The sequence below is a fragment of the Arachis hypogaea genome, chromosome 3 (genome assembly GCF_003086295.3).
Source record: "Arachis hypogaea cultivar Tifrunner chromosome 3, arahy.Tifrunner.gnm2.J5K5, whole genome shotgun sequence".
NCBI classification, from domain to species: Eukaryota; Viridiplantae; Streptophyta; class Magnoliopsida; order Fabales; family Fabaceae; genus Arachis; species Arachis hypogaea.
Window position 1 is genome coordinate 118,127,958 of NC_092038.1, and position 72,089 is coordinate 118,200,046.

At 35.9% G+C, this 72,089-nt stretch overlaps 3 protein-coding genes and 1 long non-coding RNA gene across 9 annotated transcripts; 1 reads left to right on the forward strand and 3 right to left on the reverse strand.

The window, feature by feature from the left end:
* Positions 1 to 12,413: 12,413 nt before the first annotated feature.
* Positions 12,414 to 39,671, reverse strand: LOC112791051 (uncharacterized). Of its 6 annotated transcripts, none has more exons than XR_011880200.1 (4): positions 38,984 to 39,646; positions 38,715 to 38,882; positions 38,490 to 38,634; positions 12,414 to 12,986 (listed from the first exon to the last, which is right to left on the reverse strand). It is a non-coding gene; the product is annotated as an uncharacterized lncRNA (long non-coding RNA). The 6 variants fall into 6 exon arrangements; XR_003197077.3 differs by lacking the exon at positions 12,414 to 12,986 and adding an exon at positions 16,551 to 17,010; XR_003197076.3 differs by lacking the exon at positions 12,414 to 12,986 and adding an exon at positions 16,551 to 17,099.
* Positions 39,672 to 40,938: 1,267 nt separating this feature from the next.
* LOC112780149 (uncharacterized) lies at positions 40,939 to 42,032 on the reverse strand. Its single transcript, XM_025824494.1, has 2 exons — positions 41,921 to 42,032; positions 40,939 to 41,264 (listed from the first exon to the last, which is right to left on the reverse strand). Exons 1-2 carry the CDS (start codon positions 42,030 to 42,032, stop codon positions 40,939 to 40,941), a joined length of 438 nt encoding a protein of 145 aa, XP_025680279.1.
* Positions 42,033 to 48,828: 6,796 nt separating this feature from the next.
* Positions 48,829 to 52,969, forward strand: LOC112791052 (MACPF domain-containing protein At4g24290). Its single transcript, XM_025833737.3, has 7 exons — positions 48,829 to 49,362; positions 49,831 to 50,069; positions 50,209 to 50,377; positions 50,490 to 50,543; positions 51,039 to 51,231; positions 51,507 to 51,673; positions 51,985 to 52,969. Exons 1-7 carry the CDS (start codon positions 49,105 to 49,107, stop codon positions 52,672 to 52,674), a joined length of 1,770 nt encoding a protein of 589 aa, XP_025689522.1. The 5' UTR covers positions 48,829 to 49,104; the 3' UTR covers positions 52,675 to 52,969.
* An 8,539-nt stretch (positions 52,970 to 61,508) lies between these two features.
* On the reverse strand, positions 61,509 to 68,077 carry LOC112791053 (protein PSK SIMULATOR 1). Its single transcript, XM_025833738.3, has 12 exons — positions 67,095 to 68,077; positions 65,338 to 65,663; positions 65,164 to 65,256; positions 64,937 to 65,027; positions 64,714 to 64,807; positions 64,354 to 64,451; positions 64,171 to 64,240; positions 63,830 to 63,933; positions 62,836 to 62,952; positions 62,609 to 62,685; positions 62,441 to 62,485; positions 61,509 to 62,329 (listed from the first exon to the last, which is right to left on the reverse strand). The coding sequence occupies exons 1-12, from the start codon at positions 67,368 to 67,370 to the stop codon at positions 61,843 to 61,845; spliced, it is 1,878 nt and encodes a 625-aa protein (XP_025689523.1). The 5' UTR covers positions 67,371 to 68,077; the 3' UTR covers positions 61,509 to 61,842.
* Between the last annotated feature and the right edge of the window lie 4,012 nt (positions 68,078 to 72,089).

Genomic DNA, 72,089 nt, shown 5'->3' on the forward strand with positions numbered 1-72,089 from the left:
TGTCCATATTTTTAAGATCTGTGTCTTTGTGTATATGTGTCTTTGTGTCTATTTCTCATCTTATACATCAACCAAACAGAGTTTTAGGGACCAAAATCGTACTTAACCCAAATAAATGTAAAAATAGAAACAACAAATAAAGATGTAGTTTTGTAAAACTCTAATATAAAAGATCTATGTTTTTTTTTAAATAAATGAATCTAATTTTTAAAATAATAAACTATATTTTAATTTATATTACATTTTAGTTGAATAATTATATGAAATTATATATAAATTATCAAATAAATATTTTGTAAAATATTTTTAATATAAAACAATTCAAATTTAGAATTAGTTTGATATTATCTAATCAATCTCTAAAATAAAAATTCTGCAATTTATAGATGTTAATACTCTTATTACTATATTATTTGATCTACTTATGCATGGTACATAGGACTCTACTATTCTTAGTTTTTTAATCTCTCGTACCAATTAGCGAAAACTCCTTCAAGTAAATTTAAATTTGCCACATTTTTTACTAAATACATTTAAATATATCACAATTATAAAATTACTTTATAATTTTATATTTACATTTTTTGTATTTTTCATTCTTATTCATTTTTTTAAACACAAGTAGGTTTAAATTTGGCATATCTCCTTATTAGCTATATTCAAATATATCATTATTGTAAAACTAATTTATATTTTTGGCATTTCTCATTCTCATTCATTTTTAAATTTTTTTTCTTTAATTATTTGCAACCCAAAGAATATCATATTTTTTTGTCCACAGCATCTCCCAACCCGATAGGTCAAGGACTAATCTGTTGCAGATCTGAGCTCTATTTAAGGGTCTGTCACTGGCCAATGGATTGCTTCATACACAAGGTGAAATTCACTACAAAAAAAACACTGAATATCGTCAGATTTAGCGTTTCGAGTTACTGTCGGTTTTACTGGTGAATTTATGGAAGGTTTTGTTGTGAAATTCGTTACATCAAATTATTACCAGTGAATTCACTTATCCGACGGTAAATTCGTGGGTAATATTTGGATGAAAAAGGTATGGAATAGGCGCAAATTTTTTTGTCAGATTTACCGTCGGAACAATCCGACGGTAATTCGACGGTAACACATTTTAGTTAAACGTTGCATTTTGGAGACACGCAGTGGGTTATCGTCAGATTTATCCGATGGTGAATCCGACAGTTTCAGCTCTAAAATTGAGAGCGTGAACCTTCTCTTCTTCATTTCAAAAACCCTCTCTCTCTCTCTGTTTCTCTCTCTCTCTCTCTCTCTCTCTCTCTCTCTCTCTCTTAAATTAAACCCTCTTCTTCGTTTCTCTCTCTACCCAGCCCAGCCCTTTTCGCCTCCGTTCCAGCCCACCGTCGTCGGTCCCGCTCTATCACAGCTTCTCTGTTTCTCTCTCTACTCAGCCCTTTCGTCACCGCTCCAGATTTAGGTACATCCTCACTCTCTATCTTCATGGCATCCATTTCAAAATTAGAAACATAATTTCTTAATTGTTAGTATGTTATCTATTAGTTTATTATTCTATTAGTGTTAGAAATTTGACTAGTGAAGGTTGTGGCTGTTGAATGATTCTGAGTTAGTTGGAATATTATATATTTTTTAGGAATTAGGATGTCTGAGAATATTAGTTCAGAAATCATGTTTGATTTGTATGTTTGTGTTTGTTTAATTGTTATATTAGAATATCAGAACATAATTATAATTTATGATTTATGGTCATGTTAATTTTTGGTCATGTTAATTTAGGATTTGTGTCATGGTTATTGAAGAAAATCTCATGTCCTAAACTGTTCAATCTATGATGTTGATGGTTTGATGAACCAGAAGGAATTAAGAGAGGCAGAAAAATAAGTTCTTCTCATTATTGAAGAGAATGAAAAATCCCCTTAGAAAATATTTGTTGAGTTATTACACCTTATATATTATGTATTCTTTATGTACTCTCACTAAAAAATAATTACAATGGTAAGCCTATTATTGATAAAAAGAATAATCTAGGTAACACCCTCCCGCAAGCTAGAATTGTGTAAAGCTAACAATCCTAGATTGGAAAAATTAGCAAAAAAAGAACCGATGGCAGAGCTGTAGTAAGAAAATCAGCAAGTTGATCTTTGGAACAAACTGGCATAAGATGAATGAGACCAAGCAAATACTTTTCACAAACAATGTGGCAGTCCCTTTCAATGTGTTTGGTTTTTTCATGAAAGATGGGATTATTGGCAATGTGAATGGCTGACTAGTTATCATAGAATAGAGTGATAGACTTTTAAAGCAGCAAACCAATGAAATCCATTAAGAAAGATAACCGACTAGCTTCACAAGTGGCAACAGCAAGAGACCTATATTCAGCTTCTACAGAGGACTTGGCAACTGTGGTTTGCTTCTTACTCTTCCATCTAATGAGAGAGTTTCCAAGAATGAAGTAATAACCGGAAATGGAGCGACGAGTATCGGCACAGGTAGCCCAGTCAACGTCGGCAAATTCAGTGAGATGCAGATTAGAAGTAGAGGAGAAGAAGAGATCAGTTGCAGGTCGGCCTCTTAAATATCGGTGTACACGAAAAGCAGCCTGTAGGTGAGAAGTGGTTGTACAGTCCAAGAATTAGCTCAAACGTCCTACAGCATAAGAGATATCGGGTCTAGTGTTTGTGAGGTAAAGGAGTCGGCCGATGAGCTGTCTGTAAATAGTGTTGTCTGTTAAAATGGTACCTGATTCCTTTGAGAGTTTCTGACCATAATCAAATAGGGGTAGAGAGAGGCTTGCAATCTAGATAACTAAAATTCCTGAGAAGGTCCATGGTGTACTTCCGCTGATAAATGTAAATTCCAGAGTTAAAGCGTGCTACTTTCATTTCCAAGAAGTATTTGAGATCACCAGGATCCTTTATTTTGAATTTGTCATCCAAATTTTGCTTGATGGAATTGATTTCGCCAATGTCATTCCCGGTTAAAACCAAGTCATCAACATATACTAGAATGGCAGTGAAGCTTTCAGATTGTTTCTTGATGAAAAGTGAATGATCATAAAAAAACTGCTTATAACTAGCATCCACAAGAGTCTGAGTGAGCTTAATGTTCCATTGCTTGCTTAAGCCCATATAGAGACTTTTGTAATTTACAAACCAAACCTGGTTGTGACACAGCCAAACCGGATGCTATCTTCATATAAACTTCCTTATCCAAATCTCCATGAAGGAAGGCAGTGTTAACGTCTAGCTGTTTCAAATGCCATTTCTTTGCCATTGCTAATGCTAACATTACTCGTAGGGTAGTCATTTTGACAACTGGACTAAAAGTATCACCATAATTTACTCCTTGCACTTGAATGAATTCTTTTGCAACTAGCCTCATTTTGTGCCTCTCTATGGTGCCATCGGGATTGAATTTTACCCGAAAAACCTATTTGCAACCCACAGCCTTCTTGTCTTTTGAAAGTTCATATAATAATTTACAATTATTCTTACTTTTGATTATTATTTGTGTTTTATTTTACTTATTTTTGTTAGATTGAAAAATCATGGGCAATAAGAAATTTTTTTTGTTTTCATTTTTGACGTAAATTCCATTGGTTTGTTTGGGGGATGGCCTTGTCTATTGGTTTGGATGGATATTTGACTTTGATGGAATTCTTGAAGGGTGGAAAAATCTGAATTTTAGAGGAGACTCTATTAAAATTTTAGTAAGATTTTGAGTAAAATTGAAAAATTAAAATTATATTTTCGAAAGTCTTAGAATTATGTTTAAGGTTGATAGATATTTGTGTTAATTGTAACATAAATTGGTTCCTTCTTAAAATTATTATTTTAAGTGTTTTAAGTTATGTCTATGTACAATTTTCTTTCTTGAGTTTCTTCGTATGATTGTAACATTGCAATATAATCTTAAATACTATTCATACTTAACTTTGACTTCCTAACTTATAATTTAAATAATTATTTGTTATTCATACATTTTCTCATCTTTGTTATAATTAATTTTTATTTCTTGAATTTTTTTATGTTATTATTTATTGGTGTTTGTTATGTTATTAATATGTTTACTGTATTGAGTGTATTAATATGTTTAGAGTTGATGAATTTAATTGTAAGTTGATTAGTGTTAATAATAAATTCTTTTTCCAGACATGACGATAGGTAGTAAAGATAGACCTAGTGGGCCTCGTGGTCGTAGTAGAGGGAGAGTTTCCACCGAATCTTTCGAGATTGTTTAGTCCTTGCCCTCTATCCCGACTACCCTGTTAACCCCTATGACATCACAGGCGGGTCCAGCGGACCAGCAGTTCATCATAGTCTTAAACCTGAACTACGTGTCTCCTGCTGCTATGTCCATGCGAATCTAGCGATAAAGCCTGTGGTAGGTGATTCCTCCAGTGCCCCCAGCAGGATGCCCCTCCACCACTGCCCGTCATTCGGCTGAGAATTTGGCCCGATGACATGCAGGCGTGAGTACATACAATCTTTTAAGGTTAAATTTGTTAATCTTAAGTTTCTATGTATCTGTTAATGTTAGGTTTTTTCCTGATAGATTTGCACCAAACAATAATACTTGCACATAAGAGATCTCTGAGGTCATTAAGTCGATGTCCGACCACCAGTGGCCGACCTACACGTAGATCCCAGTTGAGACCAGAGATCGATGATTTCAGAAGTGGGCGGTAAGAACCCAATAATATTGAATTAATTAACTGTATTTAATTCTGACTAACTAATGTTGTTGAATCGCCAACGAGTTATAACTCAAATGGCATAGTCTCCCCATACTCACCTAGAGGTCACGGGTTCGAGTCTCACTCCTAACTTTGGAAAAAAACAAATGTTGCTGAATCACTTTGTGCACTTAAAATTCATATGGGATGTAGAATATAATCTCATGATCAGGAAGATCTACGACCACCGAATAGCTAAACAACTTCAGCAAATGATGAGCGACCACCTAATGTTATAGATTTGTCCAGCCATCAAGAAAGAACTGGAGGCCTATTTTAACAATGATGATGGATTCAAGCATCGCCGTCTGACGAATGTCGCTAACAGGACTTCACCTAGGTCATCGAAGTATACAGGTGGGTCAACGGCCTTCATGAAGACAAAGAGCAGACTGGTAAGAATTTTGTCATTGTTTAATTTTTTAGTAATTACTTGAATTAGTTGGTTAATTTGTTCATTTATTTTATTGGTTGATACATTAATTACTAAGTCGTTAGACCATGAGGTGACACTTGCGGATACTTTCAAGTATACCCATACTTTGAAGGCCAATAAGGAGAAATTTGCTGACAAGCACTCTGCGACCCATTATGTGAGTTTAAATTAATCATAAGTTTCAAATTTATTTGGTTTAAAGTCAATTAAATGTTATCCTAATCATAACATGTGTGACACAAGAGGATTGCACGCAGAGGTTGGAGGTCGCGACCCAGCAATCTCAACTGCCTAGTGGGAATGACAAAACCGGCTCTGAGACCTCAATGCTTGATCCTGATAGGGTTTGATGCGAGACCGCCTTTGAACCCCACAAGAATCGCTGCTTCGGGTTGGGGTCGTTCTTCGCCAGTAGCCTCCGCTCTTCTGCATTGGTAGCTTCCTCTGCCTTTGGCTCTACCACCAACTCTGCCGATCCCCATGAAGTTGTCGACTTGAGGGAGGAGGTGCAGAAGCTAACACAAGAGCTTCACCAGCAAGCGGAGCAGTCTGAGCGGTACACCGACCTTCTTGCACGCGTGGGAGGAGCTGTTGCCATTAGCTCAGACTTGATGGAGAAGCTGAAGCAGCTCGATCGGTTGCGAGAGCCGAGAGCAGATGGAGGCGTACAACCAACAGATGCATGCTCGAGCCAGCGGTAACGCTGCTGGTGGGGCACCAACGTCAGCACCTACTCCGCTTCCTTAGTAGGGAACCACGACGATGACGACGATTACCGAAATTTGTAGAGATTAGGATTTTATTTTTTTGTTTGTCTACTTCATTGTACTCTACTTCTGTGATATTTTATTATATTCAGACTATTTATTTTTAATAAAATAATTTGTTAATTTCTACTAATTTTAGATTTTTGCTAACAATTGTATTAACAAGAATTTTAATTTGACTACTAATTGTGGCCTAACTGTGCCCAAAAAAAATATTACCGTAGGATTTACCATCGAATTTATATGACGGTAATTTGGTGCCTAAACAGTGAAATGGCGCCAAAGTTACCATCGGATTAATCCAACGATAATCATCAACTCAATCTCGACAAATCCATTGAAAATACCGACGGAAAATCCACTGGTAATTAGCGTCAGAAGAAAAAAATCCATCATTAATCAGTTTCCGGCGATGTTTATACCGTCAACTCCAGGACGATGGTAAATCCGCCGTTAAATTGATTACTGGCAGATTTATTTGACAAATCCAATGGTAAATCCGACGGTATTCAGCATTTTTTTTGTAATGATTCAAACCCCCGATACTTGTTTAAGCAGACGAGTGAGCTGACCACTCGACCAACCCAAGTTAATTCAAAGAACACCATTTGGTACATCTTTTACTTTTTAAAAGTTGTAACATCTATATTTGGTAAAATAAATAAAAAATGGCTTTTAATACGCACAAGCAACAAAAAGTGTGTTTGGTAAAATAGCTTTTAAAATTTAAAAATACTATAATAGACATTAGGGACTTTTAAAATAGCTTTTAAATTTAAAATTTAAAAATACTATAATAGCTTTTAAAATTTATATATTAATTAATGTATGAGATTATATTAGACTTTTTAATTTTGATAAATACAAACCAACTTTAAAAAGCTCTCCTTTATGTACTTTTAAAAGCACTCCTAACTTTTAAAAGTTTCAAGCATAAGCGCATCTTTTTTATTTATCAAACGTAAAATGAGATGTTTATGCTTTTGAAAAGTACACGCATATCTTCGAAAAATTTTACCAAATCAAACCAAAATATGACAACTAAAACAAATATAAAAATAGTAGCAACAAATGAGGATATAATTTTGTACAACTCTAATATAAAAGACATATGCTTTCTTTTAAAAAAAATGAATTCAAATTTTTAAAATAATAAACTATATTTTAATTTATATTACATTTTAATTGAATAATTATATAAAATTATATACAAATTAAATATTCTGCAAAATATTGTTAATATAAAATAATTTAAATTTAACATTAATTTATATATTATTTAATTAATTTTTAAATAATATAATATTTATTAAAATACACTATATAGTATCTCACTTTAATTTAAAAATTGAAACCCAACAAAAATAAACTAGAAATAGCACCGTTTAAAAAATTAAAATTTTACATACAAGTTGATGAAGGTGAAAAAAAAAGTAGGGATTGAAGATGAAAGAAAAGAGTGGGTAGTTATGATAATAAGTGTTGATGAATGGAAAAATTAAGAAAAAGAGAAAAGGGCAAAAGGGAGACGAACGGTTCTAGTTTACAATTTTTTAATTATTTAATTAAGTTTAATGTTACAAGTAGAAGAGGTCACTAATGAGATCAATGAACAATTGACAACCAATTAGATATTTTTAATAAAGATTATCTTTTATAGATATAATTCAAATTTAAATTTTTTTATGGTCAAATTTATCGACATTTATTTAGTCAAAAAATAAAAAACAGATGTTGATAGTTTTGATTCTCTAAGCAAATGCTCTTTCTGTTGTTTAGTTGTATTATTATCCAATAAAATATGACCGACTATTTTAAGTTAATTGTTGTATTAGATAATATACATTCAAGAGTATATATATTTTGAATTTGTATACCTAAAATAAAGAACAAAAATTCTATAACACTTAATTTTTTAGAAAGATATTTATGGGAATGATAACAATATTTTGAATTATTTATGAATATCTACCTTTCTTTATTTGTTTGAAGTAGATAATCACTCATTTCGATGTAGAGCGGGATTTTAACGTGTAGAGTTTTGGACAGAAAAGTAGTGTTTGGTGGAGAGAAAGAGATGAAAAGATTGAGATTGAGAGACAGAGATTAAGAGATAGGGATTGAAATAAATTTCAGTATTCTGTTTGGTACAAAATGGGAGACAGAAATTGAAATAAGAATAAAACTCTAATTTAATTTGTACAAAAGGTAAAATTGAAATTAATTAATTGAAATAAAAGTATTTTAGGTATAAAATGTTATTAAAGTTTCAGTCTCCATCTCAAAATTTCAATTCCCTGTGTCCCTACTTTTTGGAGGTACTGAAATACTGAAATTTTAAAGACAGAAACATAAATTTTAGTACCAGTTTGTGAACTAACAAACACAATACTAAGTCTCAGTCTCTCAGTCTCTGTCTCAGTATCTCAAAACAAACGCTACCAAAGAGAACAAAACGGATTTGAGTTATACTTATCTTAGTATATATATAATATACGTAAAATAATTAGTAAAATATTAATAATATTATATTTATTTTTAAGTTTTTATTTTAATTAATGTTATTTATGTGATGATAGTTATATAAATTTTAAAATTTTATTTTATTTATTATATTTTGATAATTATAGGGACGGATACCCAATTCTATAAATATCTCACAAAAATGGGTTATGGTTCAATTTTTTAATATCTGTATATAAGAGCGGAACGGATTCTATGCAAATTGTTGTCGGACGGATAAAACAAAAATTCACCCCTATTCACCTTATTACCACCCGTAAATGTTCACATATACCATCGTACGAAGTTAAAATATTTTTTGTCCAATCGTCCAGACTATGTAGATTTAATTTAGAAAAAGTTAAAAATCATGATTCAGTGGAATTGATCTGTTTTGGACTAATAGAGCTAAAACATGAACAAACAACCGAGTGATCCGTCTGCGTGAAATTTGAATTTTTAACGTAATCTTTGTGTCCTGGTCAATTAGAAATTTAGAATGCAACTTCACAGTGCATTATGGGAAAGTGGTGTTGGAACTTGGAAGCGTTAGCGAAGTCGACATCGTATTGGGCTGTTGAGACAAAATTTTGTCTAGTATATGTAAATGGGCTTGTTATAAATGCTTTACATCGGTCATGTAATGTAATATGTTTAGTTTTGTGGCAACACCTAGTGGCTAGTGCTACACAATATATTAAATTAATAAAAAAGTGTTTTTAAAACGTTAATAATTTATTTTAATTTTTTAAAATTTTAAATTTTTTTAAATAATGTACTTTCAATTCTTAAAAAATATATAATAATATCATTTTTTGATAACATATAGTTAATTTTAAAAAATATTTTTAATATAAATAAAATGGATATTAATTTATTGAATATAAAAAAAATGTTTATAAATCTTTTCAATCATGTCAACATAACTAAATTACCAATAACATATTTTTATTTATTCAATTTTATGTTAAATTTATATTTCACATCCAATTCTCCACCTCAAGAATCACTTAGGATGAAAAAATAAAATAAAAAAATAAATATTTTTTCAAATCCGAAATTCCAACTTTATATTCCAGAATACGATTTTTTTTTGTAATTAGGGGGAGTTCGTCGTACCCCTGGCGAACTTTATAATTTATATAGAGTTCGTCGTACCCCCAACGAACTCTTTGTTGAGTTTAGCATAGTATAAAACCTCAGTCGGACCACTGCTATTTGTCCAATTCTTTTTCTTCCCTCTCTTCCAAAATTACTCTCTTCCTCTTTTATCTTGTGTTTTCGATGCACATAAAGTTTATTGTAGGAAACTTTCTCATTTTCAGGTCAGTGAATAATAACTTAGTTAGAGTTAATTTTTTAGCTTAGTTAGAGTTAGTTTTATTTAACTTAGTCAGAGTAACCGTTAACATGTTAGTTAAAATAATTAGTTATAGATTATACATTAGTTAAAATAACAAACTTAGTGATTGTATGTTGGTTAAATTTACTGTTAACTATTTTTTATGTCAGTTAAATTTTTTTTATGATATTATTTTTAAGTATAGCTGTTGTTTATGGACTATATCATGTTAGTTACTTTGCTCTCATTAATGTTTAGTATGAGCCGTTAGTTTAAGTTGTGACTCAGAAAGTGGAATAATTAATTAGGTTTAGATGGAATCGAAAGAAATTTGTTGCGATAAATTTAGAGTTCAGGTATTTATTTACTAATTAATTAGGTAGTTGAGTTTAGTGTGCGTGTTTTCATTTTACTAGATTGTATATAGATGGAGCAGCAGCTGTTGGGTTACGAGGATGACATGTATAGACTGGATCACACTGAGCACATTGCTGGCAGGCTTGATAAAGTGGTACGGTTTTTTAAGTAATTTTTAATTTAGTAAATTTAATTAGCAGTGAAATTTTTGATTTTATGTGTTTACCGACTGAATTTGTGTGGTTTTTATTTCTGTTTGGTAGGTGCCTCGGATTTTGCGCACCAGGCGAAATTTGATGGCACGGCCGCCAGAGCAAATTAGGCCATATCTCAGACGAGCTGGGTTTGAGTATGTGGCCTATATGGTCGAGTTCGAGCACGATTGACCGCTTGACTCGACTTTTATTGAGAGGTGGCGACCTGAATCCCACACGTTTCATCTACCTTGTGGGGAGATGACTATCACGCTACAGGATGTAGCCTATCAGCCGGGGCTCAGAATAGACGATGATCCTGTAAGTGGATGCATTGGTGGGTGGGAGCAGCAACATCAGGGACGCACCATTGAGGAGTTCTGTGAGCAGCTACTTGGTGTTGTTCCTGGCCCAGATGACCGACAGTCACAGACGAAGTGGACGATGAAGCTCGCGTGGTTCCAGAACACAGTTTGTGGAGAGTTGGAGCAAGACGCCAGCCAAGTCACACTATTCCCCCAACTGAGCATGACTTCTTACATATACCAAGTTGGACTACAAATAAGATCTGGAAGAAGAGATTCGATGGGAATGATTCCTCTCCTTGTCAGCCCTAACGACGAGCCCGATGAGTATATCAATGGAATGACCCGAGCAGAGAGGAGTTTTACCCGGCAAGCGAATCGTAGAAAAAGTACTTCCCTAATTCTTGAAGTGAAAAAGGAATAGAGTCTGGTAAGTAGAGAGGGTTTCAACTCTGGAAGAAGCGGAAATCCCTCCAATCAAAGACTGGGCCGTAGATACGAAGTTAGGGAGAGGGTTAGTTCCTGAGTTTATATTTAGTTGCGAGTCTCGAACTTATAAGTCTAAAGCTAGGCCTGGGAAGTTTGGTCTCCTTTATTCTTTTTTGCTTACCTTTCCGCTCGTGGAAACAAAGACAAAGAGATTCTCTTCCAAATCCCTATTTTTTTGACTCTATTAGAGATAGGATCGAAGAAAATGGGATCGCGAATAACTAAGCTAAGTATAGAAAATAGGATTTTAGCTTCAATTGAATACCAATTAGGAGCTGCATGATAAGAAAGCTCTTAATCTAGGGATACGAACTATAGCACTGGCAGGTGTGCATTAGTGAAGCTTGAAGAAGCTAATAGTTCGTATTTGGGAACTTCTGCCGTGAAAGGAATTCAGCAACATTAGCTTCTAACTGAGCTATAGTCTAGTATTGAAGTAGAAACCCTGTTATTAGGAGTGCCTGATGAGGTACACAAGAGGATACATTATGCAACTGATAGGCGGTATGCTGTTCCCAGATGCCTCTGACTCTCAGGTGCACATTAGGTGGCTCCCACTGCTGGAGGACCTTAAGACATATGGTCAGTTATCGTGGGGGTCAGCGGTGCTGGCTTGGCTGTATCACCAGATGTGCCGGGCCACGGAGCATGGCCAGCGCAATTTGGGCGGGTGCGTGAGTTTGTTGCTGTCTGACGAACGGATTTCTGCTAGTAAAGAATTTCATCAGAATAATCACGTTGTGAGTATAGCTTTTAAACCAACAAAAATCCTTTCGTACAAAAGTTTTGGTTGTCACTAAAGCAAACCCAATAAAATTTATAACCGAAGTATTGAAACCTCAGGTTGTCTCTCAAGGAATTGTAGGGAAGTATGATTTATTATTAGTTATGGAAAAAGATATATATTTTTGGGTTTTTGAAATAGGGAACAAGGAAATAAATTAACAATAAAGTAAATTAATTATTATGAAAACCATTGCAAGGTATAAGAACTGGAAATCCCATCCTAGTTATCCTTATCAGGTGTGATGAGAATTGTTTATTGCTCCCACTTAGTTAACCCTCACTAAATAAAGGAAAGTCAAGTGGACTAATCAATTTGATTCCTCAAGTCCTAGTCAACTCCTATGGAAAGACTAGCTTTAGAGGGATCCAAATCAATCAGCAAATTCTAATTTTCAATCAACAGCTAAGTTTGATAACTCAAGTGTCACCAATTACTCAACCAAAGCAAAAGGAGAAGAAATCTAAATTAAATTAAAAGCATCCATAACATAAATAAAGGAAAGCAATCATAAATATGAAATACCTCAAATTATATTAAATATAAAATCAAATCTAACATGAGAATTTATAAATCAAAGTAATAGAATAAATAAAAATAGAAGAGAAACCAAAGTAAAGGAACATTGAACCTAGAATGAAGAAAAAGTAAACCTAACCTAAGAGAAATCTAAATCCTAAAAACTAAGAGAGAGGAGATAGCCTCTCTCTCTAGAAAAACTACATCTAAAACTAAAATTGTGAATAATGAATGTTGTCTCCATGAATGGATGCATTTTCCCACTTTATAGGCTCTAATATGTGTTTTCTGGGCTTGGATTTGGGTCGAAAAAGGGTCCAAAAATCGCTGGGTGCGAATTCTGCAACTTTCTACACGTGGCGTCCGTCACGCGTGCGCGTCATTTGGAAGTTTTTCTTGTCACGTGTACGCATCAGTCACGCGTACGCGTCGCTCTTCTTTTGCGCTGGTCACGCGTATGCGTCGTCCACGTGTACGCGTCACATCTCGCTGGTCAGCTTCATTATTCCTTTGTGTTCTTTCCATTTTTACATGCTTCCTTTCCATCTTCTAAGCCATTCCTGCCCTGTAATCCATGAAATCACTTAACGCACATATCACGACATCGAATGATAATAAGAGAGGATTAAAATTAGCAAAATTTAGGCCAAAGAAGCATGTTTTCAATCATAGCATAAAATCAGGAAGGAAAATGTAAAACCATGCATTTTGTATGAACAAGTGTATGAAAAATTGATAAAATCCACTCAATTGAGCACAAGATAAACCATAAAATAGCGGTTTATCACTGTCCTAGGCTTATCACCACCTCCCGCTGATACGGCCCGACGGCTTTGGTACTCGTCGATTTCCCCTTGTGGAGATGTATTATATTTACTTATAATAACCGTTTGTGTTATTATTACTAAGTCAATCAAATTGAGCGGTAAAACATTATTGTCATTGGCATTGTAAGTGGGTTCAGTACCACCCGGACAATGACAGGGGCGATGGCAGGCTTAGGCATTACAGGCATACCTTGAATGGGATTAGGATGCTGAATGTAAGTGGAGAAAATTCAATTTTTAACATATTTAAGTTTAATTTACTTTACTAAGTCTTTCATTTGAAATTTGAATATCGTCTGTTGTATTGATTTGTGAACAGGTTGAGTGGACGCCATATGGTGACCCATAACTGATTAGCCTAGTTCCACTGGCGATAGCCTTGGCAGAGGCATCATCGGCTGTTGTATGTCCGCTGCTTTGCTTTGCTATCATCGATTGGCATCAGGTGGACTGAGTTGTACGTCAGTTCGGTGGTCTACAGCACATTCTGACTAGGCCACTGAACATTGACCACATGCACCGGTTGGATGGGCGGTTTGGCCGCGGCGAGTGGTTCCCGCATCTTCTCGGCGGATGGCATGAGTTGTGGGATGCTCGGATCCACTATCATTTGCCCATACACCATCATATAGACCTGCGTTTGTCAGTCCCACATATGACTTGGTACATTCATTGGGCGCACACAGAATTAGTTGGCCTTGGTGACCAGCACGTAGTGGCGGCTGGGGTTGTGCCACATGATTTGCCCATGCACCATCCACTTGCTCCAGATCTGCATCAGCCAGATGACGGTCACCTTCCGGAGATGAAACCAGTAGCCGGAGGGGGAAGAGGTAGGGGACGGGGGAGGGCCAGGGGAAGAGGTAGGCATGGTGCAGGACGCGGCACACAGGAAAATGCTTGGAAGTCTTTGTTCTTGAAGTGAGTTATGAAGTTGGATGCAATGTGTCTTGTACAAAATGCTTGGAAGGCGTTAGGTGGTTTCCATAAACTCTCATTGGCGTTCAATGCACCATCAATGGATTTGTGCCTGTCTGAAATGACTAGGAGTTTGGGTTGTGGTGTGACATGCTCCCGCAGATACGAGAGAAATAACGACCACGCCTCCTTTATCTCACCCTCGACAGCGACGAATGCAATAGGAAGAATATTTGCGTTCCCGTCTTGAGCTATCGCCATGAGTAAGGTCCCACCGTATTTACCATATAGGTGAGTGTCATCAATGGAAATAAGTGGCTTGCAATGCTTGAAAGCCTCAACACACGGTGGAAATGTCCAAAACACACGCTAAAACATGACAATATCCGTGGAGCCAGGCCAAACCCGAGTCACCAGTTGCACCCAAGTACCTAAAGAGACGAATCTAGCTGTGTTATTGTACACCTACGAATTTTAAAACGGTAAATAACAAAGCTTGAAATATATCCTATCAGGCAAGTACATCTGCATTGAAAATAACCAACGCGGAAGCTCGTTGTATGACTGCTCCCAATCGCCATATATTCTGGCGATCACTCGCTGTTTTGCAAGCCAAACCTTTCGGTACAACGCCTTGTAACCAAAGTGCCTCTCCACACCTCCTTGGAGAACCCTAATGCTGATTGTTGGATCGGCTTTGACCATCGTGAAGATGTGATGCGCAATCACCTTCGAATCCAACCTACCATGGTCTTGTCCCATCGAAGCTTGCATGTAGGAATGAGCCCATTGTATCTCCTAACCTCCCACTTTTCTTGCTTCCAGCGATATGATATCAGTATGCTCCAATTACATCCAGGCCCGAACTGGATACATTGTGCATTATACCTCCACTGGTCACTTTTTACTATTTTGTAATCCGCAGCCCTCCTAACTCTATATTGCTTAATTGCTAGCATCACTTCTTCCTAGTCCTTAAATTGTTGTCCAATCTCAAACTCATTGCTTGGATCCTCTTCAAGGCCTCCCTGGGTAAACGACCAATCCGAAGTCATTACATCGAGATTCAACCTCGTGAAATGATCCGGCCGATCATACGATTGAGAGATGGCGGGCTGTATAAGAGCGATCTGAGTGTCACCATAGTAGTTCATCCCTTCTTCCTCGTCACCATCGTCGGGAATTTCAGCTGGTTCTTCCTCGGCGTTGTCTGCCTCATCGGGGTTAACTTCATATTGATCCATCATCAGGTCTCTAATACCTGAACCATCATGACTTTCAACCCCATGGTCCATCAAGTCAACATTACAAGCTTCAACATTTGACCCCTCCTGACTCCCCTCGGGTGGCATATTAAGATCAACTATAGTCCTTCTTATAGTTCGTCTAACAGCTCCACTCAACGGACTATTATCAACCGTATCTGCAGATGATCCTCGGCCACCTACCTCAACGAGACACACGAATAATTTCAGCAGATGGAAGTTTGTCCATTGGTTGTGCCACGACCGTATGAGCCGTACGTCCTCGTCATCGCGCAAACAGTACCTAATTCAAGACAACAAACATATTTCTCACTACCATAATCTCATAAACATAACAGTAACAAACACAATACGAGTGTAATATACCTTTTATAAAACAAACTGCCATCTACTTCGGTCAGATATCTGTAGTAAATTTTTTTAACCCTCTTATCCTCTTGCTGTCCGACGGAATGCAATATCAAATGCTTCAAAGCTGTTAAACTGTCAACCTCCGGTGTCGTGTAGGTGAATATCGGTTGCCCTAATCTAAAAACTATAGAACCCTCTTCGTCAACACTATTTCACCATCGTAATGAATGGATAACAGTGGAATCCTTGACATCGTAGCAAAAATGTCAACCTTAAAAATGAAAACCAATAGTGTGTTTTGCATCTACTCTCTAACAGCCATGCTTTTATCATCGAAACCCAACATATAGTTCGCCAGGGGGTGCGACGAACTCTATAATTTATATAGAGTTCGCCGGGAGGTACGGTGAACTCCCCTTAATTGCCAAAAAAAATCGTATTTCGGAATATAAATTTGAAATTTCGGATTTGGGGAAATATTTATTTTTTTATTTTATTTGAGAAAAAAATCCAATAAAAAAATACATTCCAACTATCTTATCTTACTTTATTCAATGTCCATCTAACATTGAATCCATCGTTGAATCAACATAGGATTTAATTTGTTACTTGCTATTTTTAAATTTAATTGTCTACCGAAAATATTTTAAAATTTAAAATCATCGCCAAAAGAATTATAATTTTTTTAATTGCTACTCACTTCCTTTCATTTTAATATTGATTTAGTATCTATACTAAACGAGATTAACCATTTCACAAATTCAACAATGTTCATAATCTCCTACAAATGTTCTTTGAATTAATGGAGCCTTCATTTTACTTTAGTTACAACCGTACATAATATAATTTTTCACCATCATAATACTCCACTAACAAAACATTACACTGTTCACAATAGAATTCTTAGTCTAAACATATAAAATATTTTAATTAGAGCATAAACTACTAAAACAGTCACAACTATACCTAAACACCAACGCTACACGGCCAAATTTAACATAGATAACTTTCCAGTGCTGCCAACTCCCCTGTCAATCGTGAATTCTTGGACTCAAGTTCACATGCTCTGTTGTAGTTGTAGTCCCCTATCTTCATTTTAGTGGCCTCTAGAATTTTGTTAAGCATTTTTAGGGATATATCTTGCCTTACTTTCCACTCATTAGAGCATAGAAGGCCTCTAGCTGCGAATTCCATTCCCAAATGATTCTCCGAAAACACAATAACGAACCTGTTTTGTCAATTTTTAGCAAATTGATGGTGGTTCCATTTTAATGGTTTGGGAGCGAAACCAACTCCTCTTTTGCGAGTACCAATTTTCTAAAAGTGCATCAAAGTTCCTTGAATTAGACGAGATTAGAAGAAAAGACTGAAAAGACAATAAATAAAAGGTTTTAAAAATAAAATCAACTGAAAATGAAATGGTTTGTATTAAATCTAAACAAAGCAGTAAAATGCCGTCGACTGAAGGACTTTTGACATGAAGATTAAAAGTTTTGAAACATAAATTTGGACGAATAAAGTAAATGCTGCTTGAAAAGTAAATTTGCATAAAAAGTAAAGTCTGCAGAAAATGTAAATGGAAAGTAAAGACATATGGAAGGAACCCTAAGAAAATTGACTCAAAGCAGTCTCAGAAAGTCCCTGGATGTGAGTGTGTGAGAGTAATTTTTGAAGCAAATTTCCAACCTCTGTGACTTCGAGCCTTCTAGTATTTATAACCATTTCCTTAACCGATTAATTTGAAATGAAAATCCCACGTGTGCGAAAACGTGAATAATTGTTCCCGCTCTTTTGTCTGATCATGTGACGGTTTCAGAATGTCTTTCGATTTCAAAGTCTTCGATCTTCTTTGTCGAATACCTCCTCAATTTGCTAAGTTAATTGGGCTTTTACTTAATGTCCTCAAACATGTGTCTCCTTCGATACCAACTTCTTTCCGAAAGCTCACTTAGTTACTCAAATAACCTCCTCCTTCGAATTCAATTATTTTTTTCCAACAAATTGCCCCTTAGGATTAATGTGTTTGTTCTCGAAATCATTTTTTGGAAGGCGAAATACTTAATCCTAATTTTATCATTAACGGAAATCACCATGATTAGCCATAAATGACATTTACTTCCCCTATTAACTTTTCATCCGTTTGACACGTCTCTCACGATTCACAATTTCTCTTTCTACCGCTCCACCTTCTTGAGAAAGTTACCTCCACTTTTGAATTCCTTTTTGCGAAACGGCTAAAAACAACTCTATTCACAAAATTAAATCTTCTTACCACCATTCAATCCTTGTTCTCTAAACTCCAACTTCTTCTTTCTTCTCCGAATCTCTCGTTTAACCTACTTGCATCCATACTTCACTATCATCAACTCCCTAATCTTTTCAAAAATGACTACTTCTTCATCTTGCAATACTCCCGCTGCTCAAGACAAAGGCAAAGCATTGCAACTCTGGTGCAGGAACCACCATCTTTGCAGGTCTTAAACCCTTCAGATGATGAAATCATCGAAGACCCACAACTTTCCACTGGATGATAAAAGGATTTTGATTCCTTTTACTGTTGATGATGACCCATGTTGCTTTATTGGCCTTATTTAAACCCTAGAGCACACCAATAAAAAGCTCGACTTCTTTTCCAGTGCCAAAGAAGAGGATTTACTCATTAAAAAGGACTTTCCTACTGCTCCTTTCATTCATCACAACAAGTCTTTTAGGAACAACCCTAAAATCACTCCTCGAGGAGCTGATTTTCGAACTTGGCATCAACTCCTTATCACAACAAAGAAAGATGCCTGAAAAGCTGTGGGTATCTATGATCTTCTTTGACTTTCTCATTTCTCTCCTTCCACTTAGCATTGGATGATAGGAGCAGTGTTATGTTTCTGGAACAAAACCACAAATAATTTTTAGCTTCCTTGTGGAATGGTAGGACCTACACTACTCGATGTAGCTGCTATCACTAGCCTTCCAGTACACCTTCCTGAAGTAACCTCCAATTTGCAACCAAATCAAACATACAAAATGACTTCAAAAACCTCCTACAGTGACTTCATCGATCATCATATGGGTCACAAAAACGATCTCGTGACCGACAAAATTGAGTGTAGCATTTTTGTACTACTGGCTAAATGCCATAATTTTTTGTTCAAGAAGCGTTCAGATGCAAAAATTATTTCTCTCTCTGGCTGCTTTGTTACATCCAGCATACTAATTGAATTTGGGCAAGTTAATCTTAGGACACCAGTTCGAAGAACTTGGCCACCTAATCACTTGTCTTCAAACTAACTCTTCAATCAGTGTAGGAGGTCCTCTCTAGCTCTTTCATCTCTGGTTCAATGCTGTATTCAAAAAATATGTGCAAAAAGATGGGGATAATGTTTTTGAAAAATAGCATATTGAGGGATTTCGTTTAGCCACTCTCCAACCAAATTTTGAAAATGCCAAGACAACTAAAGACCTCTTTTGGGCTATTTTTTCTCTATTTCACTCCTGCAATGATTTTGTTAACAATAATTTGAACTTTACTCCTTTTCTACGTTGAAACTATGGCCCTGCATAGTTCGAACGTTTTCTCTTTCCTTCAGATGATGGGGAGAATGAAATAACCAAATTGAACTGGACACACATTCATGCTGTTCAGGTAATCCCCATTGGACTACCCCAATACAATAAAGAACAATTCAAAGTGGTCCTCTATGATCCTCACTACGTCGCCGGACAACTAGGATTTTCTCAAGCCATTCCAGTACCTATCCCTAGGATTAATCATGCTCTTTGTCATATTGAATTCACTTCAAAAGAAGACATTGATCATTATCTTGCGATTAACTAACAACACTGAAGCAATTACTCCCATCTCTTCTATGAGCGCAGCTCATTCATCACCAAATCCTTCTCTGAGTGGTGGAATAAATATTATTCTATATACAATTGTACTATCGATTGAATCAGAAATCCAGCATTGAGAATTATTCCAATTGTTGAGATTTCACCAAAAATAACTTCAAAAAGAAAACTCGAAGTCACATCACAGCACTAGCAACCAAAGAAAATTCAAAAAATTCTAGCAACAACCCCCAACAAGGTAAACTTTTTGACCAAACTTTTCTAAATCTTCCTTTATCAAATTCATTTGAATACATCTCAACTCTAAACTTTTGCCTATTGTTAGACTCAATCATCGAACGAAAGTTCCTCTGATGAAAGCGAGCAACCAGCACAACCAAACATCTTTGTTCCTTCTCAAGAATATGATTTGGAGAATGACTCAGAGGCTATTTTTTCCCATCTAATTCGAAGAAAGTCCATCCCGGTAACTTCACTTTAATTTTGAATTTCTTATGTAAATTGAAAGAAACATAACTTATAAAACACTTTTTCATATTGCAGGCCAAAAAAACTGCTCAATCTGTCTCTGCTCCCTCATCGACTCCTGAATCGGGAACACAAGGGGATCAAAGAAGACAAACACAATAAGAATCCCACTCATCTATTCAAACCGTGATTTTTGCTGAGCCTATTCAGATCATCTTGCCAGAAATACATGTTCTGGTCGATTCAACTCAAGAGCAACCCCTTACCACCAACAGATCAACCCGTTGAAGATCCTCCTTCTTCCATTCGAGCTGATGCATTTCAGACATTTCATATTACACAAAGCTCTGAACTATCTGCTCAAAATGCAGGGAACGTCCCTTTCTCTCGAAGAATTTTAAGTCTAGAAAGAACCATTGGACTTTCTTCCTCATATGGTCCAGAACTATCTGTTGAGATACCTGACATCACTTTCACGCCTTCGAACACTGAACTAGCCAAACTTGTAGCAGTTCTAACAGAAATTGTTCAAGAAGGAGAAGTGCCTATCTCAATCCCCATTCTTGTAGTCCCTTCATCATCCACCTTTTCTTCTAAACTTAGTCAACACATTCTGCAACAACTATCCAATCTTTTAAAACTTTCAAAACACACTCCTTCTGAATGGACCATTCAATCAAACCTGAATTCTCTTCTCTCAGATATTTTGAGTTCTTCCCTCGAACTTTAGGTTCCTCCTGCACTTTGTTCTAAGTGAAGAGATTTACAAAAATTTCAAATAGCTGCATCACTATTCAAGATAAGTTGCAAGAAGCCAGAGAAAAAATAAATAAGACCAAATCTGAGTTAGAAGAAGTCAATGCGGTTCTTCAACTGATGAAAGAATCCTATCAAGAATATGATTTAAGGGTCACCCAAGCCCTTCATTGCTCAAGCTTACTATAACAAGCAAGAAGAAGATCTCGAGATAAAGCTAGCCCGAATCGAGCAAAAACTGTCTATAATTTGACAAAGAAAAGCTGACTTAGCTGCCGTTCAACAAAAACAACCGAGGATCTTCAAGGAGCTTTGTGTTGTAGAACCTGTTCATATTTTGGGTCGAGCTATCCGACCCGGGATGTTTAGCGACAAGGCGACCCTCCTCTTCAGGTCAGACTATCCGACCTCTTCTCAAAGAGCTCAGCCAAATTACCAAGAAAGCCCAAATAAAGGGCCCGAATAGAGGAACACAATCCAAATCCAAAGGCAGCCAAGCCTATAGAGATAAGGGCGGTTCCTTTGAAGATAAGCTGACCTCACCCAAAGATAAGATAAGATAAGATAAGATTACTAACTTATCTTATTTAAAAAGGTCACTCCACACCTCTATAAATACACTGGAGCACTCAGGTATAACTCATACTCTGATTCTACTAAAAACCTGTTTAATACCCTTGCTAACTTAAGTATTGGAGTTCCTTGCAGGTACCACCACCCTCCGGTGACTAAGGATCAGCAGCATTAGCACTCCAACAAGTTAGACGCAGCAGCTCCGGCCACCTCCTACACGTCGGATACGTCGTCTCTGACCAGCACAGAAGGTCTCGACCGAGATCAACCTACAGTTTTAGGTAACCCTTGGAACATTGGCGCCATTGTTGGGGACCCTGGAAGTCATCCCATCACCATGGCAGATGACCATGACAACGACCACGATTTAGATCTAGAGGATAGAACGCTGCACAAAAACGCAGACACTACACCAAAGGATACGCCTCAACTTAATAACGAAAAGAATTCTCCAAACACGGGAGCCATGGAGGCACTTCAAGACCGTTTAAAACAACTTGAAAAAGAAGCCCTACATCAACGAGAGGATGAGAAAGACCTAAAAAGGAAAATAAGGCGATGCCGGGAATTGGAGGACAAACTCCTAAAACTCGAAGCCGATCTCAATACAAAAGCTAATCGATCCCCTCATGAGGATAGCTCCCACAAGGACCAAGATCCATTTACCAAGGAGATCATGAAGACCAAAATCCCAAAAGACTTTAAACTCCCGGATATGACTTTGTACGATGGCACTACAGATCCCGGCCATTATCTCAGCAATTTCAGAAGTAGAATGTACCTCACCGACGCCTCAAATGCAGTTCGCTGCAAAGCCTTTGCAACTATTTGAACAAAGACAGCAATTAGATGGTTCGACAATCTACCTCCTAGGTCCATCTCAATCTTCGATGACTTAGCCAAGAAGTTTTTGGCCAGATTCTCCATCCAAAAAGATAAGGCTAAGCACGCCCCAAGTCTATTAGGAATCAAGCAAGGAGAACGGAAAAGTCTTCACAACTACATGGAAAGATTCAACAAAACATGCCTGGACATACAAAGCCTACCAACAGAGGCTGCCATTATGGGCCTCATCAATGGCTTGTGAGAGGGACCTTTTAGCCAATCTATATCAAAAAAATACCCCACATCTCTGAACAAAATGCAAGAATGAGTAGAGAAGTACATCAACATGGAGGAAAACTCTCGACTAGGAGAGACCTCAAAATTTGGATTCACCTATCCCTCCCGGGATAAGGATAAAGAGTCCAAAAAGAAGGAAGATCGACATGGGAAAAAAACCAAAAAATACCACAATTACACCCCTCTTCGGGTGTCCCTTGTGGATGTCTACAGAGAAGTTTTCCACACTGAAAAAATACCCCCAGCTTGACCACTCAAAGGCAAAAAAAGAGGAGAAAATCGGACCGAATATTGTGAATACCATCGAATCTGCAGGTATTCCACCAACGAATGTTTTGACTTAAATAATGTCATAGAAAAACTAGTAAGAGAAGGGAAATTAGATTGGTACCTGGCCACACGAGACGATGAGCAGAGAAAAAGAAGAAGGGACGAAGATGTTGGACAAACCGAGCGATCACCTCGTACACCAGAAAGACACATCCACATGATACACGGTGGATTTGCGGGAGGAGGATTCTCCAAATCATCTTACAAAAGATATCTTAAAGAAGTATATCATGTTGAGGGGAAGGAGGTAGCACCCGACATCCTCGCAATTACTTTCACCGAAGAAGACGCATCTGGTATCATCTCAGGACACGATGATTCCATGGTCATCACTGTTATATTGGCAAACGCAAATCTCCACCGCACATTGATAGACCAAGGAAGCTCCGCTGACATCTTGTTCAAAACTGCCTTCGACAAGCTCGGCCTGGAAGAAAAAGAACTTAGAGCATATCCAAACAGCCTGTTCGGACTAGGAGACACCCCGATTCAACCACTTGGATACATCTCACTACACACAACCTTCAGAAAAGGAACCAGTCAAGAACACTCAAGATAGACTACATCGTGGTCGACGTGAGTTCATCCTACAACGTCTTAATAGGTCGGACAACATTGAATCAGCTCGGCGCAATAGTCTCGACTCCACATCTATGCATGAAATTTTCAACTGCAGAAGAGATAACTACAATAAAAGTAGACCAGAAGACGGTGCGCCGCTGTTACAATGAAAGTTTAAACCTCAGAGGCAGAGGAGAAGAATTCCACACAATTGAACTCGATGGAGTTCAGAGGCGGGAAGAACTTCGCCCACAACCCGAAGGTGAAGTAGAGAAAGTCCAGATCGGAGACATCCCAGACAAAATAACCAATATTGGTACGCTCCTAAAAGGAGACATAAAAGAATCACTCGTACAGTTCTTACGAGATAACGTCGACCTTTTTGCATGGAAGGCTGCAGACATGCCAGGCATAAACCCCAAATTAATGTGCCACAAGTTGACGGTCTACCCAAGATCTCGGCCAGTACAACAGAGACAAAGAAAGCTTGGACCAGAACGATCTCAAGCTGTGGAAGATCAGGTACAAGCTCTACTGGAGGTAGGATTCATAAGAGAAGTCAAATACCCACTATGGCTAGCTAACGTCGTCTTGGTAAAAAAATCAAATGTGAAGTGGCGAATGTGCATCGACTACACTGATCTCAACAAAGCCTACCCAAAAGATCCCTATCCACTCCCAAGTATCGACGCTCTGGTAGATGCCTCCTCCGGATATAAATATCTCTCGTTTATGGATGCATATTTGGGATACAATCAAATCCCAATGTATCCACCCGACCAAGAAAAAACTTCCTTCTTAACCCCAAAAGCAAACTACTGCTACATCGTCATGCCTTTTGGTCTTAAAAACGCAGGAGCTACTTATCAGAGATTAATGAATAAGGTCTTTATGGATCACATCGGAAAAATCATGGAAGCCTATGTGGACGACATGTTAATAAAGACACAAAGTGAAGAGACGCTATTGTCTGACCTGACCCAAGTATTCGACACTAGAAGACGGCATGGCATGCGACTCAATCCTGCAAAATGCACCTTCGCAGTAGAAGCCGGCATATTCTTGGGTTTTATGCTCACACAAAGAGGAATCGAGGCAAATCCAGAGAAATGCCAGGCCATACTCGACATGAAGAGTCTGACTTATGTCAAAGAGGTACAACAACTCAACGGGAGGTTGGCAACCTTGTCCAGATTTCTAGCCGGATTGGTAATAAGATCTCTTCCCTTCTACGCCACTCTAAGGAAGGGAAAGAAGTTTGAATGGACAACGGAGTGCGAGCAAGCCTTCCAAGATTTCAAAAGATTCCTAAGACAGCCACCTATTCTAACTCGGCCACGGGAAAGAGAATCACTCATATTGTACCTCGCGGTAGGAGGTCGGGCAATAACCTCAGCTCTAGTTCGAGAAGACGACAGTGGGCAACAACCCGTATACTTCATCAGTAAAGCATTACAAGGATCCGAGCTGAACTACCAAAAAATAAAAAAATTTGCCTATGCTCTCATACTAACATCTCGACGACTTTGTCCATACTTCCAAGCTCACACCATTAGGGTTCGGACCAACCAGCCCATAAAAGGGATTTTACAGAAAACAGACCTAGCAGGCAGAATCTTGCAATGGGCAGTCTAGTTGTCCAAATTTGACCTTCAATACGAAGCTTGAATAGCCATCAAATAACAGTACCTGGCCAACTTCATTGCAGAATTTACAGACACACCAGAAATCCCCACAGAATGGAATCTCTACGTGGACGGTTCCTCAAATAAAACTGGAAGCGGCGCGGGTGTGATAATTGAAAGCGACCAAGGAACCCAAATCAAACTCTCCCTCAAATTCGGGTTCCCTGCCTCAAATAACCAAGTGGAATATGAGGCACTACTAGCTAGCTTGAAGCTGGCTAGGGAGGTTGGAGATCAAAAGCTTATCATCTTCAGCAACTCACAAGTAGTCACTTCACAAATAGCAGGGAGCTACCAAGCCAAAGATCCCACCATAAAAAAGTACTTGGACAAAACCAGGGAACAGCTCGGACAACTCGGAGAATATGAGGTCCGTCACATACCCCGAGAACAGAATGCCCGAGCTGACGCACTCTCAAAACTAGCCAGCACCAAACCAGGGGGCAACAATAGAAGCCTCATCCAAGAAATTCTGCAGAACCCATCAATCTCAGAAGAAGAAAAAGTCCTAGCCATAACAGGTCAGGATCAAGGATGGATGACTCCCATAATTAATTACCTCAAAATAGAAACACTTCCCATAGAGGAAAAAGAGCCAAAGAGGTTAAAACGGGAGGCACAATAATACACTATCATAAACAATACTCTATACAAAAGAGGGATTTCAATACCATTGTTAAAATGTGTGCCGACTTCCAACACAAAGGAAGTTCTAGAAGAAGTACACAGTGGCATTTGTGGCAATCATCTCGGAGCGTAAGCACTTACCAAAAAGGTACTCCGGACAGGATTTTATTGGCCAACCTTACAAAAGGAAGCCACAGAGTTCGTAAAGACATGTCCACCATGTCAGAAACATGCCAACTTTCACATCGTCCCGCCAGAAGAACTCATCAGCGTGACCTCACCTTGGCCATTCGCAAAATGGGGACTCAACCTTCTTGGACCCTTCCCTTAGGGATCAGGACAAGTTAAATTCCTCATAGTAGGGGTAAACTATTTCACAAAGTGGATCGAGGCAGAACCCCTAGCGAATGCCACGGCTCAAAGAAGTCAAAAATTCCTATATAGGAACATTGTCACAAGGTTTAGGGTTCCATACTCCATCACCACAGACAATGGTACCCAATTCACAGATATAGGTTTCAGAAAGTTAGTGGCCGACTTGAACATAAAACAACAATTCACTTCCGTAGAGCATCCCCAAGCCAATGGACAAGTCGAAGCTGCCAACAAAGTCATATTGACTGGGCTGAAACGGAGATTACAGGACGCAAAGGGAGCCTGGGCTGAGGAGCTCCCACAAGTCCTATAGGCATATCGAACAACGCCACATTCCACCACAAAGGAATCGCAGTAGAGATTGAAGAAGGGTCGCCTAGAGTGATCCACTATAGTGAAGAAGCCAACTCCCAACTTCAAAGGGAAGAACTCGACCTACTTCCGGAAGTCCAAGAAAGAGCTCGGATCAGGGAAGAAGCATTAAAACGTCGAATGGCTTCGAGATACAATCAAAAGGTAGTACAACGAGTTTTTGCTAAGAATGACCTCATCCTAATCCGAAATGATATCGGAACAACTCGACCTGGAGAAGGAAAGCTGGTAGCAAACTGGAAAGGACCCTACCAAGTCATAGAAGTACTTGGAAATGGCTACTACAGACTATCCGAACTCGATGGGTGAGAGCTTCCTAGGTCATGGCACGCCTGCAACTTAAGAAGGTACTAAAGTTAGGGATGATAAAGGATCTTAGGATAAGGCGCACTCTTTTTCCTGAAAAGGTTTTTTAATTAGACGCCAAGCCAAGACCTACAAATCACCCGACTTAGAGGGATAAAACTCCCGCATGTATATCTTTGTATTTTCTTTTGAATAAAATCTGTTTAGATCTTCTACAAATTCTCAAGCCGCATTAATCTAAATCATTCATCGTCCGATTATAAAGCTACAGATCGGCAGAAAGTGAAAATCAAATTCACTACACGATCACGATAAAGACCAACAGAGATGAAAACCAAATTCATTGAAAGGTCGACCAAATGAGGATCAAACCCAATTTCTACAAAATCGGCAAAGATGAAAACAGAATAATGCAAGAAGTTATCAAAAGTGATCCATAGAAAGGACCTGACGAGGTCTTAATAAAATGGGTTGCTAAAAATTAACTTAAAGACTGGCCGATGTAAAGAAGTTAGACCAGTCGCAATAACCAAAGTTATAAGTAAATCCCTGAAAGAGACCTGAACAAGGTCCAAGAAAGAGGATTACAAAAATAACTTAGAAGGGCCCGACATGATGAAGTTGGCCCAAAATATAAAATTTATAAAAGTAATCCCTGAAAGAGACCTGAACAAGGTCCAAGAAAGAGGATTACAAAAATAACTTAGAAGGGCCCGACATGATGAAGTCGGCCCAAAACATAAAAGTTATAAAAGTAATCCCTGAAAGAGACCTGAACAAGGTCCAAGAAAGAGGATTACAAAAATAACTTAGAAGGGCCCGACATGATGAAGTCAGCCCAAAACATAAAAGTTATAAAAGTAATCCTTGAAAGAGACCTGAACAAGGTCCAAGAAAAAGGATTACAAAAATAACTTAGAAGGGCCCGACATGATGAAGTCGGCCCAAAACACAAAGTTATAAAAGTAATCCTCGAAAGAGACCTGAACAAGGTCCAAGAAAGAGGATTACAAAAATAACTTAGAAAGGCCCGACACGATGGAGTCGGCCCAAAACACAAGGTTACAAAAGTAATCCCTGAAAGAGACCTAAACAAAGGTCCAAAAAAGAGGGTTACTAACAACGACTTGGACAAAACCAACATGACGAAATTGACCTCTCGAGAACCTTAGCAACCTGAACATGGTCCGAACAAAACAAATTACTAAAAATAACATTAGGCAAAGGCTCGAAGGAATCAAGCCAATCAAAAGAGGTCAGACGACGAAAGTTCCAACACTCCCAAAACCTAGAAAGGTACCAAGATGAGTGCAGACATATATGTTACGAAAACACGTTATAATAATAACAAACTCAAAAGGCTATCAAAACTAGCCCCAAGAGCTTGGAAATTACTTTGTTTTTCAAAATAAAGTTGCTAAACAAGCAACTAGGCATGTAGCAAAAGTCAGTACCACCATTTACAAAATATAAAGAGTTTAAAAAGCCCACAAGCCGGGCTATCCACACAAACATCCAGAAAATTCATTAAGGATCCAAAGGCTTCTCGGTAGCATCAACATGGGGTGAAGGAGGGCGAGTCTGAAGAGGCACAGCATCCACTGTCTCATCATCCCGGTTTAAGATTTGACAATCAGGTTCCAACCCGGAATAACCAACTTCAGGAACTGAAGAAGTCGGCACCACAGAGGCTTTGGTAGCAGGCACAGAGGGAGGTTCAACATCATCATCTTCAGGATCATCAGGGACAATCTTGCCGTCCTTCACAACATTGTCCAGGCTGAAGAGAGTAAGGTCGACCTCGGGGGCAAGAACCCGAACCTGTTCCTTCAAGTTCTCATAAGCAGCATTTACGCTGCCCACAAGGTGACCCTGGAGATCGGCATAATCAGCCCAGGCCGACTCCAACTCCCCCTTGAGATGCATCACTTCCCTGTAGGCCGTAACATAGCTATCCTTGTGCCTCAATGCCGTGTCTTTAGCCAACTGCACAGAAGCTGCCAAGGCAACGGAACTAGCCTTTTCACTCTCCAACTCCTTCTCCAGCTTGGTCAATTTCACTTGGAGCTCCTCCTTCAAACCCTTCATTCTGTCAAACTCCCGCTTAGCCTCCTCCATAAAGGCCTTGGTAGCATGAAGGGGAAGATCTTGGGCAGTTCGGTACATGACAGCTCCCATATGTGCCATCTTAATGCTGCTCCTTGTAATGAAGTCCAAATGGCGAAGGAGAGAGACATCGTCAGTGGGCATGGTACCATAAGGACCAATCTGCTGATCAACAAACTCAACCACGTCAAAATCAGGGGCGTCAAGGTTAAAAGGCTCAGTTGTCTTTTGTTTTTTGTTTGGAGGAGCGCCAGAAGTAGCAACAAAAGCTGGCGGAGGATCAACCAAATGAACCCGGGGAGTAGGGATTACCCTCCTCGCCCCCGGTGAGCTCGGTACGGCCGGCTTTGACTGAACCTGGGACGACCCTCCCCGGCCACCTTGGCCGAGACGTTTTAAGCTGCAGTAGCCTTCCTTGCCCTTTTAAAGGCCTTCATGGATTCGTTATTTTTAATCATCTCTGTAAACAAACATCACAGCGGGAAACCAAGTTACGAATCAGAAAAGATCTTATAAGAGATAAACTCGACAAAATAAGCAAAACCAAAAGAAGAATTGACCACTACCCAGCTCAGCTCAGAGGAGAGAGGGGTTTGCTAAGAATTTCTTTGTGTCGAGATGGGGAGGCTACCCCCAGTTTTCTTCCAGCACAGTCACAAAAGCTTGCTTAGCCTCATCTAAAATCTCCCACGTATATTTAGATACCATCACATTCTTTTGCCATTCCAAGGGAAATGCGGGCTCATCATTCTCATCCAGCAAAAAGGGCCGAGCTCCTTCAATTGCTCAGACCCTAAAAAAGTAATTTTTGAAGTCGTAGAAAGATTCATCAAACATGGAGAAAACATTTTTCCCCTGGGAAGCTCGAAAAGAAACCCAAGCGGCTTTCTTCTTAACCACCCCAGGCTTTGTCAAAACAAAGAGATAAAAGAAGAGGGATTGTGAAGCAGGGATACCGAGCTCATGACACAGCAACTGAAAGATTTTTATAAAACCCCAGAAATTGGGGTGAAATTGGGATGGAGCTACATTACAGTACCATAATAGGTTGGTCTCAAAAGGGGTAAAAGGAAGAGTAATATTCATTTGACTAACAAAGAAGTCGTATGCATAAAAAAAGGGGCGTTCTCCAGCAATTCGGGTAGAAAAACAGACCCTTTCTTCAGAATTTGGAGATACGAGCTCATAGTTCTTCTCATCACTACCATTACCACAAATCCTATAAAATTGCCTAAGTTGCTGAAAAAACTCAGAGTCAACCAATGAAGCACACAGAAGAACCATAGAATCCACCCAATCAGCCATGCCCTCAGGAACTTGGGAAGATGTCTCAACAATATTTTTACGAGAAGACATGAGGTCAACTAGTCCTACAACAAGAAAAGATGATTGGATTACTAAAAAACATCTCGGATGAAATCAAAACAACTCGGCTAACATAATCCAGCACAGTACAAGCAACAAAAGGAAACCCCAGGACCCACACCAAAGATCCAGGGGCATCCTTTGGAGGCAGTCACAGAACAAGGACTCAGGAAAATCTACAAGCTCACACCTTGATAACGACCCCTTTCAACTAAAACATCACTCTGAATAGAAGGCCACGAGCCACAGGAAAAACCATCAAAATAACTACCCTCCAAATCCACAGTCCCCGTTTAGTCAACAAAACGAAGCAACCAAATAACAAAACAGCTCAAGAAGAAGTCATCAAAGACACAACCTTTTTCAGAGAAATAAAAAATACAAATTATCTTTTGCAAAATTTATCAACAAAGAAAACTATTAACATGGCGAAAGACATCAAAGGAGCAACCTTTTGAGAAAGCAAGTGGGTTCATGCAGATCGCAAAAGAAGAAAATAAACGGCATAAACCCTAAGATGCAGAAGGTTCATTTCAAAAGCAAGAAACACCCCACAACAATAAACAAGCAGATGCACGACAATACAAAAAGGTTCAAATTTTCTAAAGTAAAAAAAGGCACAAAGCAATCGACGAAGAAAGTAAGAAAGAACCAACCGGGAAAAAGGGAGAAAACTCTGGAGAAAGCTGAAAGCAGAAGCGGCAGGGATTAGAGTCACTTCTCAAACAGAAAGCCTCACAGAAGTTGAAAATGGAAGATAGAATCCAGAGTCGCCCTTTCACAACAAGAAAAGTACTAATACGGCACAGAGAAGAAATACGAAAACTGCAAACTTCAGAAAACAGAAAGAGAGAAAGAAAAGGAAATTTATGGAGAAGAGAAACCGTTTTTTAAGCGTGAAATTCAAAATAGAGAGGCTAAGAAAAACGGAGCAATTAAAAACCAATTAATGAGGGTACTAAACCCTTGCATATTCCCAAGGCTAAGAGTGCTAAATGCAAAAGTGCGCGCTTTTAAGAAGAAGCAAAAGAAAAATGTTCCATATTAAAAAAGGAGAACGCTACAAAGATGAAGTTGATAAGATGCTAGAGTTTGGCTTCACCAAAGAAGGATCGAAGTTCTGAAACTAAGACTCGACCTCAAAAAGAAAGACCGAGCTCGAGTAGGGGCACTGTTCATATCCTGGGTCGAGCTATCCGACCCGGGATGTTTAGCGACAAGGCGACTGTTCATACCCTGGGTCGAGCTGTCCGACCCGGGATGTTCTACAGACAAAGCGACTGACCTCTTCAGGTCAGAACAACCCGACCTCTTCTCAAAGAGCTCGGCCTAGTCACAGGAAAGCCCAAACAAATGGCCCAAATAGAGGAACTCGTCCCAAATCCAAGGGCAGCCCAAGCCTATAGAGATAAAGGCGGTTCCCTTAAAGATGACCTCACTTAAAGATAAGATAAAGATAAAGATAAGATAACTAACTTATCTTATCCACAGGAGACCGCATCTCACCATTATAAATACACTGGAGTACCCAGGTATAACTCATACTCTGACTCTACTCAATACCTGCTTAATACCCTTGCTAACTTAAGCATCGGAGTCCCTTGCAGGTACCCCCACCCTCCGGGAATGAAGGATCAGCACCATCACCAGGTCCAACAAGTCGGACACACCAGCTTCGGCCGCTATACACCCGCTACACACCAGCGACGGCGACGGGTGGGGACGGGCGGATCTGCGGGGATGAGTCAGACCCGCGCCTCCTCTTCCCGCGACTAAGCTCCCTCACTCCCGTTCTTCCTTTGGTGTGCCATGGCGGCGGCGGCTGGCAACTCGGCGGCGACGGCAATGCCCACCGTTGCTAGCCATGCCTCTCTTCCTCCCCTGCCTCCCTCTGCTTTCCCCCCATTTCTTTCTAGCCCTTTCTTTCTTTTGCTTTCATTTTGTTTGCAGCTGCTGCTGCTGTTAGGGTGCTGGTGTGGTTGAAAGGGAACCGGGTAGGGTTTTTAGGGTTAGGGCTTCTCTTTCAAAAATTAGGGTTAGGGGCATTTTAGTAATTTCAAATAAAAATAGGGATATTATAGTAATTAGAAATAAATTGTAATCCATTAATAATAATGTATAAAAATAATATTTGCTCATCAATTTCATAAATTATTTTCAATAAAATGTCCCCATCAAATAATTAGAAATAATATACTTACTTTCCAAAATAACAACAGTAATATTTGAAATATTACTTATCTAATCCAAATCATGTAAAATCCCTATTATTTCATAACTGCCAAATTTATAATCTAAATATAGAAAATAATTCAATAATTATAAAATTGGATAATAATCATAACTCATCTTAAATCCAATAAATCAAAACTTGCCTTAATTACCTTTAATAAAATAATTTCTGAAATTAAGACTATAAATAACCATATGATTTGAGACTTGATCATAATAAGACTTTTCAAAAGTTTTGGGTCTTACATTCTACCTACCTTATAAAAATTTTCGCCCTCGAAAATTGATACAAAATGAAAGAAATTCCATAACAGTTCACCTTTGAACCCATTTACGGAAGAAGCAAAAATATCTCAAAATATAATCATATATACGATTTTCCAATACTTTGATTGTCATAAGCATAAGGATGTAAAGCTAGGAGTGTGATTGCAAAGCAAACGTTTCAAGGTAGGCTCAATGCAAAAGATAACATGGGTCAATCATGTGATAGAAGGGCAAGGCATCAAAGGCTATCAAACAGGATGGAGTTAAAACGACGTACTTAACCTCCGCACACTAATCTCATATCGACCTCAAAGTTTCAACTTTCCAACTCCATCAAGCACTTTACAATCCCATACTCGATCCAAGCCTTACAACCGCAAACCCGTTCGCAAGGAACAAAACACCCACAACTCATAACGTTGCACACCTACCGCCTCACCTTCCGTATACATATATCACGTCCTAAAGAACTAACGCATCGCGTAACTACGTCTACAAGTCGCACGTGATATCAAAACAATTCTCGAGTCTACTCAGAAGGATACAAGATCATAGAAAGGAGAGTCAAATGTCAAGGATAGTACTCATAGATCTGAGGGAATATATCCAATCCCAAACAACAAGGATGATCAAGCAAATGAAGTTTGCTAGAAATGAATCAACTGACAACCTCAAAGATGACCCTTGGATCAAGGAAATTCAATAAGACCAATAAGCAGAAAAATCAGTGCATCAGTTTGAAACAATTTCGAGCTGAGCCGAAGAAGCATGAGGTTTATAGAAAAGAATATCTCAGACCCAAGACAAAACTCACAGAACTCAAGAGCATGATTAAAATACTTCCGAATGCATTGTTCACAAAAGAATCGAAAACTTGCAAAAAAAATCACTTCGCAATTTGAAAGAGAAGTTAAACAATAAACATCCTTCAAGAGAGTAACAAAAGCATAAACGTGGCTTTACTTCAATACAATTTCATGTTGAAGTAGATTATGTAGAGTTCCAAAAACAAAATGCACACAACTTTGGCTAAGAGCTAAAATATTTTCTCAAATATTTTAGAAAGATAATTAGATGCACGACTTAACCAAAAGCAGTTCATAAAAACTCGGAAGTAATCAAATGCTTGTTCATAATTCTCAAAATTTCATATTCAAACAAGCGTGTATAACATTTATAGCAAGTACAAAAGAGGAAGTTAAACTCTTTTTAGAAAAGAAACTCCGAAGTAAAAATTTGTTTACAATTTGGTAAAGGAAATAAGTGGTGCGTTACAAACGAATCGGTTTCCACTAAACAAGGAAACTTTTCAAAATCTCATTTAAAATAGCGCATGCCAACTTTAAGAACAATTTCGTCAAAATCGAATAATGGTTTCACTCTCAATCAAGTAACAGGGAATAGATTCAGTTTAGAATTTCTTCAAAGAGAATTCAAAACTTCTTTAAAAATTCAAAACAAGACTCCAAAAGTATAGTTGAAATCACCATTTCAAAAGGATGTTCAAGGATATTAGGATGTACTTGAAAAGGAGTCAAGCCATACAAGAAAGGATCTTAAACCAAAGTAGTTCAAACAAGATTCACTAGGCATGAGTCATCAAACAAGCTTTCAATTGATCCAAAAGAATACAAAAGTCATAAGGAAAAGACAACTCAATCATTAGTAATTTCTCAAGGATAAATCTATGACTAAAAAAACTTTTGTAAAGATAATGAGAGGATATGTAAATGATGCACTATTTTGAAACGAATCAAACTAACTCACATAAGAATGAGATTCACAAGATTGGAAAAACCAAGATCAATGGTAATGTTCACAAATTGTAAAAAATTAGTTAAAAATAAGGTCAAGTATGATATTCATATACATGGAAGGTTTAGTAGAGAATTTAGTCCGTTCATAGGAAGAAAGCTACGAGTCCAACATTTTCAAAAGAACAACAGTGGCATAAACCATGTAGTATGCTAAACCAGACTCAAATCAAAATGCATTAAGTGAAGTTTATCAAACAAAACTCGACTGGAATAAAAGCGAAAAATCCTTCCTTTCCAGAATTTCGGAAAATATCCAAATACATAATCAAATGAAGATGTGCATTGGAACTATAGTAAAATTACTAGAAAGTCAAATTGTAATTTAAGGTAAATGCAGTTCCATAAATCAGTAAAAACACAAGCGAGGTATTGGAAATAGATAGTTGCTAAGCGGTATGAGTAATCTTCAAAGTTTCATATATAGAAAAGTATACATCTAATCAATAGCAATTTATAAAATCTCAAAATTGGCTGTGATCACTGTCAAGTAAGAGAAAAACTGAATCAACAATTTCTCAAAGAATGAAATCAGAACCCAGAGTTAAAAGTCACAGCACATTAAGACAAGTTCAAGGCTATATCAAAGAATACTTGAATCAAGAAGGACTCAAATAGAGAAAGGTAGATACAACAAGGATTTCAACCAAGCATATGCACTTAAGATCAAACAAGAATGCATATGAATAGAAGAATGAAGTTGAAAAATCAAGCTACTTTCCAAAAGAACAAGCAACAAGAACTTCAAGTTAGAATATGAAAGAACAGACCGACTCGAACAAAATTCAAGACACACAACTGAATAGCCTCGAGAAAAAGTTTCCAACGTTCCTAAAACCCGCGATTCGCTTTACTCAAAACTCGGATTTCATCTATGATAACCCATCAGTGCTTTCATATACATAATTCACTAGTATTAAGCCGGCCAAACTTAATATTAGGAGTTATGCAATGCAAGACTAACAGCGTTAAATCAATAGATCGTCATGTGCATAAAGCTCTAATTCTCGTCATTCGACGAGACCTAATACATGACAAACACTCAGAGTATGCAATTGAAGCATAGTCAGTCCATTCCTCAGGCTCTACAGGAAGAACTGCTCTGATACCATAATGTAACACCCTAACTACCAAAGCTCACGCTTCCGGCTGCGCAACTCTGATAGCTCGGACATAACGACGACACTTATACTAATTAATACTAAAATATGAGCCTGTTTAAAACTTTAAACCGCAATACCGCTCCCAAAAATACTTTCGCCATACAACGTACGTCCATACATACCATACAACTTACAGAAACTCATAAGGAGTACATCCATATATATATACATACACATATATAAATAATATTACAAATATTAACCAATACAATTCCTATCCCTCTTACAGAATATATCAAGATAAAGGCGAGGGTACAATAAATAATAACTAAGGTCATACAGAGCATCACAACAATAACTAAATAAATTCTTCGTAACTTCTGCGCCCATATCCTGAAAGGGGAAAAATGTAAGGGGTGAGAACATCATCCTCGAAAGGGTTCTCAGTAGAGGGTTTTTGGGAATTACTGTAATAGGATACATGAAGATAAACCGTACCAGTGATTAATAACCATCTTATGCCTCTTTTCAAAAACAACAGTTTACAATAAAAGTAAAGTCAGAAATCTTTTCTGAAAGAAGAACCGTTCAACTCTCAAAACATCAAAGCCTTTCAAAAAGGTTTATCTATACTGAACCAAAATAGCCTTTCATATCTTATTCCAAACCAAAACCACAAAACCGAAATCAACTATCGGTCCATCTCATTCAACCACGGCCCTAGGCCCAAACAATCCAACCACAACCAATCCACTACAATCCAACAGAGTTCCAGATGCAAACACAAGTAAGAAGATGCAAACACAAACAGTTATTGCAAGTAGAACAATTAGCAGTTAATCACATAGGCAAACCAAGTACAATATGCATACCCAAACAATGTCACATAGATGCATATGATGCATGCCTGTCCCTAGTGGCTGATGATATCATCTGTCGGTTATAGAGCCAACCCGACAAGTCCTGGTAGCTAACCATTGGACTGTCCCTCTGTCGCGCATCCCCAACTCGAGTTATACTCATCATAAACTTGATCATAAACATGATCCATATCCATCACCCTCACTGGTGAATATTTTGGGGGCGAGCTCATCCGGGACTTTCACAGTGCCCGGCCACACTTACGACATAGGGTCAACAGAGTATCAAGTCTCAACCTGGAGCACGTGGTGGCTAGCCACTGCTACTACCCAGGGAAATCCTCATCTCCGATAGTGGAAGTGCAAACATCACAACTTATCAATATCTCAGCATAAATGCTTTCATTCTCAATCATGGATCAATATCCATCTCAGCCATCCGGCTCACGGTTCAATCCAGAACCAGCCAATATTAATAATCACACACAGCCATTCCGGCTCACGGTTCAATCCAGAACCAGCCAATATTCATATCATTCAAAGCCATTCCGGCTCACAACAAAACAGCACTTCCACATTCAAAATCATCAAATTATGAAATCGGCATTTAAGCCATAAGTCATTTTCTCAATTCATTTCACTTTGAAATCAAGTTTCAACTCTTTTCAGCCTTGGCTTTAGAAATCTCGTTTCTCAAATCATCTCAGGCTCATAAGCCAAATTTACTCAAAGTGAGTTCCCTTTTTAAAACAGAGCCACTCTCGGCATTCTCTTTCCAAACTTCCAAACCATGGCAAGTTAAGGATTTATTTCAAAGCATTTAAAATCACCCATCTAACAATGGGATTTTATAACAAAAGTTTCTCGGCAGAGTCCCAAGTCTTTAGGGAAGGTCAACCTATATCAATTCCTTAAAATTCATTGAAACTCTTAAAATCATAGATTCTCGGTTCAAGTAAATAAAACTGAATTTACTATAAAACCGGCCATACAAAATCACAAGTTCCAACCCGGTCCAAAAATCAACTCATTTGAAACGAAACCGGTTCATTTGAATCAAACCACTTTCAGGTTTCTTTTTGGAACCCATTTTTCTAACTCTTCCAAAATGCCTCAAACTTGATTAATCAATCAAAAGTCTAGATTCCTTTGAAATCACTAAAAACTCCTTTTTATATAAAAATCAATATTAAAGCATCATTCTTTCCTTCAGTGATTCAAACGGTAAAAATAGTTCAGTTCTAAATAAGCCGAACTCAACGTATAAGGTTCATTAAATAAATTAAGCTTGAAAACATAAATCTCCTCTTAATAAATCAAATAATACAATTTCTCAAATCTGACCCTTTGTAAATAACTTTTCAAACAAGACTAGGATTTTGCAGAAATTTCGGCAGCACCTCCCCTAAAACTTGGACTTTTGCCACCCGGTTCGGGTCCCAACTAAACCGTTTCTCATTCCTTTTCAACAGCTCAAAACCAGAAATTAATTCAAAAGCAAGCTAAGTCTAACAATTGCCTCAGTAGCGTATCTCAAGGATACCATTTCAAAATCTACTCAATATCAATCGATATAACTCATTTCCAAAATTTTAAAGAAACAGTTCAATAACAAATCATTTGTCCAAAACCAAATCAATTAAAATAAACCAGGCTGAATTCAAAAGTGCATTCGACTTTTCACATCATTGAAATAATTGACTCAATTCAAACCAATCCTCAATGGTTTAAACTCAAATTTCAAATCTTTAAAGAATCAACTTCAAAACATTATATTTCACAAATCCGCACAACAACTCAGCCAAACCAACATCCATAATCATTCAAGTCAATCAAATAATACATAAGGCAGATACAATCACCAAATACACAATATCTCACATCAGTATCCATATGTAATAATTCCAATACACAAAACATAGTTTTTGGAAAGCGCCCCTACCTCAAAACGCAATTCCATAACTCAAACGCGCCACAAGAAGTCTCTATCAACCTGAAGTTACCGGCAGCTCACATCACAGCTTTGTTCACTTTCACGGCAGCAATTACAACCCTTACGCGCAACATGTGGCTCCGATAGCTTAATCCTAGAAAATATTATTATTGCGAAACCTTAAAACACATCATGGGATATGAACTGGCAAGGCCTCGAGGCAGAGGTACTTACGGTAACTAAAGAATACTGACCGAACCAAAGAACACAAGCCTCAGCGATGGTTCCATTAGTAGTTCCAACAACAGATGAAGCAGTCCCCAAAACGAATACTACTTGTAACATAAATCTCCAAACAGAGCCAGCAACCATCTCCAGTAAAGGCAGCGACAATGCAACTTACTAGAACCATTTTATTCAATACAACTAGTGTCAGCAACAATGCTTCTAGGTAGGAATGAATTGATGGAACAAGAGAGAATCGGAAACAGGGTAAGGCTTACCCAACAGCAGCGATTCCAAATGGAGCCAGGGCAAGATCAGAGCAACACTAACTCCACAGTGGCAGTGGCGCCTGGTCAGAATCCAAAACCCAGGAGTAGAGGCAGAAAGGCATCTCCTTTCCCTGATTCACGCGGCACTGTTCTTCGTGGTGCTCAATCGGCGATGGCATGAGCTCCGGCGGCAGTGGACTATGGAGAGGTCAACAGCGGCGAGGCAAGGCGCGGTGGTGACGCAGCTGGCGGTGGCTCTAACAGCGGCGACAGCAGCAACGTCCTCCACCCCCGCGCGGGCGCCCTCTGATCGTGGATCTCCGAGAACAACGATGACGGCGCGGCCATACAGAACGGCGACAGGGACTTCTCCTCCTCGCGACGGCGACGGGTCGGGACGGGCAGATCTGCGGGGATGAGTCAGACCCGCGCCTCCTCTTTCCGCGACTAAGCTCCCTCACTCCCGTTCTTCCTTTGGTGTGCCATGGCGGCGGCGGCTGGCAACTCGGCGGCGACGGCAATGCCCACCGTTGCTAGCCATGCCTCTCTTCCTCCCCTGCCTCCCTCTGCTTTCCCCCCCGTTTCTTTCTAGCCCTTTCTTTCTTTTGCTTTCATTTTGTTTGCAGTTGCTGCTGCTGTTAGGGTGCTGGTGTGGTTGAAAGGGAACCGGGTAGGGTTTTTAGGGTTAGGGCTTCTCTTTCAAAAATTAGGGTTAGGGGCATTTTAGTAATTTCAAATAAAAATAGGGATATTATAGTAATTAGAAATAAATTTTAATCCATTAATAATAATGTATAAAAATAATATTTGCTCATCAATTTCATAAATTATTTTCAATAAAATGTCCCCACCAAATAATTAGAAATAATATACTTACTTTCCAAAATAACAACAGTAATATTTGAAATATTACTTATCTAATCCAAATCATGTAAAATCCCTATTATTTCATAACTGCCAAATTTATAATCTAAATATAGAAAATAATTCAATAATTATAAAATTGGATAATAATCATAACTCATCTTAAATCCAATAAATCAAAACTTGCCTTAATTACCTTTAATAAAATAATTTCTGAAATTAAGGCTATAAATAACCATATGATTTGAGACTTGATCATAATAAGACTTTTCAAAAGTTTTGGGTCTTACAAGATCGACCTACAGTTTCAGGTAATCCTCGGAACAGCGACCCTCCTCTTCAGGTCAGGCTATCCTACCTCTTCTCAAAGAGTTCGGCCAAATTACCAAGAAAGCCCAAATAAAGGGCCCGAATAGAGGAACACGACCCAAATCCAAAGGCAGCCCAAGCCTATAGAGATAAGGGCGGTTCCTTTGAAGATAAGCTGACCTCACCCAAAGATAAGATAAGATAAGATAAGATAACTAACTTATCTTATCTAAAACGGTCACTCCACACCTCTATAAATACACTAGAGCACCCAGGTATAACTTCTACTAAAAACTTATTTAATATCCTTGCTAACTTAAGCATCGTAGTCCCTTGCAGGTACCACCACCCTTCGGTGACCAAGGATCAGCAGCATTGGCAGTCCAACAAGTTGGACGCGGCAGCTCCGGCCACTTCCTACACGCCGGACACGTCGTCTTCGACCATCACAGAAGGTCTCAACCGAGATCGACCTACAGTTTCAGGTAACCCTCGGAACAGAATCCAAACAGGAGAATTGCACCGAATAGCTCAATCAGGCTCAAAGTGAGGAACACATACAAATAAAAAATTACACTACTTTGGATAATGAAAGGGTTGAGCTTCATTCTGAACTTCAAGAACTTTTAGCATCTTTTGTTCCATCCATTCGAAACTTTTGTTATGACAATAACTTCATATATGCTTTTATATATATTTATGTTCCTACTCTTAATCCTACATACATTGATATTGTTTCAATATTTCCCATTTATCGATTTAATCACGTTTCTAGAATCAATATCCTTAATTCAATATGCATTTCCAGAATATAAATCAATCACTTGAAAAGGTCCTTCCCAAGTATGAGACCATTTGTCAAGAAACCTAGACTTCTTTTCCATCGGCAACACAACTTTTAAAACCAATTCTCCTATACTGAAACATTTGTCCTTTATTCGACGATTATAATTTCGAGCAACACTTTCTTTTTGTCGAATCATGTTTTTGAGTGCCAAAATGCATTCTGAGTCTAAATCATTCAACTCGTCATACATTGCATTCCAATAATCATCAACTGGCAAATCATCTTGGCTCAATATTCTTAACATATGGAGATTAATCTCTAATGGCAAAACTGCGTCATGCCCATACACCAATTTATAAGGAGAGGTACCTATTGACCTTCTTGGTGAATTTTGATAGGCCCACAATACTTGACTCAAAGTTTCATGCCAAGTTTGAGGTCTACTCCCAATTTGTTTTTTAATCAAATTGATTAAAATTTTGTTTGCTGCTTCGACTTGCCCATTGGCTTGTGCATAATAAGGGTTTGAAGTGACCATATTAATGTTTCTCGAGGCTGCAAAATTCTTAATTCGTTAACCAGTGAACATAGTCCCTTGGTCAGTACTTAACGTTTGAGGATTCCAAATCGATGAATTATGTATTTCTCGATAAAGTCTATTACTTCATTCTGCCCATCCTCTATGAGAAGAACAACTTCAACCCACTTCGTGAAAAAATCTATTGCCACCAAAATAAATTTATGATTTTTCGACAAAGGAGGGTGTATCAATCCGATTAAATCCAAAGCCCATCCTCAAAAAGGCCATGGCTTAATGATCGAATACAACTCAAACGCTGGGATCTGTTGTACTATCCCATGGCATTGACATTCTAGACACGCCTTTGCATAATCGATGCAGTCTTTGATCATAGGAGGTAAATAAACATGATTTTAACGTAATACCCATTTCATTTTTATCCCAGCTTGATGGGTCCCACATATACCTCTATGAACTTCCCTTAAAGCAATATCCTTATCAGCTTGACCTAAACATCTCGAAAGGCTTCCATCAATTCCTTTCTTATATAATTCGTCAGCCATCAATACAAAGTTCATCGCCTTCAATTTTATCTTCCTATCAACTCGAACATTGGGGTCTTTTAAATAATAGGCAATGGGTTTCCTTCAGTCGTCATCTTCCCATTCATCCAGACACAAAGCCTCTCTCTCATCGATAGGCACTAAAATCTGAAGAATTTCTGCCAGATTTCTTAGTGTCTCTGGGAATATCTTATATCTCGAAGCGATTTGAGCCAACTCATTCGAAATTTCATTTTGAATTCTCGGAATATGAACTAATGAGACTTTCCAAAAAGAAATTAACGATTCCCATGCTGTTGCCAAATACTTTTGTAACTTCTCATTGTTACATTTAAATTCTTTCGACAACTTTTTCAAAACTAACTGAGAATCACCAAGAATTTGAACTTCTAAGACTCCTTTTCCAATCAAAATTTTGAGGCCGAATATTAAAGCTTCATACTCAGCCACATTATTCGAATAAGGATATTTCAATTCAAACAAAATTATGATGGAACCCTATTTGGTGAGATAATTAAAATACCTACTCCAGCACTATTTTTATGTTTCGTGTAATACCCTACCATACTTGATCTTATGCTTAAGTCATAAGACTGAGATAGTAAGGTATTACGACCTTTAAAAGTAAGAATAATAATAATAATAATAATAATAATAATAATAATAATAATAATAATAATAATAATAATAATAATAATAATAATAATAATAATAATAATAATAATAATAGTGAAAGAAATATTTAACTAGGAGTCTTGAAAAACGGGTAAAACAAAATCGCAAAATAAAAAGTACAATACTCAGAAAGGAATTACTTGCGTGCTAAGAAATCTAAAGGTTACAGATATGAATACGTGAAAGAGTAAAAGAAGGCCAAGAATACAGTGAAGCTAGCTCTTGACTCAGCCTGCGAAGCCAAGGATGGCCAGAGAATATTACATATATACATAAGTATCCCAATCATCCAAAATACAGAAATATGACCCTAGCTCTCTTGTAACCTCTATGAGGAACAAAATAGTCAAGTTTCTTAGAGAGAAAGCTAAGTACATATATACATAAACTGATAACCAAAAGAACCCATGGGCCACTCCGCTGCGGGAATCCAGACGCCTAGCGAGGAGCCTCTCTACCTACATCTAAAAATAACAATATAGTATGGGGTGAGAACCGGGGTTTTCAGCATGGTAAAGGTGCCACGCATATAATATATAAGGTCCTGGGAATGCCAGAGGCAATTTTAGAACACCAACATATAGTTATAAAACTTAAAACTCTAAGCAGAAGCCATAAAAGGGGTAGGTGACCTAAAGAATTCTAACCTTATTACTTATTTCAAACTTAACATTAACTCCAAACCGGTCCACCCTTCCTCCGCTCCTCCATCACCAATTAGTTTACACAGACAAATAAGCAAACAAGGAAAACACAAGTAACTTACAAGTAATACAGATAACAAGTACAACAAATAGCAAGTTATAATCACGTAGGCATTCCCAAATAATTCACAAATAAGCAACTCAAACAATGTGCACATGATGCATGCCTGTCCTATGGCTGTTGATATCAACTGTCGGTTACATAGCCATCCCGACATGTTCTCAAGCTCAAAATACACCATAGGGAGAATTCCCAAGCTGACATGGAGAAGAGGACGCCCCCAAGCTCAATAATTTTCATGGAACGAATCCCAAGCTGACATGGGGAGAAGAGACAACACCCCAAACTGACATGGAGAAAATCATACCCCAAGCTTAATAATAACCACGGGAAGAATTCCGGCTGACATGGGGACAACACCCCAAGCTCAAGTTATTCAATCATTTCTTACAATTTATCATTTTCATTCTCAATACTAATTCATGTTTCATCTCATCATTCTCACTTTCACTTAACTCATTGATTATACATTTTATTATCCTTGATTAATTAATATCATCAATTCTCAAATTATTACATTACTCTCTTACTTGCCTCATACATTTTATAATACTTGTAGAAAATCAATTATTCAAGCCTTAGCATCAGAACTCGTTCATACACGAACCTCCTTTTTATACAGTTCGTCGTTTTTAATCTTTATTTTATTCCCAAGTTATCTCTATTTCCTAACTTCAACTAATTACTAAGCTTACTAATAAGATCCAGAGTTAACAAGGCAAAAATAGAGGTTTAGGGGTCCAAAACCATGTTTAGATCATAAAAATACAGGTACCAGAAAATAGAGTGCGTGCGCACAGCTTAAAAGAAAACACAATGTGTGTGTGCGCACGAATGCGTGCGTGCGCACACCAACACCAACAAGGAATTACTTGGTGTGCGTGTGCCTCACCTATGCAAGCGCCACCAGCAGAAAGCATATCCTGGTGTGTGTGTGCGCGCACAAGGGTGTGCGTACATACACTTTCTGAAAAACACCAGGTGTGCGTTGCGCAGAAAGGCGCGCGTACGCACAGGTAGGTTTCTGCTACTGCTGGGTGCGTGCGCACAGCTGTGTGCGTGGGCACACATCATAATTTCCTGATCCTGCTGCAACTTTCAAAATTTTAGTTTTTAGCACCGGATTTTCAGCGTCCATAAATTCCTCTATAAAATTCGTTTTTCGCAAACCTTATATCATTTTCAAGATTTTAAAACCTTCTTTAATTTGAAACAAACCTCATTTCCATCCAAAATTTGAGGAACAAGTTATGGACTTCAAAGTTCATGAAAATCATTTTTTACCAAAACATGCCAAACCCCATTTTTACCCAAAATCACATTCCCTTTCCAAAACCCATTCTCATTCAGCTCAACATGCCATAATCATCAATACAACTTACTCTTCACCGTCACACAACCATTCTTGCAACCTTAACTCAATCATATCATACCCAACTTTACACATTTTACTCACAACTAACATATTATTCCAATTCCAAATATTATCATTATCATAAAATTCTTCAATCATTATCACAACATTATTCATCATAACAATACCAACCAATCCAAATAAATACTATTCACTATCTCAACCATATCATTACTTTGCCATAATCATAAACCCTTCATTCATCATCATCATACTAGCATATATATACATACATATATTTAACTCCCATTGTCAATTACTCAACACAAGCACCACATCAATTTATCCATCAACATCACAAACACTAATCATTTAATACATTTAACCATTTCAACTTATTTTATAGGGCTCTAACCTAAGTTTTCACACCTTACATGTTAAATACGTGAAACCTAAACCATACCTTGGCCAATTACCGCGTTTGGTCCAAGGCAGCCACACTAGCTATACATACAGCCCCCACAAGCTTGAGAAATCAACCACAATCTTAGCACCAATCACCACCAAGTTTCCAAATGCCCACAATTCAATTCTAATGCATAATTATATACTTAATTCACACCTAATACACATGTATACTTCAATTTCAGGTTGCACATAATAAAATCAAAATTTGGCTAGGGTTTAGGTGATTCGTACTGCACCCAAACTTAGCAACTCAAACCCAATGAGTCCCGCAAGCTAAATCGAATCTAGAACACCGAATTTGGCAAAATTTCATTATAAAGCTCAATTTCAAGAATAAAAAAGGGGGTAGAGATTCTGAGATGGAATTGGGGCTTACCGGTGAAATTGTGTTGCACAAATTTAATTATTACCCTAAACTTTTAAACCTTGTTCATTTGAAAATCACGTATTATTACTATGCCAATGACAGTGTAATACTTAATAAAATGTCTTCTCAACCATCTTTATATTCGTTATGTAGGATAAGCACTCTTATTCCTGCATGCATAACAACTTAATAAACTGTCTTCTCATTCATTTCTACATCCCTTATGTAGAATTAACGCTCTTATCCCCGCCTCAATACCAGATATTCAATTTTTTTGTGATTGTTACCTGTTTTATTTTATCCATGCATGTACATCCAAATTTTTGTTCTGAAATTAAATCGTAATTCCTAGAACCCTAAACTTTAAAACTCAACTCCCAACCCTAAACCTAAATTCTAAACAATAAACCTCAAACCCAACCTTACACCCTAAACCATAGAGCACTAAATCATCCATATTAACCCTAAACTCTAAATCCTAAATCTTAAGCCTGTCCTATAAATCCTAAAATTCTCAACGGTAACTACTTTAGCCTATTCCCCACATTAATAACCCTAACGAGTAAATCCTTAAGGATAACCAATAAATCTTTTACACCACCACCAAAATTCTAAATCCAAACTTAACAACTTCTTTCAATATTCATAACTCAAGTTGATTACAACTCATTACTTACCTTAACTACTAATGAAATACATTTTGCTTCCCACATGACTCACGATAAGTTGCAAGTAAACCCATATAAAACATAAGAAGAAAACCTATTAGACAATTACTATATAGCTTAATGGTCCGTGATATTCAATATGCCATGCTAACTCAATGCAACTAATTCAATTATCCAACTGCATACTATTCGTACATAATGATCACGCACATGAGTGCATCTATCTATGTCTTTCATAACGATTTACATACTTAATTATACATCCTAACATTAATCCATCATCAAACCCTAAACTAAGCTACAATAAATATGAACAACAACCTTTTTATACCCTCATGCAAATAATTTTACCGACACATCAACTAAATAATGTCTATACATTATCATCTTTCCAATTCTTCATAAATGTACCCATGCTTTGGAATATGTCGCAGAAATTTCTCAACATCACTAATTTCATCTAAATTGAAAAAACATTTACATCCATATTGCATGTAACCCTAAGATAAATGTTGTTACCACGAAGTTCTCTTACCATTATTTTGTTCTTTCACATGCTGCGTCATTTTTAAGTAAATGATCCATTTCGTTTACATTCATGGATCACGTTATTTCATGCCGCTTTTGGTTCAGCGCCAACAATTCACCAAATTCATCGGGGATCACTATAGTCCACACTAATATTCCATTTTAAACCAACATAACTCAAGAAGTTCATACAAAAAGATTCTATTATCCCATCTATCTTAACCATTTAATTAGCCGTATTGAAACTGACACAGGGACCGTTTCACTAGCAACCTTACCTTACACGCGTCGTTCTCTTACGATGACATGGCGAGACATCATCCCATGCAGACTACTTCCATCAGCATGCTAGAATTTTTCTAATATTAAAGACTAGTTAGAGTTAAAATAAAATTTAGAGAAAAATCTGTAGTCGGCGCATGCTAAAACTCACCTACATTTATTGAGATAATAATAAAAAAAATCTAAAATAAAAAATAAAAAATTTTTCAATCACTTTTAAAAATGAAAAAATATGACTATCATATTTATACGATAACAAAAATATAAAAAAATAAAGACTTTTTGTATAAATAAAATAAAAGATCTATATTTATTAGATTGTCTTAAACTAAAATTTATTATACATGCATCGTATTTTGTAATTTATATAAATTACTATTTTTTTATTCGTAAATTGAGCTACTTATCATAATTTACTAAGAATACCATAATATATTTAAACCTAGAAAGATATTGTGTTTAATGAAAAATATGAATTTAATTAAAAAACTAACTTTTTTAATTTAATATCAATTACTTTTTTTAATTTAAAATTCTAAAATTTAATTTTAAATTCTAAATTCTCAAAAATAGGATTAATAAAATAATTTTTCAATAGAAACATATTGGCTAAACTCAACATTATCATTTAACAAATAAATTGCCGTATGGTAGTAAGCTTTTAAAGTTGCACATAAACATAATACCTATTAGCCTAGTAGATTTTTGTACAAAAAGATAAACATTCAATATTGATATCTAAAACACACGCTAGAGAATATATATTAAAATTAAAATAATATTTTTATTATTTAATAATATTTTTTAAAAAATATTATTAAAAATATTATCAGAATATAAAAAATATAATTTTAATTTTATCAATACTTATATAAGTTCACTATATATTACATTTTCTTATTATGATGATTCACATTTTGTTAATTTAAATTTTGTATTATCATTTGATATTTTGTTATTATAAATTTATGAATGTTTTTTCTTACAAAAATGTTATTTATAATTTATATATTTTTTTATTTTTATCTAATAAAATTCTATATTTTAAATTTTTGTTATTCTATTTAGGTGAAAAAAAAATAAAGAGACTAAAATCAGTGAATCAGACTCTCAATTGATCTATCCTAAAAAAAATTTTAAAATTATTGAAAATGTAATTTAAATCTAAATCTTTTTTATTACATACTCTTCTTGTCACTAAATTATGTCATTTTTTATTGTTTTATATATTAATTATTAATTATATAATAAAATATACAATAATTTTATTAATATTAATTTAATTTTATATTCATTTAAATTTAAATTAATTATATTTTTATTAATTATAATATTATTATTCTTTTTATGATTATATGATATTTATTAAATATTATTTTTTAATAAAAATAATAAATATAAACTAATTAGTTAATTATTGAAATAAAAAATACTTATTTTAATATAAAAATAAAATTAAAAAAAATTTATTATAAAAAATATTAAAATTTTATACATTTATTTAATAATAATTAAATTATAATTTGTTAAAGTTTAATTATTTTTAAAATATTAATGAAATTATTTATTTTAAATTTTAATTTTAAATTTTTTATTTTTTTTATTTTTTATTTATATAAAGTTAATTCTATCGTTTCAATTAATAATTTATTAATTAAATTAATAAATTAATACACCAATAATCTGACTGAGTTGATTATGGTTCGGTTCTTACTTCTTACCACTATGCTCCTGTTTGACTAGAGGCGGTACACATGAATTACTCTTTTCTCTCTCTCTTCCCGTGAACTAATAGCAATAGCAATATCAATAGCAAAAGCAGCCAGGCCAGCTACATTGCATTTGCCTTTTTCTCTCTTCCAAACTTGAACCTTTTCCCTTTCACTCCAGACACACACACACAATCACAATATTCCCTTTCTTGTGAGGTCATTAATTAATAATTAATATTTAATGAAACTGTGAAAGTTTAGCTTCAGCATGTCGAAGAAGGTGGGGGTGGTGGGGGACGCCAAGGCTGCGGCGGAGTTAGCAATCAACGCAATTGGCCTGGGTTACGACCTCGCCGCCGATCTCAAGCTAAAGTCCTGCAAGACCAGGCTGGTCCCCATCGACCACCACTCCCTCCGCACCGTCGACCTCCCCGGCCGCATCACCATCCCCAATGTCCCCAAATCCATCAATTGCGACAAAGGCGAACGCACCAGATTGTGCTCCGATGTACTCTCTTTTCAGCAGGTTTACGGTTTCCCTTTCCCCTTAAATTCACGTCTTTTCATTTTTTCCCTCTCCCAAAGTCAAAGCTTTTTCATTTTTGGAGCTAGCAACGGAGTTTCTTCTTCTTCTGTACTTCAACTTGAAAGTAGATTATTCTTGCTAGATATTTTATTTTAATTTGACTTGACTATTCATATTTATTAGGGTTTTGCAAACTATGGCCTTAACGCACTTTTGAATAATTCAAGAAAAGGGATATGGAGCCTTAACTTCTTTTCTTTTTACTCTTTTTAATTAATAAAACTTTATTAAGATGGTTGAATCAAATATTTTGCTTGCTGAGTAGTATAATTTTTATTTTACTGACTTGTTTTATTATCCTAACACAAGTTATTATTATTATTATTATTGAAGGTGGATGATTATAATTGTTGTTTTGTCTGACAATTTAGCATGGCTTGTTTGTTTGTTTTACTACCGTTTGTACAGATGTCAGAGCAGTTTAACCAGGAGTTGTCACTGTCTGGAAAGATTCCAACAGGGCACTTCAATGCTGCATTCGAGTTCACAGGAGCATGGCAGAAAGATGCTGCTAGCACCAAAAGTCTTGCATTCGACGGGGTCTCCATCGCCCTCTACAACTTTGCACTTGAGAAAACTCAGGTGGTGCTTGGTGATTTTGTCAAGCAAGCTGTTCCTTCTTCTTGGGATCCTGCTGCATTGGCAAAGTACTTTCACCTGTCACACCTTTGCTTCATTTCCTTACATACATTTATATCTTATGCTAGTAGTTAAATATGGTATTTATATCTAAATATATATTGTAGGTTCAGATTATGTAGATGATCTTTTGTCTTATCATTTTAGGTTTATTAACGAATTTGGGACCCATGTAATAGTCGGGGTGAAAATAGGAGGAACTGATATAATCTATGCAAAGCAGCAGTACTCATCTTCTCTACAACCTGCTGAAGTGCAGAAAACATTGAGGGAGATGGCAGACAAACTCTTCATAGAGCAAGCTGGATTGAATAAGGTTTGGATGTTGCTTTCCAATTCGAATTTCATTCCTTTTCCCCACTTGAAATCCACTTATTAGCCATATGCAGCCAGCAAGCATAACTTGTAACTGTGTCTTCTCCTGCCAGTTTGATGATGGGCTTGGTTTCGACATTCCATCTGCGTCATATTCTGAATCACAGGTGAGTATATTTTTCTTTGAGAACTGAATTTTATGCCTGGTTAGGATCCTTATTGTCAATTGTATTGGCTTTGGCTCTGATAACCTCGGCCTAATTCCTTTTTCCTGTTCCTTGCAATTTATTTACTGCGTAACATGAAGACAGTTGATGGGCTAGTTTTTTATTCTTTGGTTTATTACTTTGATTCTTTTGTTTAATAGAGATTGTATTGTGTTTGAATATAAAATTCCAAACCTTTGTGATTGACACTATAATTTCATGTCCATTACTTAGATCTGCATTTCAACGGCTGAATATTGATGGTGGACAAGTGTATATTTTGTTGCATTATTGATAGAATTAAGTATTCCATTCTAGCCAAGAATGTCATCAAATTGATATATTTTTCAATATCATCTTTTTACTGCCACAACCCAAAATCAAATGAATAAATAAAACAAAAGGAAACACAGCAACTTATATTCTTACTCTTCCTTCCCTTTTACTATATTTTAGGTGCAGGATACCAAGTTCATGTGCAAGAGGAAAGGTGGAAGTCGCAAAAAATTTCTCTCCCATAATGAGTGGTGCCAAACTGTTTGGTCCCAACCTGATGTAATATCGATGTCATTCATACCAATTACATCACTACTTAGCGGAATAAACGGGAGTGGATATTTAACTCATGCAATAAATCTCTATCTACGATGTAAGCAACTAAGCATGGTTTCTTTAGCCATCTACTTATTTACATTTTGACTCAAAACATATGGAATCTTCTAAATATTATGGCAGCAATTTTATAATCTTGTGTTTGTGACATTATAATTGCATTCACGGCAACTTTAGTTAAAGAGGAGGCGGGGTTTTCGGCATTGTTCCCAATGTTTGATGTCTATGAAATTAATTCAATATATGCAATAATTGTGATTATTGATCCTTGAATATGTAAGTGTATAACCATGGACTGACCTGTGACCACAGATAAACCACAGATTGATGAACTGCATCAGTTTTTGGAGTTCCAGCTTCCAAGGCAATGGGCTCCTGTATTTGGTGAACTAGCCCTTGGTCCTGAAAGAAAGCCACGGAATAGTGCATCACTGCAGTTCAGTTTCATGGGTCCGAAGCTTTATGTTAACACAACACCGGTAATGCTGCTTGTTTCACATTGAACATTTTCCCATGAATCCAAATGGTTTCTTGTTTCTTTTGTTCTTGACGAGTATTAGTTGTCTTGAGTGCCTGTGGACAGCCATGTTAATACCTTCCCCATATGTTTAGCTTTCTTTTATTATTAAAGAAAATTTTAGAATTTAGGACCAGAATTATTGACCATTCACTTAAATTGTTTGTCATACTGTATTTGTTGATCAATATACTTGTACTAGCAAAGGGTCTTTTGTTTCTTTAGATGGTCCGGTAAATGGTTTGATTTAGATGGACTTTGAACTACTTACAGGTTGATGTGGGAAAGAAGCCTGTGACAGGCCTTCGGTTGTATTTGGAAGGAAAGAGAAGCAACTGTTTGGCAATCCATTTACAGCATCTCTCATCGATGCCCAAGACCTTCCAACTTGAAGATGAGCCTAACGGGAATGTATCTGATGTGTCCTTGGAAGAACGCAAATACTATGAGAAGGTCCAGTGGAAGAGTTTCTCCCATGTTTGCACAGTCCCTGTTCAGTCTGAAGATGACACCTCAATTGTGACTGGCGCTCATTTCGAAGTTGGAGAAGCTGGTCTGAAAAGTGTTCTGTTCCTAAGACTTCATTTCTCCAAAGTTGTTAATGCAACCCAAGTGAAAGCACCTCAGTGGGATGATCCTCCTGGCTTCACTCAGAAATCCGGAATAATTTCAACTTTGATCAGTACTCACTTCTCAGGTCCTCAAAAACCACCGCCGCCACGACCATCGGACGTAAACATCAACTCTGCTTTATACCCTGCAGGACCTCCGGTGCCCACTCAGACACCAAAACTTCTGAGGTTTGTTGATACAACAGAAATGACAAGAGGACCACAAGACTTGCCTGGGTATTGGGTTGTCTCCGGTGCAAGGCTTGTGGTAGATAAGGGTAAAATATCTCTGAAAGTGAGGTATTCTCTTTTAACGGCCATTTTACCTGATGAAGAGGTGGCAGGTTATTGAAAAATATCAAATGGGGTTTGTATATATAATGCATGATTCTTTTCCATTGTACATTTGCCTCCATTCATTATAGGTTACTTACTAGTTGATCGTGTTACCATTATTTGTGTATACCTACACTTTTGGGGGGGATCCTTGTAGTTTTTGAGAGAAGCTTGTGTAGTGATGAACTGATGATGCCTGGATGTTTTGAGTGTATTTCTTGTGTTGGTGACCGTGGCTTCTTCAAGTAGATAGTGGTTCCAGTTTTATCAATAACTTAGAACAATGGAAGGATATTTAGTTCTCATTTTAATTCTTTTGCAAGGTTATTGGGTGCTTTATTTCTTAAGGTTTTTTCATATACCATTTTAAGCTTTATCAGGTAATTAGACGGGTAAACGTTGACTATGTATTTAGACGAGTGTTTCATAAGGTTGCATTTGGTTAGTGTCTTTGAGACACATACACGAATGATATATGAACATAAAGATATACAAATTTTATAATGTGTTTGGTAATAATATGCAAGATACATATGGATGTTAATTTTACTCTTTTTAATATATTTCATCACTGTCACAGTTAGTCAAGAATAAAATTAGTAATTTTAAAAATAATTAAGAATAAAAAAATTAAATTGTGTTTATGTATTGTCTTCGTATCTCAATTTTAAAGAGAAACACTAAATACATATATTTTGTATATATCTATATATCATCGTGCCATCTAAATTTATGTCTTAACAAATAAACCATAGACCGTATGTAATAACTAGCGTCCATGTTTCAATAAACGAATCCGGCCTACGCCATAATAATGATAATGTTTGATTCAGATGTTTGGATGCAGCAAAAGTCAAATAAAAATCTAGCTTGCCTCCACATTTGTCATTTGGCAATAGTGAGAGGAACAGGTAAAGGTACAGCAGATTTTTCTCTGACCCGTGAACCATCATTGCATTAATTAACCAACCATGCAAGAAGCCAATCATTAGATAACAAGATTTCTATTTTTCCGTCATTATCATCAGTGTTTCTGTAGTTGAATTAATAATACTTGCTATGTAATGTGTGGCTAATTTTTTTCATATGGAAAAAAATTGTGTAATTTATCATAATTGGTGTATTTTTTTTATATGGATTAATTTTTTTTTAATTTTAAATAATAAATTAGACCTCAAATTTGGAAAAATAAAAAAATTTGAGAGTCAGATTTCATAAGATTACAAATCTTAGGGTCAGATTTGTATATTTAAAAAAATTTAAAATAAAAAAACTCAAATCTGATCCTTAAATTTGTACTTTTAAAAAAAATTTAAAATCACAAATTTGAGGCTCAGATTTATAATTATTAACAAAAAAAATTAAAACACCACAAATCTGACCTCAAATTTATGATATTCATATAAATAAAAAACACACCATTTATCCACTTTATTTAAAAACACCACCTTTTACCCCCATATTAAAAATTCAAAGCGATAATGTGTATGCTGACTATATTATTATTAATCATCTGAACATTTAAATTGATGTCACTTTTTTATGTACTTTTTTAAATTATCCTTTATTTTTGGTATTTTAAATTTGTGAAATTTTTAATTAAAAATAATTTTAAAATAACATAATAAAAATTATCATTATCAATTAAAAAAAAAGTCATAATATGAGTATTGTTACGTGAGTAACTTGAAATAGGTGAATTGGATTAGTGAGATAGGCCCAAACGTCAAAGGAAGGTGGGCTCCGACTTGTTCGCGTTCGGGAGCCGCCGTCCGAGTTGTGTGTTTTGGAGAATGGGGTGGTACCTTCAAAGACACTCCGACACCTAAGTTAGTAAGGGGTTTAGCAGGTTTAGAGAGTATTGAAACTTAGAGATACCTGAGGGGTGTCAGGGTATATATAGTGGTGATCTAATAACTACCACTTCTGAATGTGGATTAACCGTCCCTTTATTTTAGGATTGTTGAAATATTGCTCCTAGAAATGGGTTAAGAGATTTTAGGAACAGTTCTTATTTGAATAAGTGTTATCTGCCAGCTATCTATCGAGCCTGACCTCTTTAAGGAGGAGTTTATGTCAAGTTCGACTTCTTTAGAAGAGATCGGGTGGATGGTGAAGACCAATCTTTAGATTAGACATTTTTTATTTATTTGATCCTGAACCGTATTGAATTAGAGTATGAACAAATATAAAAAAATTAATCATCAAATTAATAATTTATATAAAATATATATTAAAATATAAAATATATATTAAAAATAAATTAAATAAAATATATACTTATTTATAGATAAATACATAATAATTAATTTAATGTCTGGTTTTTGGTGTGCGTATAATAATTTTTAATAAGAAAATGAACAAAATCACTTATCCGTACTAATTGGTTAGTAGGATATTTTGAGAAAGTGTGAAATTATGGAGTACTAAATTACTGAATAACAGTTATTCCTTTGTGTTGGGTTGATGCAAGTTTTACGTAATTGGATGAAAGGATAAGATATTTGGTCAATGTTCAAAGTCAAAGGAATGGAAGCCGCGTTGCGTGCACTGGAAGCGGTGGTGGTGCATGCATTTGTCCTCGATATGGATGCCTCATGTCTGTCTTGGACGCCCCCTCAAACATTCTATTTATTGTGATAAAGATAGATGACCACGTTGGATTTTATTTTTAAAATTGAATGAATTTATTTACAATACAAAAAATAATAAATAAAGGTTAAAAGTAGCATCACTTTACTTGTATAAATACCAAGCATCGTTAGATATTTTTTACACACAACAACAATCGAATATTATTTTCTTTTCCTCTATACACATAGCAATAATAAAAACAAATGCTATTTTCTCTTTTTTTACTTTTTATACTCCTTTTTATCTTTATATATATTATTTATGCAATTCTCTCTCTCTCTTTACTTTTTATTCTCTTTTCTATATATATATATATATATATATATATATAAATTATTATTGAGCTAATTATTTTAATACTAGAGTCTTCTATTTATACATCTTTATTTTATATATCTTTTATTTATTTTACAACACGTTATCAGCACGAGACTCTGATCAAATTTTTAAGAAGACTCAAGTAACAAATCTTCATTATGTCGAAACTCTCTTATCTTGAATTCAATGCTCTTGATATATCTGGAAACAATTATTTATCATGGATACTAGATGCTGAAATCCATCTTGATTCAATGGATCTTGGAGATACCATTAAGGCTGAAAATAATGCATCCCAAAAGGATAAAGCTAAAGCCATGATTTTTCTTCGCCGTCATCTTGACGAAAAATTGAAAAATGAATATCTTACATTAAAAGATCCTGCAGATCTTTGGAAAGACCTTGAAGAAAGGTATAATCATCAGAAAACGGTGATACTTTCTCAAACCCGATATGAATGGACGCATTTGCATTTACAAGATTTTAAATCTATAAATGAATATTCTGCAATGTTTCGAATCACCTCACGAATGAAATTGTGTGGGAAAAAAATAACTGATCATGATATGTTGGAGAAAACTTTCTCAACCTTCCATACCTCGAATGTGCTCCTGCAGTAGCAGTATCGAGAGAAAGGGTTTAAAAAATATTCTGAGTTAATTTCTTGCCTTCTTGTTGCTGAACGCAACAATGAGTTGCTATTGAAAAATCATGAAGCACGCCCAGTTGGCACCGCCCCATTTCCTGAAGTAAATGCGGCAAATTACCCCAGAAGAGGTAAATGACAAGGTTTTAATAAAAAGAAAAATTATGGAAGGAAAAGGAATTATATTCAAAAGAGAGGATCTCACCAGAAGTGGGATAAAGAAAGAAATATCGGGCAGAATAAATCAACAGAGGATAAGTGTTTCCGTTGTGGTGGAAAGGGCAATTGGTCACGTACCTGTCGTACCCCAAGGCACCTAGTCGATCTTTACCAGGCATCTTTGAAAAAGGACGACAAAGGAAAAGAAACAAATTTTGTTTCAAATGATGCTGAGAACTCCACCACTCATTATGATGTATCTGATTTCTTTGAGGATCTTGAAGGAAATATTGGTCAATATGTGGGATTGTGAAGTATCTATGTAAATAAATAATGTAAAGAACTTATTGTTAAGTTTTATTTTCTATGTATTTAAGTTTCAAATGTGATGTACATAAATAATGAAATATCAATGTTTATGAATTTTGAAATTATTAAATATGTCATGTTTTAAAATAAAATTTTAGTATATGACATTATTTTATGTACAACGTTTCTTAGAAAAATAATTCTGATCAAGTATTCAATTTAACTGTGCATACTACTCATTTTATTATTATTTGTTTTTGAAGAGAATGGCAAGGATATGTAATGAAGATGTATGTCTTACGGATAGTGCAAGTTCGCACACTATTCTCAAAAGTGATATATATTTTACCCATCTTGTGCCAAAAGAGGAATATGTTAATACTATTATTGGCTCAGGCAATGTGATAGAAGGCTCCGGAAGAGCTATAATTTTGTTTCCTGGAGGAACAAAATTTATAATAAATAATGCACTATTATCTATTAAGTCTATGAGGAACTTGTTGAGTTTCAAAGATATTCGCCGAAATGAATATCATGTTGAGACGATGAATGAGGAAAATCATGAGTATTTATGTATCACAACTCATGATTCAAATAAGAAAGTTATATTAGAAAAGTTGCCCTCACTTTCATCTAGGTTATATTATACCAAGATTAGTGCAATTGAATCACATGCCATTGTAAACTAGAAGTTTACTAGCCCAAATGAATTCATAACTTGGCATGATAGATTGGGTCATCCGGGAACAACCATGATGAGGAGAATTATTGAAAACTCTCATGGACATTCACTAAAGAACCAGAAGATTCTTAAATCTAGTGAATTTTGTTGTGCTGCATGTTCTCAAGGGAAGTTAATTTTAAAGCCATCACCAGTAAAGATTGGATTTGAGTCCCCTGAATTCCTAGAAAGGATTCAAGGTGATATATGTGGACCTATTCATCCACCATGTGGATCTTTTAGATATTTTATGGTCCTGATAGACGCATCTTCGAGATGGTCACATGTGTGCTTATTGTCTTCTCGCAACCTGGCGTTTGCGAGATTATTGGCTCAAATTATTCGATTAAAAGCACAATTTCCAGAAAATCCAATCAAAGCAATTCGCCTTGATAATGCTGGTGAATTTACTTCCCAAACTTTTTATGCTTATTGTATGGCTAATGGAATAAGTGTTGAACATCTAGTAGCTTATGTTCACACACAAAATGGATTAGCAGAATCACTTATTAAACGTCTCCAATTAATTGCTAGACCCTTGCTTATGAGAACAAATCTCCCAACTTCGGTTTGGGGGCATGCTATTTTACATGCCGCAGCACTTATTCGTTTGAGGCCAACAAGTTACCATCAGTTCTCTCCCATACAATTAGCTTTTGGCCCACAGCCAAATGTCTCCCATTTAAGAATATTCGGGTGTGCGATATATATTCCCATTGCACCACCTAATCGCACCAAAATGGGACTCCAAAGAAAATTAGAAATATATGTTGGATATGATTCTCCCTCTATAGTGAGGTATCTTGAGATACAAACTGGAGATGTATTTAAAGCCCAATTTGTAGATTGTCAGTTTGATTAATCAAAATTTCCAACATTAGGGGGAGAGAATAAGCTTCCTGAAAAGGAGCTTAACTGGAATGCATCATCGTTGATGCATTTAGATCCTCGATCAGGGCAATGTGAACTGGAAGTTCAAAAGATTATACATTTGCAAAGAATAGCAAATGATTTGCCTGATGCATTTTCTGATACAAAGAGGATAACCAAATCTTATATACCAGCGGAAAATGCTCCAATTCGAATTGATGTCCCAGTAAGACAAGTAGCCACTGAAGCAAATTTACGCCAGAAGCGTGGCAGGCCTGTCAGTTCTAAAGACAAAAATCCTCGAAAGAGAAAAGAGGTAAATAATATTCCTGTTGAAAAAGACATAGTAGAGACACCTGCAGTTGTCCAAAATCATGATATAATGCCAGAAGACGTTCAGGTACCTAAAAATTGTGAAAATGACGAGATCTCGATAAATTATGTCTTTACAGAAGAGAAATGGGACCGAAATAAGACAATTGTTAATGAAATATTTGCATATAATGTGGCATTGAATATCTTGCATGAAAATAAGGATCTTGAGCCAAGATCAGTCGAAGAATGTCGACAAAGGAATGATTGGCCAAAATAGAAAGAAGCCATGAAGGCTGAATTAGACTCACATGCAAAATGTGAAGTCTTTGGACCTGTAGTCCGTACACCTGAAGATGTAAAACCTGTTGGATACCAATGGGTATTTGTGAGAAAACGAAATGAGAAAAATGAAGTTGTGCGCTATAAAGCCCGACTTGTGGCACAAGATTTTTCACAAAGGCCCGGTATAGATTATGAAGAAACGTATTCTCCTGTAGTGGATGCGATAACATTGTGTTATTTGGTCAGTTTATCTGCATATCATAAACTGCATATGCATTTAATGGATGTGGTAACATCCTATTTATACGGCTCATTAGATCGGGATATCTATATGAAAGTCCCTGAAGGACTAAAGATATCTAAACCATCCAATGATTATTCGCAAGGGTTATACTCAGTCAAATTGCAAAGATCTTTATATGGTCTAAAGCAATCTGGACGAATGTGGTATAATCGTCTTACTGAGTATCTGGCTAAAAATGGATTCAAGAATGATGATATATGCCCGTGTGTTTTCATAAAGAAAACTGCTTCTGGATTTATCATAATTGCTGTGTACGTTGATGATTTAAATATCATTGGGACTCCTGAAGAGATTCCAACAATTATAAAAACTCTAAAAGAAGAGTTTGAGATGAAAGATCTTGGAAAGATTAAGTTTTGTCTCGGCCTGCAGATCGAACATATAAAAAGTGGGATCTTTATTCATCAAACAACATACACAGAAAAGATCTTGAAAAGATTTTATATGGATAAGTCACATCCATTAAGTACCCCAATGATCGTAAGATCTTTGGATGTGGAGAATGATCAATTCCGTCCTAAAGAAGAAAATGAAGATATCCTTGGTCCTAAAGTACCATATCTTAGTGCCATTGGAGCGCTAATGTATCTTGCTAATAATACGCGATCTGACATATTATTCGCAGTGAATTTACTAGCAAGGTATAGTTCCTCTCCAACCAAAAGACATTGGAGTGGAATCAAGCAAATCTTTCGATATCTTCATGGAACGGTTGATATGTGATTGTTTTATTCCTACGGATCCAAGTCACAACTAGTTGGCTATGCAGATGCCAGATACTTGTCTGATCCACACAAAGGGAGATCTCAAACAGGATACCTGTTCACATATGGTGGTACAGCTATATCATGGAGGTCCACGAAACAGTCGATAGTAGCAACCTCCTCTAATCATGCTGAAATACTAGCGATTCATGAAGCAAGTCGCGAGTGTTTTTGGCTCAGGAGTTTGATTCAATATATCCTGTCATCATGTGGACTGATTGATCATAAGATAGCTCCAACTGTCCTGTTTGAAGATAATACAGCATGCATTGCTCAACTTAAGGGTGGATACATCAAAGGTGATAGAACAAAGCATATTTCTCCCAAATTCTTCTTCACTTATGATCTTCAAAATCAAGGGACAATTGATGTCCAACAGATCCGTTCAAGTGACAATCTGGCAGATTTATTTACAAAGTCACTCCCAAAATCCTCCTTTGGATTGGTACATGAGATTGGGATGCGCCGATTTCGAGACATTAAATGATGTCGGCAAGAGGGGGAGACTGTACTCTTTTTCCCTTTGTCAAGTTTTTTTCCATTGGGTTTTTCTTGACAAGGTTTTTAATGAGGCAGTTTCCATCACTAAAGGATTTTGTACTCTTTTTCCTTCACTAAAGTTTTTCCCACTGGATTTTCTTTAGTAAGGTTTTAACGAGGCAATAATCCTAAATGGTCATCCAAGAGGGAGTGTTGTGATAAAGATGGATGACCACGTTGGATTTCATTCTCAAAATTGAATAAATCTATTTACAATACAAGAAACAATAAATAAAGGTTGAAAGTAGCATCACTTTACTTGTATAAATACCAAGTATCGTCAGATGCTTTTTACACACAACAACAACTGAATATTATTCTCTCTCCTTCTATACACATAGCAATAATAAAAACAAATGATATTTTCTCTCTCTTTACTTTTTATACTCCTTTCTATCTTTATATATATATATTTATACAATTCTCTCTCTCTTTACTTTTTATTCTCCTTTCTATCTTTGTATATATATATATATACATTACAACATATAATATTATTATATATATATAAATTATTATTGAGCTAATTATTTTAATACTAGAGTCTTCTATTTATACATCTTTATTTTATATATCTTTTATTTATTTTACAACACTATTTCTCTTTTCTTATTTTATTATATTTCCTTCCCATCACAACCATCAAGATACATGTGAATTGTTATACTATAAAATGGAATAATATAATATCATTTTAGATGATTACTCTTCGTGTGATAATTTTCATTATCATCTTTACGTAATAATAAAGAATTTAGATCTTCTAAAATTAAAAAATTAATAAAATAAAAAATTAATTATAATTAATTTTATAAAATATATATTTCACTATTCTAATTTAAAAATAATCAATCTCTCACTTTATTAATTTACTCCGTTTAAAAACTCCGTGACATTTCTCATCCATCTTATCAGTATTCTTTACCACGTAAGGTAGTATACGAGTCCGAGTTCTTTTTTCATTATTCAACAACAATGGATGCAACACTTGGCCAAAAAATATAACGAGGATAAATAAATAATAATATTATATGATAATACAAACCTTGCCATATCCTCATATTATATTGTCTATACACTCGCTCACTATCAAGAACCAAAAACAGAAACCACCCTGTTCTAAAGCCAAACGGGCAACCACTGCAAACATTGATGCCTATCTTCTCAACAATGCCCTCAATTTCAGACAAGACAGCAACTATCTACATCAATCATGGTGCACAACACCACCCATGCAAGGCTTGCATTCAGCACTTGGAGCCTGAATAATATGCTGCTTCATATTTACACAAGGACAACAACTCTGTCTTCATGGTTGCAAATTATCTAGGCACGTCTAGTCTATCGATCAGATCCAACGCTCTCTTCTTGTCGATATCAAAATCAATCACGGGAAGCTTAGAGCAAATCCTATTAAAAGAAAATTCCTTGCATTTAACCGTTGATGAGTAACTGCTACTCTTTGTAAGTATGCTCTTGTCTGTCAAGCTAGCCTTCACACTGTCCAGGTCCAAGCTTTTACTGATCCCTCTCATTCGGAATCTCTTACTTACATCCTGCAACATGTTCTGCTCATCAGTTGTTAGCAACGGCGATTCAGAATGATTTGTCTTCTGTGGAGCAGTGCCGATAGATTTCGTGGTAGGCCTCATTTCGCCTGCATCTATGCCAACCTTACTTTTGATGGCCAAACGCTGAAGCCACAAGAGAAGTTCAAGAATATAATTTTCCACTTTGTCTTTATCTGCATGGTGGAATGTTTCGATCCGCATTATATCGGTCTTCAAGGTCTTCTTATTCAGCTCAGAGCTGCAAGAACCAAACAAATATTTAGAAACAGAATAGGAACACTCTAAATAAGAGATAAAATGGAAAATCATGCATGTTTATATCAAATAGAAACAGCAGATTGTTACTTACCCAGTGTTTGCCCACTCTCCTACCCAACCAAAACCATGATGGGCCCTGATTCAATTTTGGAGCAACCGAAAGAAAAAGAATAAATTGCGAGCTTATAATAGAAAGCAAATTAACTGATGCCTATAGAAAATTCTCACATAGGAAAATATAAAAATCCATAAATCTTACTTGGCTGTATTTGTAGCAATTGGAACCAACCAATGCAATGTTTTCTCCATCTCATTTTTTATATCTGCTATAGTGAGCTGCAGGAAACAAACCGCAAACAGCAACCGCAAGGGAAAGAACAAACAAAAAAGCTTAATCAATATGGGATATTTTCAAAGGAATTAGTGACTAAGGGAATGACATGGTAGTGACTGTAAAGAATTAAGTATCAGCAGAGAAGATCATACCTCTTCTACAACATGAAAGGACGGTAATTTGGAACGCAAAGCTGACTTTATATTAGGAGGCAAGCTCTGATATAACGAATCTCTCGTATTCGCAGGCATAGAACTGGATCTGGCAACCTGACAACAACAGAGGCTTAGCAGTTAGCACAATAATCTTCATCTACAGATATAGTCTTTGGCTTACATATGTAACAATAACACATCAAGATTGGTTATCAGGGAAACTGATAGAGCAGGGCAATATTCGAAATTTATCTCATAAGAATGTCACATATCAAGCTTTTAGGATCCTCCCATTTTCACTTTGCAATAAGGGTCATGCATTTCTCAAGATCAAGTCACAGATGGTCGTAACCATATTATATTATTCAGGAAAACTAAGAATGCAAGGACAGAGATCATCTTTATAAACACAATATGAGAAGCAACTCTGCAAACTTGATTAATTACTAGTGTTAAACCCGTGAGATGCACGGACTTACATTCTAATTTGACATGGTAAACCAAAAATAATATTTTTAACAATAAATTTCACGAGTTTAGTATAACACTCATCGTCATTATATAATAAATGTAGTGAATATGTTGTTTTATATTTATTCAATGTAAAATGCAAATTGAACAGTTTGAAGTCTATAATATTCTTAAACCATAATGAAAGAAAACTGAAAAAGTAAGAACATATATACCCGTATTATTAGCATGTCAAGTTTGCATTAAACTTTATCGACAACCTAGTATTTCAATAACCTCATTAGAAAAGAATTGCAATAAGGGTCATGCACTTCTCAAGATCAAGTCACAAATGGTTGGAACCCTATTATATTATTGAGGAAAACTAAGATTCTAAGAAGGCAAGGAGAGATCGTTTTTATAAAAACAAAATATGAGAAGCAACTCTGCAAACTTGATTAATTATACATCAACTGTCGGAAGGCATATGGAAAAACAGACCCATGATGAAATAAATAGTTGATGGCAATGATTCACTTACAAGAGTATCAATTTGAAGCACTATATTTGCATAATGCAAAGAAAGGCCCGCAGGGCCCAATCTTTGGCGATTGCTCATGGTTCCGATTAATGGTTTACGGACATCTGCAGGTACCCATAGATAATAACACATTTTAATAATACAATACAACTAGGTAGTCTTTCACTACGAACTGATTTGAAAGATCTTCCAAGTTCAAAATAAGGTTCATACATGGCTAAAATTTGTTTAGTGGGTATCAATGACCTCAACCAAGTATTCATATTGATAAATGAAAATTACAGGAGGGTAAAACAAGAAGCATAACAGTATGATCTTAATGCCTTTAAGTGGATTAATACCTGGACTGCCAAAGATGTTATCTATTTCCAGATGTAAAAAACTTACAATGTCTACAAGCTTCTCCATAACCTGTAACCAGTTAGAATGCAAATTATACCACAATTTCCACACTTTCTCCTTTTATTTTAGGAGACTAAGAGATGAGATGATCAAATGCATGAACACCAGTAACATGAAATTACCTCCTCCAAGCTTCTGGACCAGAGCGACTTTTTCTTTAAATGTTTAACTTGCTTCTTTTGGCTTTTTACTTCTGCCCTTAAGATTGAACGGCTATAACCTATATGATGAAAAAAGATATCAAAGATATATATGCATTCATACTGGGATGGTATATGATGTTATTGTACATATTTCTCCACTTTACCGAACCAATTATGTGTTCAATTTGATTCTTGTTCAAGTTTTGATAATAAAAGTTTTGCAATACAAAACTTAACTTTTTTTTTAATTATTATTCATCAAACTATTGATTTTTGGTTAGGTTGAAATTGTTTTTCAAAAACAAGATTTGGAATGTCAATGGTGTTCTCCTGAATTACCGCTTTGAGTTGCACTTGAGTTATCCTCCTCTTCACGCTTACGTTGATAATCTTGTTCAAATCTATCCAAAGCATGTAACTCGTGGTATAATTCCTGAGGTGATAAAAGTACTTTTTACCAAAAGTTCTGTTTTAGAAAGAAGTTTTTACTACATTTGAGCTTCAGAAGTAAATCAGTCCTGGAGCAATAGTAAATATTTCTTTAGCAAAGGAATACACTCACAGCCGTAAATTGAACCCAGTTCATCAATTGCTGCATGATCAATTCTGCCTCATCCCTTGATTGTCTTTGAGGATTAAGTTCTCTGCTAATTCTAAATTCACAATTAAAAGGAAAAGACAAAAGAAGGAACAAAAAGGGTCAGAACAACCAATGATATAAAGGGTTAAAAAATATTTTTCTGAAAGGCTCAATAATAAGACAAATTTAGTGAGTACAATTTATATTACTTCTCAAAGTAACGGTCCAAGTTGTGCCACTGAGGATCCTTTGAACGATTTCCAAATCGAATCACTTCATCAGAAAAAACTTTCAACTCCTCCCTAAAAGCATCAACAGAAAATCAAATGCAGTTGCCATTTTCTCGTGCTAAAACAATTGATGGAACAGAAGCTGATATTTACCTCTTATCTGCAGCAACAATTCTTAGAAGTTCATCCGTATCCTTTGATACCAAATCTTGCACAGCCTCTAAAGGAAGCACCTCTTCTTTCAGGTGCTTAATACTTGCAGGAGAAAGAGATTCCATAAGATTAGAAGCCTTCACAATTGTGTTTGCTACCTCAAATGCTAAGATAGTAATTTCATTCCCTTTTGTCACGGTGCCCGAAACAAACCCATTGCCAGCACTTAAACTTGTCATGCTGCTTCCAAGAGTGTCCAAAACATCAACTGCCTTCCCGATTCCGTAAGTACCGGCTCTGCCTAGACGTGAACTCACCTCTGAAACCTGAAGTAAAAAGATTTAGTACCTCTTCATTCTTCTCCAATGATAATATATTTCTAACCATTCTCTTTCCCAGTGAAATAAGATATCCAATACACGAACAGCACAATTACGGAGTCCCTAAATACTAATAATTAAACAGTAAATCTGCATCTATAAACCCTACACCCAAATAATATATAAATCTCAGGTTACTAAAACAAGGCTTGTAAATATCAGCTCCTCTCATCACCTCAACTGATCTTTTGTTTCTTTTTTTAGATTCCTGTTGCTTTTATAATCAGGGATAAAGTATTCATTTTGTCCTTAACGTTTGTGATTTTCATAAAAAATATCCCTAACGTTTAATTTCATTCAATTTTATCCTTAATGTTTTCGATTTGTGTCAAAATTACCCCTGGACAATAACTCCATCTAAGACTTTCGGGACAAAGTTGAAAACATCCAGGTGTACTTTTCACATAAATCGGAAACATTAGCAACAAAATTGAATAAATCGAAAACATTAAGGACAAAATTGAATAAAATTAAACGTTAGGGTATTTTTAAAGAAAATCGCAAATGTTAGGAATAAAAAGTATACTTTACCTATGATTAGTAATCACACTACTTAGAACTAGTTAACAAAGATAATTGTTCTGAATTTAATTTGACGTACGAACACACAACCTAGGCACAATAAAGAATTGCCGCTGATAACATTACAGTCCTGCAAGCTTCAAGCATATTTCTCCAAATGGAATTAAATAACAAACTTTAAATTTTGTCAAGAAATAATTAGATACTGTTTGCAGTATATTTTAAATTATATCAAGATCTATACATTTGCATAGTTGAGTTTTCAATTATTCGAGGTTTGCAGATATCGATGCATATGTGCATACATGAAGAAACTAAATATAAAGGAAACGAAACAACAAAGCAAGCTACCATGAGAGTTAAACCATAAAACAAATGTTCCCTCCCCTATCAAATATGCCAGTAAAATTGACAATGTCAAGATTTGGTTGGAATGAAAATAGAATTCAATGTTGTGGCAGGGATTGCCGTCTAAGTGTGACATTTAATAGTCGAATCCAATCCTATTATACTAATAATTGAAATCATTCATCATTCAAAAATATAGACATCCCCATCTCAAAAAACCACTTTAGTTAGAATTACATTCCCAAAATGCCAACCTCTCAATCGGAATCAAATGCTTAACATAAAACTAACGAATCTTTTGATTACCAGCAACATAGTAATCAAACCCTAAAATTGCAAAGAAAGAATCTAAATATGTAATTCTAGGAACAATCGTTATCCTCCTCCACACTTCCACTCACCCTGATCTATCTAACTCAATCCATTCATCAAATTGCAAAGAATGTTATGAACAAGGAAAAAAGGAAAGATGAAACTGAAAAAAGAAGGAGCATCAAACACACCAACCTTTGCAACAGCAGTCTGCCTTGACCTTACAGACCTTGACTTATTCGGAAAAGAATCATTATAGCGTGGGATTCCATCATAGAATTCATCAGGACCAGTCCCTGCAGCATTCTCAGCACCACGTTCATGCTTGTTATTGTCCTCCTTTGTGTGAGGCGCAGGTGCCAAATCAGAAGGCACGGTGGTCTTGTAGCTCTTATGGTTTTCTTTGGCGCCATCTGTGGTGGCAACCACCCTGTCACCACCCTTGGCAGACTTGGAACAAAGACCCCCCATATATTATATCAAAGTTTCAATCTCTGAGCAACTGGGGCATCCAGCAGCACAGTTAAATTCCCAAAAATAAGAAATTTGTATAGAGTAGCAACTTCGTATGTTCATCCAAATCAGGAATCAATAAAGAAGAAGGGTTTCAATGTTGGTGGCGAAAAGAATAATAGAAAGGGAGGGAAGGGGAGGAGAAAAGGGATTCTGGGATTGGAACAAAGAGAAGAAAAAGTCCACAGTCAAGTTGCCATTGGTCTGAGCTAAGTAGAATAATAATAAAATAATAAATAAATAAGAAAAAAGAAGGGATGGGAGAGAGCAAAAACATAGTTTTTATTTAAGAGAGAGAGAGAGAGAGAGAGAGAGAAAGAATCAAAGAGACATGAGGCGGCGTGTGTGTGGTGTGGTAGGTCTAAGTTTAGCAGTGAGAAGTAAGGAAACGCTAAGAAGAGTAGCGTTGTGAGTGACTACACAGAAAGCATTGGACTGCAAATGCAAGAGGGAAGGCATCGATGCAAGTTGTCATACTTGAACACTTTGAACATCTCTGACCTACCAATCAACTTTGCTAAATGCCAGTTACTCCATCTTCGTTTCTTGCGCATCGTCAATGCCAACGATGCATAACATAACACTTCCTTATTTATTTATCTATTTATACTCATTACCCATCATTCGTTGCTTAACTTTCTCCAAATACATACACCCCATAAGTCCATTACCATTGCGTTTTGATTGGTCTTTTTATTCTTTTACGGTTTTTAGACGAACCAAAAATATTATTTATATACTAAAATTAATTAATAAAATCAACTATTATATATTTATATATAATATATATTATTTAATTATATTTTTATATTTTAATTTTTATTTTATATTAATTATTAATTTTAATAACTAATTTTTATATATACTTAACATGATTATTAAATTAAATAATAATTTTTTATTTGAATATATAATTTAAGAAATAATTTTAATATTTACTTATTAAATTTATTTTTATATTTTGTTAAGATTATTATTATTATTTTTTTTTAAAATTAAGAGTGAGATTTAAACTCACAAATTCTAAATGAGTATAAAAAAATTATGTCATTTAAATTATATTTCGTTAGCAATCATTATTATTATTAGGTTAAAGAGTAAGAGATAAAAATAAATATATTTGTTATTTTATTGATTATAATAGTTAAATTAAAGAGAATGTTAAAGGTCAATAATTATAATATTAAAAAATTAATTATATTATTTATATAAAAAAATTAATTATTAAATTAATTATTCATATAGAATATATATTGATTTGAAAGTTAATTTTTAAAATATATATAATATTTTTTATAAAAATTAGAGAATTAGTTAAATATTAATAATCTAGTATTTTTCTGAAATATGTAATTCTTTATTGTGCTGTTGCAAGTGGGGTGCTTTGATAATTTGCGGAAGAAATTCAATTTGTTGATAAACCAAAAGCAAAGTCATTGACGTTGGTTGTGAACATGACAAATGGCTACGAAAAATTGCAAGCAGCGTACGAAGTGAAATAACTCGTGGAAGAAGCAAAGCGGCAGTGGGAACGAAGATTATTGACCTTTTCTCGTGTGTAACGAACCTTTTTGCTTTGTTTTAATCATTTACCGTTTACTATTGTTTTGTCTCCTCTTATTTCTACGCTTCAAATCAAATTTGTTACTACATCATTGCCTAGGCTATGCTATCATAACAACCTTGAACTTAGCCTGTGTAATGGGTAGGAAAGGCTCTTTTCGTTATAGCTTCATTTTTAAGTGCGTCTGTTAAATTATTATTTCCGTGGTTTCTTTTTGTTTATAATATTTTCTAATCCGACGCACACAAAAATTAATTGGTAGTGGATTATACAAATTTTTTATATTTACTGTAAACGGATCAATTTAAATTAGTTATTATGGGGTTAATTAAGAAGACAAATGGAAAATATATCTAGAAGGCCCAATTAAGGGAAGTCAACCAAAGACCGCTGACTGAAAGGAAGAATGAGAGCAGACCAGGCATCCGCCCACGCCAACAACACACAAGCTTTTTAAGCAACTTGTTTACGCAACCGGAGGAATGAATCGGATTGAATATTTTATGAGATAAAAACTCAGTCGACTTCACGTAAAATTGATATCTGAGAATCGTTAAATAATTTAACTGATTTGACTAAATTTTTATCTAATGACTCTCAAATATGTGTTAGATTCAGTATGCTAAAAGCATGGTATCTGAACCTGTTAGTGGCGTGTCAGTCTCCCACCAACACGTAAAAAACGTGATGACATGGCAGGTAAGGACGGGTGGCAATGCCCTGCCAACACAAGAGGCGTCTTGCTCTGAAATCCGTGAAGTGTTGCAAATTTTTGTTGGGTTCCGATGATGCAGCAGCAATACAGGAGACGTATTGTGAGCCTATTTATATGTGAGGGACAGTTTCCGACCTCAATAACCAACAACCAGCCATTGAAGCCGTATAAATTGAAGTCTCATATCCATTTCATTCATGCATAAAAGAGGGGCACGACAGCACACCGAGAGAGAAAAAGAGTGTAGAAAAGAGGGGCATATCACCGAAAGAGAGAAAACGAGTGTTGTTAGCAGCGTGTTAGTAGTAGTAAGAGTGTGAGTAGTGTTGTTAGCAAAAAAAATTATTAAATAAAATTATTAATTTGCAGTGATTAAAAAATAGTACGTAATTATACGGCACTCGAAAAATATATTATCAATATTTGGATCATCTAATTTATGTAAGTTGATAAATTTTAATTTTTTATGTATTTAAAATTTTTTAAATTTTGTTATTGTTAGTATCATATAAAAATAAGTAAGGTTATTGTTTTTTGTATTTTATGAAATTTTTAAAATAAAATTTTTATTTGTCTAATATAATTTTATTTTATTTTATTTTATATAAACATGAATATATAATTTTTTTTGTTATAATGAGATTAATTTTCTGTTATAAAAATACTATAATAGAATATATATTTTATAATTTTTGTTTTGAAAATACTAATAAATAAATAAATAAATATTTTGATTTTTTAAAAATAAATATGCGAATATTTATTTTTAAAATTTTAATAAATAAATATTATAATAAATATGTAAATATTTATAAAATATCTTGTTATTAAATATTGGAAAAATAAATATTTTGATAAAAAAATATTATTTAAATATTTTATTTAATTTTGGAAAAAAACATTCATATTTATTAATTTAGAAAATAAGTGTAAATATAAATATTTATTTATAATATTTAAAGAAATAAATGTTAATATATAATTTTTTGATTATTTTTTTTCGAATGGAAATATTTTTCTGTATGTTTAATAAATAATTTAAATATTTTAATAAATAAATATCATAATAAATATGTGAATATTTATAACAATATTTATATTGACGTAGATTTGTATTATAAATAAATATTTATTTGTAATAATTATATTTAGTTAAACTAATAAATATATTTTTGTTGACCTAGCCTAATAGAAATTTGATGGTTCGTAAACTGCATCTGTCGCAGACGTGAAATATGATAGTCAAAAACTACTTATGCTTTATAGGATTCTATCACATTTTTAGAATTGGGGTGATAAGAGGATTTTACCCCCTTATTAGCTGCTTTGGTGGAAAGGTGGAGACCAAAAACTCACACCTTTGTATTGCCGGTGGGTGAGGTTGCTGTGACACTGGAAGATGTCGCTCATATATTTGTCCTACCCATTGATGGAGAGCCTGTGAGCGGCTGGACAGATAGTAGTAGCGACTTCCTATAGAGTCCGAGCATCGCGATATTCGATTGCGAACCAAAAGTTAGTAGTTCTTCGAAATCTTATATAAAGTTGGGTTGGATTTCGCGTATCAGAGACGCAGAGCCGTTGGACACTGAGGAGTCTATTAAGAGATACGTCAGATGCTAGATTTTTTTTTGTTGGGTTCGACCCTATTCACGGATAAGTCGACTGCATATGCCCACGCGAAGTATCAACCGTTGCTTCGCGATTTCGAGCGGATCCATACTTATAGTTGGGGGTCAACATGTCTCGCACATCATTACAGGGCACTATTTCGTGCATCACAATATGATACTAAGGAGATGGATGTCTCTCTTAATCTGTTGTTTATTTGGGCATGGGAGTGACTGTTGTGTATTGCGCCCGTACCGAGACAAACACTCCCACAGGCTGGGATACTAGTTGTCAAGAGGTAATAATTCCTATTTTAGTCTTGCATTATATTCACGATGCATATTTGATTTACGTTGACTTTTTTAAATTTTTTCAATGAATTATGTTTCAGGTGGAGTCATTAAGCACGGACCACAATGTGGTTATCGAAGACCGAAGCGAGATTTAGACAGGATATAGACTACATGGAGGAGGTAAATATTTAGGTTTCGTGTGATTCCTATTTCCAATCATTAATATTAGGGTTCTAATATTCCAATAATATGTGGCAGTTTGAGCGGCGGCCGTACGATGGATTGATCATACCCGACGAGTTATATAGACATCTTGAGGTGTGTGACATTGTTGCTCTGTTGTTGTCACTCGAGTGTGTCGAATGGCACCCTGCGGATCGAGTGATGCGTCAATTTGGGTATGCATATATCATGCACATACAACAGCCAATCCAGACGTTGGTTAGCACAACAAGCAATAACATGACGACATGGTAGTCGTTCCACCTGAAAGT

Excerpts from the sequence above, each read along its gene's own strand:
- LOC112791052 (XM_025833737.3), top strand. The coding sequence starts at position 49,105 with ATGTCGAAGAAGGTGGGGGTGGTGGGGGACGCCAAGGCTGCGGCGGAG. Across the intron at positions 49,363-49,830 it reads ATGTACTCTCTTTTCAGCAG|ATGTCAGAGCAGTTTAACCA; the intron begins GTTTACGGTTTC and ends CCGTTTGTACAG. Across the intron at positions 51,232-51,506 it reads AATAAATCTCTATCTACGAT|ATAAACCACAGATTGATGAA; the intron begins GTAAGCAACTAA and ends CTGTGACCACAG.
- LOC112780149 (XM_025824494.1), bottom strand. The coding sequence starts at position 42,032 with ATGAACTTTGTATTGATGGCTGACGAATTATATAAGAAAGGAATTGAT. Across the intron at positions 41,265-41,920 it reads TTTAAGGGAAGTTCATAGAG|TTTTGCCATTAGAGATTAAT; the intron begins GTATATGTGGGA and ends GGCATGACGCAG.
- LOC112791053 (XM_025833738.3), bottom strand. The coding sequence starts at position 67,370 with ATGGGGGGTCTTTGTTCCAAGTCTGCCAAGGGTGGTGACAGGGTGGTT. Across the intron at positions 64,241-64,353 it reads GGTCCAGAAGCTTGGAGGAG|GTTATGGAGAAGCTTGTAGA; the intron begins GTAATTTCATGT and ends AACTGGTTACAG. Across the intron at positions 62,953-63,829 it reads TGCTTCAAATTGATACTCTT|GTTGCCAGATCCAGTTCTAT; the intron begins GTAAGTGAATCA and ends TGTTGTTGTCAG.